Source organism: Ziziphus jujuba, chromosome 12 (genome assembly GCF_031755915.1).
Source record: "Ziziphus jujuba cultivar Dongzao chromosome 12, ASM3175591v1".
Lineage (NCBI taxonomy): Eukaryota > Viridiplantae > Streptophyta > Magnoliopsida > Rosales > Rhamnaceae > Ziziphus > Ziziphus jujuba.
In genome coordinates, this window is record NC_083390.1 from 4753940 (window position 1) to 4811437 (window position 57498).

At 36.2% G+C, this 57498-nt stretch overlaps 6 protein-coding genes and 2 pseudogenes across 6 annotated transcripts; 3 read left to right on the plus strand and 5 right to left on the minus strand.

Moving 5' to 3' along the window:
* Positions 1 to 1278: 1278 nt before the first annotated feature.
* LOC107428484 (stemmadenine O-acetyltransferase) lies at positions 1279 to 2848 on the minus strand. Its single transcript, XM_016039021.4, has one exon. It carries the CDS (start codon positions 2781 to 2783, stop codon positions 1500 to 1502), a length of 1284 nt encoding a protein of 427 aa, XP_015894507.3. The 5' UTR covers positions 2784 to 2848; the 3' UTR covers positions 1279 to 1499.
* Positions 2849 to 4133: 1285 nt separating this feature from the next.
* LOC107428426 (stemmadenine O-acetyltransferase-like) lies at positions 4134 to 5660 on the minus strand (annotated as a pseudogene).
* A 1334-nt stretch (positions 5661 to 6994) lies between these two features.
* Positions 6995 to 9452, plus strand: LOC107428450 (probable carboxylesterase 11). The gene is made up of 2 exons (XM_016038978.4): positions 6995 to 7879; positions 8643 to 9452. The coding sequence occupies exons 1-2, from the start codon at positions 7194 to 7196 to the stop codon at positions 9178 to 9180; spliced, it is 1224 nt and encodes a 407-aa protein (XP_015894464.1). The 5' UTR covers positions 6995 to 7193; the 3' UTR covers positions 9181 to 9452.
* Positions 9453 to 9588: 136 nt separating this feature from the next.
* Positions 9589 to 11768, plus strand: LOC107428490 (GRAS family protein RAD1). Its single transcript, XM_016039026.4, has one exon. The coding sequence runs from the start codon at positions 10073 to 10075 to the stop codon at positions 11630 to 11632; it is 1560 nt and encodes a 519-aa protein (XP_015894512.1). The 5' UTR covers positions 9589 to 10072; the 3' UTR covers positions 11633 to 11768.
* A 129-nt stretch (positions 11769 to 11897) lies between these two features.
* On the plus strand, positions 11898 to 14805 carry LOC107428526 (protein HHL1, chloroplastic). The gene is made up of 6 exons (XM_016039074.4): positions 11898 to 12270; positions 12652 to 12789; positions 13705 to 13791; positions 13961 to 14008; positions 14211 to 14353; positions 14516 to 14805. Exons 1-6 carry the CDS (start codon positions 11992 to 11994, stop codon positions 14526 to 14528), a joined length of 708 nt encoding a protein of 235 aa, XP_015894560.1. The 5' UTR covers positions 11898 to 11991; the 3' UTR covers positions 14529 to 14805.
* LOC107428427 (tryptamine 5-hydroxylase-like) lies at positions 14643 to 16641 on the minus strand (annotated as a pseudogene).
* A 1714-nt stretch (positions 16642 to 18355) lies between these two features.
* Positions 18356 to 20997, minus strand: LOC107428471 (tryptamine 5-hydroxylase). Its single transcript, XM_016039005.4, has 2 exons — positions 20043 to 20997; positions 18356 to 19357 (listed from the first exon to the last, which is right to left on the minus strand). Exons 1-2 carry the CDS (start codon positions 20958 to 20960, stop codon positions 18725 to 18727), a joined length of 1551 nt encoding a protein of 516 aa, XP_015894491.3. The 5' UTR covers positions 20961 to 20997; the 3' UTR covers positions 18356 to 18724.
* A 20572-nt stretch (positions 20998 to 41569) lies between these two features.
* LOC107428477 (tryptamine 5-hydroxylase) lies at positions 41570 to 45054 on the minus strand. Its single transcript, XM_016039014.4, has 2 exons — positions 43988 to 45054; positions 41570 to 42532 (listed from the first exon to the last, which is right to left on the minus strand). Exons 1-2 carry the CDS (start codon positions 45026 to 45028, stop codon positions 41885 to 41887), a joined length of 1689 nt encoding a protein of 562 aa, XP_015894500.4. The 5' UTR covers positions 45029 to 45054; the 3' UTR covers positions 41570 to 41884.
* Between the last annotated feature and the right edge of the window lie 12444 nt (positions 45055 to 57498).

A 57498-nucleotide genomic window follows, 5' to 3' on the forward strand; every position in this document is an offset into this window, starting at 1 on the left:
ACGTTAATAAAAAAAGAATCAAAGTTACATAAACTCTCTTAAACTTGAAATAACAGTAGTTTTAGTTATTGACATTCCTCTTTTTTTGTGGTTTTCTCTTCTTTTTTCTTTTTTTATTTTTTATTTTTTGGTTGACATTGAGCTTTTATTAAGTAGTTGACTTTATGAAATTACTGAGATAAATAAAGTACTTTAGGTGAAAGTTTGAAAAGTTAAATAATTAAGCAGCTGGCCAGGAATAATGGTTACGAGAATAACAGGAAATCGCTTCACGATCGAAATATAACATGATGAGGGTGGACAATTGGTGCAGATTTCCATTATATGAAACTGATTTCGGATCTGGAAAGCCTGTTGGGTAAGTAGCACAAGTGTGGCGTTCAAGAACACAATAGTTTTGGTGAATACCAAACAAGGTGATGGAATTGAAGCTCGGGTTACATTGGAGGAAGAAAATATGTCCATTTTTCAAGGTAATTATCAGGGGCTTCTGGATTTACTTTGATTTCCTTTCGACAAGCAGATAGGATTCGCATCTGGTTGATCATTTATTAGTGTAATAACTGATTATGTTTTTATGTATCCATTTTATTTCGATTTATTTGTTTGTGGAATTAATAAATTAATGCTAGCTGCCTGTGGTATATATACTCTGTTTGACAAAATGCATGTACTAGTGCTATAAATTACTGCTGGAGAATATTAGAAAAGCCTTAAAATTTCCAATTAAATTTGAAAGCAGCGTGATCATATATATATATATATAGTGAGTGATCCATCTTGGTCATCAAAAATATAAAATAAAATTATTTTCTTGTTGCAGCTACAAATATTTTGTATAACAAAATTACCTTTTATCAATAAACAATAACTTTTACCCTTGGCACATATTGGGAACAACCATATATTGATTGTTGACTGCATTGAATCAGTCCACCTTCTATATATTTTGCCCAAAAAAAAGAAAAAAGAAAAAAACTAGATTATAAACTTATACTATTATATACAATTGATGTTAGGTGGAAAAGAGTTTTCTTGCAAAAGCAAGGTTAATTGTTTCATTGTAACAAGAAATACACAAGTGCAAGAATTCTAATTATAAAACCAAACAACATTTCTTTTAGCTTTATATTTTTTTTACAAATGTGTTTTATTGGATAAGCAATCTAGTAGGATTAGACTATACAAATTTTTAGAATTAATATCCCTCCTGGTCGTGCTAATGTCTTCATAATTATTGTTCCTATATCTATGAAGAAAAAGGGAGACTGTACATGGTTCTTGAATTGAAGTTGCAAACAATTTTTTTTCTTTCAATATGAACATTAGTATCAAGTAACACAGAATTATTTTAACGAGAAGTTGCATGCAAACAAATTTAATTTACAGAAGTGCAAAGTAACAACAGATAGACCAGCAGGGTATTATAAGCATCATTTATTTTTTTTTTGGGTACACTAAAAGCATTTAGCAACAAACACCTCCAAACACTTTCCTGATCACCCAAGTAGTAGTGGTGGAGAAACAAATGTGAGGAACTCTTGGTCACCTTCAAGTTTAGCCATATGTTCCTCCTTCAAGCTAATATAAGCTTCAATTCCATCGCCAATTTTGGTATCCATAAAAACTACTAGGTTCTTGAAAGTCAAGGCTGGTGAACCAATCCACATCGGCTTCCCCCATCCGAAATCAGCTTCGTAAACAGGAAATCTGCACAAACTAGTGAAGCTAAACGTCATCAACTCATCTCTCATGAATTTTTCACCTCCTTTCTTCATGAAATCTAAGTGTTCATCACCATATTGTTGCAGTTTCTTCACATATTCCTTGTCAATCTTCCTTATTTCCTCTCTTACCTCCCTAGCAAGACCATAACACTCCTCCCCGGAACTCAAGTACGTCGGAGCTGTCACCGCGATCCGGAAAATATTCCCGAAAGAATTTTCCGGCAAAGGCGGTTCGAATCTCGGACGAAGGTTGACTGAATGTAGCATGTTGTACAACTTTGGTCCTGGTTCATCTTTGTTAGAGTCAACAAAACGTGTCCATATGAAAGTGGACAGCGCCTCGACCCTCGAAGCTCGACATCCTAATTTTTCCTCGTATTTTGCTCGGAGTGTCTCTATCGCAGAAGCATCGAACACAAACCTCTTTGACACTATATTCTTCTTCGTGATACCCATTCGCGAATCGAACCCGGTTGTATCTTTCGGAGGAAACAGAGTGGCCGAAACAAATTCAGGACGGACTATGTAATCTGGTTGATCTCCATGTGCAATGGCCGACCAGGTTTTTATGAACATGAAAAAAGAAAATGCATCACCAAGCTTGTGAGAAATGCAAACACCGATTCCAATGCCTCCGCATTGGAATATGTTGAGCTGGACGCCAAGTCCGAATTCGGCAACTTCATCGGGTTGAAATGGTAGGAACTTGTTGATTTCGCCGGGGACCGGATTCGTGGTAACGTCGGTGAGCCTGCTTTTGACTCGAGTTTCGAAGTACGGAATGCCGTCGTCGGAGCAATCTACGAAGAGGTTGTCTCTGACACGTCCGGCCAGTGGGTAGAAAAGGGTTAAGACGTTTGATAGAGAAGTTTTGAGGTGGTTGGATATTTCAGTTATGGTAGGGTTGGAGTCCTTATTGAATGAATAGAAGAGGACTAGAGGGTTATAGACTGCGGGAGCTAATTGATCGAGGAAGGAGAGCTGGTAATGGCGAAGATGATGTGGGGTTGGAGAAGAAGGTTTAACAATCTCTTTGGAGATTACCTCTACTTCCATAACTTTTTTTTTTTTCTTTTTTTTTTTATTTTTTTCCTGTTGGTGTGTATATTTTGCTGATATTAATTGAACTTTTATACACTCAACAAGGAGGACTAGGCACTAGCTGTTATTATTTTATACGTATATATATATATATAATAATTATAGAAAGTTTGTTGAATTTCATAAGTAAATTACTGGAGTAAACAAGTCAATCAAAAAAGTCAAAAAAGTAAGCGTATGACGTGTAAAATTAAGAAAATTAGATTTACCAAAACAACAAGAAAAGTGAAAAATCAAACCTGCTTCTTGTACTTTTGTTTTTGTTTTTTTTCTTTTATCATTTCTTCTTTTGCGTATTGTGGCGTTGTTTTGCGAATATAATTTCTTAATTTGTTAAGCTTACCAGGCATTAATATTATATATATATATATATATACAACCCTAATCAATTAGGTTCTTCTACTTATTTTTTCTCCATCCATATCTTTCTTGAGGCAATATATACTCTTTTTTTTGGACAATACGATTGAGACAATATTAATTAATGAGAAATATTGTGAATTTATTGATGATTTATTTAATTAATATAATATTTATTCTACCGAGCAAGGTGGCCCACTATATGGTGATTGGTGAGAGCAGGTGTTTGTGCAACAATATGATTCCTTTTTGAGACCTATATATGCAATCCACGTAATCTAACTATCTACTCTCCTAATATTTGTGTAGCATATTATAAAATGAGAATGTATCAAATATAATAAGGTTTCTTAAGGATGATTATTTTAGAATTTGAAAGAATTTCAAAATTAAATATATTCAGAAGAAAATAGTCCCCCTTGTACCTAATGTAATAGTTAAATTAAAAAACAATATCACTAAATAATCAAGTTCGCTAATAAAAATAGAATGTTATAATTGATACCAAAGCATATATTCGACCGGAAGTCTAACCGTACGTAACCCAAAAAAAACTACATTCCCGCTTATAATCAATAATATATTTTTTAATAAAAAAAATTTATTTTTTTTAATCTTTTGGAGTTCATATGGAAAATTGGAGACAAGTCAGTGGCTATATGGGAGCAATGATCCCATTTCCGATTCTTCATGTTCAATATATAAAATAAAATAAAAAAATACTGGAAACCCACACAGACTTACATAAAACAAGAACAATAATATAAAATAAAATAAATAAATAATAAAAAGAGACATGCAAACTATTAATGAAGATCCGTACGAAATAAAATTAAATAATACAAAGGTACTAATATATGTGTATATATATATATATATATATCCAAAAATTCCATGCTCAGCCTTGTGTATGGGATACAAAACCACAAGCACAACTAATTTAATACTAATAGAAGAAACAATTAAATAAAATATATCTTTTTTTTTCTTTTGCATGAAAATTAACTATTTTCAACCTATAATCCATGTAGTTTTCAATTTATTAATTAATTAAACATTTTTGGCATTCAGGGTCTGGGAAACAAACTCCAGACGTTCTTCATCCACCTCAGACTTAGCTATATCTTCCTCCTTCAAATTAATCCAAGCTTCAATTCCATCCCCTATCTTAGTATCAATAAAAGTAACCAGATTCTTAAATGTCAATCGGGCCGACCCGGAGAAAACCCGATTTCCCCACCCGAAATCAGCCTCATAAACAGGGAACCTGCAAAGACTCGTGAAGCTGAAAGAAATCACCTCCCCTTTACTGACCTGCGTAGAGCGTTGTTTCAGAAAATCCAAATGCCCACCATCTATCTGTTGCAATGTCTTCACAAACTCAGGATTGATGTTCTTTATAGAATCCTTCACCGGCTTCAAAATTCCTTCAAACCCATCTTCCTTTTCGATCGACGGAACCGAGATTGCAACCCTGCTTATGTTTCCGAAATAATTCTCAGCAAGAACCGTTTCCATCCTTGAACGAATATTCACGGCATGTAATATTGTGTAGATTTTGTTTGATCTGTTTTCTTTTGGTTGTGTGGAAACCATGAAACGGTTCCCTATGAAAGCAGATAATGCCTCGACACGAGTTGGAAGTTTCTGCTAATTATTGGTATCTTTGTCTTTTTCGTATCTGTTTCTGAGAGATGCTATTTTTTGCAGCATCGAAGACAAACCTTTTGGCTACAATGTTGTCCTTTATGATCCCCATTTTCAATGGGAAACCTGACATGTCTCTCGGTGGGAAGAGCTCGGAAGTTCCAAAAATTGGAGGTTTGAAATCAGTTTCCCCGCGAGCGAGAGCAGACCAGGTGTTGAGGACCGTGAAGAACGACAAAGCGTCTGCAACTTCATGGTTCATGCCAAAACCAAGGGTCATTCCTTCGCATAAGAAGAAAGTGACTTGGACGATCAAGGGCAAGCCATCAACGTCATCGAGCTCGAATGGAAGAAGACTGTTCATGTCATGAAGATTTGGATTCTGAAGAATTTCAGATAGTTTGCATTTGGCTTCGGCTTCAAAGTAGCAAGCTCCCTTGTCGTTGCATTCGACGCAGAGCTTGTTCTTAACTCGTCCAGCAAGAGGATAGAATAAGGTTAAGGACTCTGATAAAGATTTCTTAATCCTATCCACAAGTTGTTCTTTAGTGAGATTGATATGATCAGCTTGTTTAGGGTAGAAGAAGATCATAGGCATGAAAGTTGAAGGCGCAATTGGATCAAGGAAAGAGAGCTGGTAATGGCGGAGATGGTCTGGGGTTGGAGCAGAGGGTTTGATGCTCTGCTTGGAGATCACTTGGATATCAATATTCTTCATTTTCTAAAAGAAAAATGACCAAAAATGAAGGAAAGGTTTTGTGTGAACTGTGAGACACAAAAAGGACAATTGGAAACTGGATTTGATGGGCTGGCCGTACCCAACAGTTGTATATATATAGAAGAGGGATATACAGAAAGTTAAAGAGAAACTAGCTTACTTTCTTATATAAAAGTTTGGACAAAGAAGTGTGAACTTAAAATGTTTATATTGGGATGTGAGCAGACTGACGTTTCCAAATTGTTAGTTTTCTACCGTATGAAAGTTGACTAACCCAACAGGGTGGCTTTGGCGCTTAAATTAGCAATCACATATTATTGGAAAGCCAACCCCAGCAAACAGTGGACTTTTGGCACAACGAAGCCAAGAGGCAAGGGTTGACATTTTTTTAAGTCAAAAGGCCATATATCTGATTGCCACTCGAAGAAGTTGATATTGTGCAATTCAACCACCGAAGTCTGAACCAGCTTACGATTTCATTTTTTGTGTGGTGTTATCACTGCTTACGTGTCGTGTTGATATTAAATTCCCAGCTGGTGCTGTGTGGATAAAGGGCAATAATAAGTAGAACTTTACTAACACTTTGCCGGTTTTCCAAAAAATTAAAAATTAAAAATTAAAAAAAAATACACTTCACCTAATTATTGCAGCTTTTTGCCTCAAAAAAATAATAAAAAAATTTGTTGACAGTTTTTTACATTTTGCCCTCTAATTTCTTGTTTTTTAATATGGCTAGATTGCCCCTATAGACTATTCTTTTCTTGTAGTCCAATCACATGATTTTCTCTAATAATATTTTTGAAATTATAGACATTCACACCAATTAAAATGAAATAAAAGATAATAAATTAGTTCTTTATTAAATTACATCAATTGTGTATGGTTAATTTTATCTGTTGAAATTGTGTATACGAACTAAAGTAACAAAAATTAGCAACGTGACATTTCTATAGATTAGAGGGCGAAGTGAAAAGTGTGTAATGACTAGTAACCCATAACCACCCATAAAGCTTAGAGTGTTTTGTCGTTGGATTTAAGCCCATTGGATATAAGTGTCTTTTCAGGCCGACTAAATCCTTTCAGGAGAAACTGCCTACATAACCCATCAACCATATGCCAGATTGAAGCCCATAAACAAAAGTGGGCTAATAGGCTTCATTTTATTCCCTTCGATGGCAATGGCCTTGGGTGGGCCTTGAAACCGAAATCGATATGGTAGCCGAGTGTTTTTTTATTATTCTCTTTATTTTTTTGTTTTTTGTTTTGTTTTTTTTTTTTTTTTTGGCTTGTAAAGAAAGGCTGCTAGTGATACGCCAACAAGAGCCAAGTCAGCATCCACGGTTACTGACAAAGATTTCCCATCCTCTACTACATTGACTTGCGCGCTTTACCGATTGTACCTTTGATAGACAACGTACAACCACCCAAAGCTAGTGCATCCAGAATATTGAAGAAGATGATTCGGAAATTTCCTCTCTCTCCATCCAAGGGCCCTAATCCCACACGCCTTTGAGAAAAAAACACCCATTTGAATTACTCTTCAATGGCGTCGCAGCAGTAGACAACTTCAAAACTTTCTCTTTTTATAAGTCGTTCAATCTCTCTCTCTCTCTCTCTCTCTCTCTGATCAGTGTTTGGAGATGCCAAGCCTCTCTGTGAAGCTCTACAGCTTCTTCTTCAAGTACAACTTCAAAAACCAGTTGCAGAGCCTATCCAAATCCCACATCGACCACTCCAATTCCAATACGTTCGGCATCACTTCCCGTCCCGAAGAACCCCTTGTCCAAGCAAACCCAACTTTCCAGAACGGTGGCGTCGCAACCAAAGACGTCCACATCGATCCCTCTTCCGCTTTGTCCCTCCGGATATTCCTCCCTGACTCTGTCCTCGGCTCGGTGGGGTGCGATACCCAATTTGGTTTTGCTCCGAATGACTCAAACGACGATTCTGGGGTCGTCGTTTACAGAGGATACTCGCCGCGCCCGATCGGGAAGCGATGCCGGAAGCTGCCGGTGATGTTGCAGTTCCACGGCGGGATGTTTGTAGGTGGGAGCAATGTTTCGGCAGCGAACGACGCGTTTTGTAGGCGGATGGCGAAGCTGTTGGATGTGATTGTGGTGGCGGTCGGGTATAGGTTAGCTCCCGAGAGTCGGTACCCGGCAGCGTTTGAGGATGGGTTTAAGGTGTTGGATTGGTTGGGTAAGCAAGCGAGCTTGGCTTCGCTTCGGAATGTAAGGAATGGTGGTGGTGTGAATCGCCGTATTTTTGATGGCTTCGGGGCTTCGATGGCAGAACCTTGGTTGGCTGCTCATGGAGATCCATCCAGGTACCATAATCATCAATTTTTTTATTTTATTTTTTTATTTCTGAGCTTTTTGGGTTTGTTCTTTGCTTTGATTTGAAGCCAAGTTATTTTTTTATTGTCATATTGGTGCTTCTTTGGCTCCCATTTGTTCATTAGGGGAGTTTATTTTAATGCAAATCGCTTTGTTGAAAACAATGTATGCTTAATTTTTGAGAATCGTTTATGGTCTAGATTTTTTTAGAACTTGGAAGGAAAATAAACATATTTTGATGGACTAGACCATATGGGAATGCAATAGGTTGTTTATATTGTACTTGTATATTGTACTTAGAAATTAGAATAATTTCAGCACTTGTATATTGTACTTGCACAGCCTAATAAAACTATCATCCGACTCAGTGAAGTCTGAATGTAACTGTCATAATTACACCAAACATAAAGAGGAAGCTTAATTAATAAGAGCAATCCAGAGGGTTCCTGGGCTAAGTTGTAAAATGTAGAAATGTTAAGAGTCTCAGCTTCAGATTATTAGATTTTTTATAGGTATAAGAAACATTTTATTCTCCAGAGAGAGGGGTCTCTAGCAGCTGTTTTTTTTTTTTTTTTCCTCCTTAACCTTTTGCCATTGAATTATGTCAGGTGAACAAGTTAATAAGCAATACGAACATAGTTTTCTTCATGTCCTAGCCTTGATCTACTCCTTTTTGTGATATGTTATGTGCCTTTCTTTTTTTCCTTTCTAATTTATGTAGTAACCACTATCTTGTTTCTGTGTCTACAACAGATGTGTACTGCTTGGTGTGAGCTGTGGAGCAAATATAGCAGATTTTGTGGCTCGAAAAGCTGTTGAGGCAGGAAATCTATTGGATCCAGTTAATGTGGTTGCACAAGTCTTGATGTGCCCTTCTTTCATCGGAAGCGTTCCTACAAAATCCGAGATTAAGCTGGCAAACTCCTATTTCTATGACAAGGCTTCATGCATACTGGCATGGAAGCTTTTTTTGCCTGAGAAGGAATTTGATCTAGATCACCCTGCTGGCAATCCTCTCCTCCCTGGGAGGAAGCCACCTCTAAAGTACATGACCCCTACACTAATGGTGGTTGCAGAGCATGATTGGATGCGTGACCGGGCCATTGCTTACTCGGAGCAATTGCGGAAAGCTAATGTAGATGCACCTCTTCTTGACTACAAGAATACTGTGCATGAGTTTGCTACTCTTGATATGCTCCTCCAGACACCACAAGCTCAGGCTTGTGCAGAGGATATTGCTATATGGATCAAAAAGTATATATCACTCAGGGGCAATGAGTTTTCATATTAGATTAGAGAAATTTTGGGAAGCCTGAAGAAGCAGAGTTCACAGCTTCAACAGCAGAGAGAAATTCTTTTGTCAATACAGCACATAGTATTCCAATATGATGGTTGTTTATGGAGGTTTATACCAATGCCTTTTGTATATGGTTTAGTTTTTGTCTCGAAACATTCGTTTATTCTTCCCTTTCCGGGGTATAACAACATTTATTACCAAGTATACTGACGTACAAAAATGTTATGTATAGGCTGGAAATGAAGGATTCGTTATTCTTTTGGCAAGTTTGAGTACAAATTCATTTATATTCTGTTAGTCTTGCAAAATCAAAAAATACCTGACTGGACGGCTAAAACATGTTAATATGGGTTTACCATGTCAAAAGTACAGAACCTGAATGAAGGTAAGCCAGCAGCTTCACAACTTGTTGCCTGCTAAAGAACCAATAGGTGCTCTATTTGTTACACTCATGAAGCTCCCCAAAAAATAGACAACTGTTTTGGTATAATTTTGTTTTTAATGAGCCAGTATACTCTAATTAAATTTTCTTAATAAATTAAGGGCAGCTGGGAGCTTAAAAATACTATTAAAAAGAAGATACCATGATGAAAAAAAGTTAAAGATGCAAGAAAGAATAAATATTAAACTCCGAGACCCTAGGGATTCCATGAAAACGATGACATAAAATGCACTTTGATTGCTCTATGCTCAGCTTTGCTCTATGCTTAGTAGACGTGCGGGACCACCTTCAAGTCATTATTAGCATACACTTCTTAGTTACTTTAAATATTTCACAGCATTGTAATCGTCACCCACCAACAAGGAAATTTCAAAACCCCTTTACATTAAATACCCCTCCTACATCAAAAACCTCTCTCGAACCTCATTGCTATTGCATTGAAACATGATGCCACCCTATAGCTGCCAAAAAACTGAAGTATATATTGATGAGCAAAAGTATTCCGATCCACAGATGGTTCTAGATCCAAATCTGTCATCCATGGCATATCTTCCTTCTCTTCCCACTTTAGATAACAATAATTCTTCTTTTTGCTTCTTCTCATCATCCTTAGAAGAAACCAGAAACCATGAGTCGCAGAAACTGGCACCACTAACTGATTATCATGAATCCTTTGAAAGTAGTACCCCTTTTTCTAGTGGTAGAGGAAGCACAAGTGGAAATTCTAATAGCTTTCAAAAACTCCATTTTCGTGACCATGTATGGGCTTATACTCAGAGATTCTTAGCAGTGGAAGCCATGGACATGGGATTCAATGAATACGAAGAATCAGTTGAGGAAGAAAGGAGCAGAGATGGAATGAAACTGGTCCAGCAGCTCATCGCTTGCGCTGAAGCCGTGGCTTGTAGAGACAAGAGTTTTGCTTTAGCATTACTCTCTGAGCTAAGGCCTAATGCTCTGGTCTTTGGCACATCGTTTCAGAGAGTCGCTTCCTGCTTTGTTCAGGGTCTTTCAGACCGCCTTGAACATGAACTTGTTCATCCACTTGTGTCAGTTGGAGTCACAGCGAAGATGATGAACACTACTGCTAATTCACCGGACAAGGACGAAGCTTTACGCCTTGTTTATGAGATTTGCCCACAAATCCAATTCGGCCATTTCATAGCAAACGCGTCGATATTGGAAGCCTTTGAGGGAGAGAGATGCGTCCATGTTGTGGATTTGGGTATGAGCTTAGGTCTCTCCCATGGCTACCAATGGCGGAATTTAATGCAGAGCCTAGCCAACCGTACCAGAGGAAGAGTACCACTTCAACGCTTACGAATAACCGGCGTTGGAAACAGAGGTGAACGCCTTGAAGAAATTGGAAAAGAGCTTGAGGTTTATGCAGGGAGCTTAAAACTGGGTTTTTTTCAGTTTTCAATGGTGGAAATTGGCAACTTGGAGAACCTGAAACCTGAAGATTTGGGTCTAAGTGATGGAGAGGTTTTAGTCATCAACAGCATACTTCATTTGCATTGCGTGGCGAAAGAAAGCAAAGGAGCATTGAACTCTATTCTGAAAATGTTGCATAGATTATCACCAAAGCTTATGGTTCTGGTAGAGCAGGATTCAAGCCATAATGGGCCTTTCTTTCTTGGAAGATTCATGGAAGCATTGCATTATTACTCTGCCATTTTTGACTCCTTAGATGCAATGCTTCCAAAGTATGACACAAGGAGAGCTAAGATTGAGCAGTTCCATTTCGCAGAGGAGATTAAGAACATAGTAAGCTGTGAAGGACAAGCGAGAGTGGAACGCCATGAAACGATGGACCAATGGCGCAGAAGGATGAGCCGTGCTGGGTTCCAACAGTCTCCTTTGAAGATGATGACCAAGACAAAACAGTGGCTTGAAAAAGTCAGTGCCTTTGAAGGTTATAGAGTTATGGAAGAGAAAGGGTGTTTGTTTCTTGGATGGAAATCAAAGCCTATCATCTCAGCTTCTTGCTGGAAAAGCTCATGAATTTCATGATAATGAAGATGAAATGCGAATTGGGTTTGTAGGGGGGAAAAAAAAAATATATATATATATATATATATATATTAAAAAATTAGAAATAAATTAAAACAAATTAATGTGATTGTTTATGTAATGTATTTACTTATTTACAGATGAATTAATGTGATTTGTTTATGTGTGGAGAGTGGGCCCATGTGCTTGAATCTATAGGCTTTGTAATTGCCACGTTTGTGGCAGACCATTTGCTTTTATGTACCATTCAAAAACCACTGTGGATTCGGGGACTATGGAGTAGTGGATAAGAGTCTTCCGCATAAACCGTGTGACCAAGAAATTGAGGACAAGGAAAGTGGAAGTGAAAAATGGAGGTAGCTATGTCTCTGAACGCCGTTGTTCGGCTTCCCTTATCGAGTTCAAGGACAAACGGAGATGGGTTGGTGAGGCACTCTCTGTTCTCAACCCAAACGACCCAAAAGCTAAATCACCAGCTGAGACTCAACGGCCGGCATGTACTGGTGGTTCAGGCAAAGGGTAAAAAAGGAATGCAATCTCGCCAGTTTCAAAAGGCTCCACCTCCTTCGTTGCCCAAGATTGAAGATGATGGAAACCCACGCTTTGTTATTTTCATCCGAGCGGCAAATGTTTGTTCTCGTCCTTTTTTTTCTTTTTCTTTTTTTTTTTTCCGTTGTTGCTATTTTTGGTTAATCCAATTTTAATTGTTTTCTTTTTACTCCAAAATTTGAGCAAAAATATGACTGAAAGTTTCATCTTTTACCCATAATTGTATTTGTTCCCGAGTGGCTTTTATAAAATTTGAAGGCTTTGCTGGTACCAAGACTTAAGTGGCATTTCCAATGAATTAGCTTTGCTGGATTATGAGTTCTAAGTTGATAAAGAAGTTGATTTGCTATTTCCCAAAAGGCTTTATATGTGGTTTGTCTGTTTCTTCCTTTTATTAATTGAAAGTCTCTCCAATAAATTCCTACTGAATTCTTCTACACCATTTCGATATTCTTCCGCAGGTTTATCTTTGGTACCCGCTTAGTATAATTTCAGGTGGCACCACCGCCAAAATCATGCTTGCAGCCAAAGATAATTTTCTGGGAAAATATATATACAAAGACACACTGGCTAGAAATCTTGCGGCAGTTATTTACCGTGTAAGTTTCGTTATCATTGCTATATTGTACACACAATATTTGTGGCCAATGGTTTCTAGTTCCTGTATTTTCTTATTTTGTATACAACGAATTTTTGTTGCTTGTTGCTAAGGTTGGTTTTTTATTTATTCATTTGCTTAACATGCGCTTTTTACATGAATTAGGTATGTTGGTAAGACAAGAAACTATATTGCAATAAGAAAGAAGCAAATGATTCACCCAAAAAAAAAAAAAAACAAAGATAGGAAAGAAACAAATGTAACAAGTATAGCTACCATCTGATAAAAAATCCAATTTGTAATTTGATTTCTGTGATTTATTTCCATCTGGTATGGTAGATATGATCACACCGAGCGAATGTAACAACCAGATATTTATTCCCAAATGTTTTACGGATACAACAAGATGTAAAGTTGATTACAATGAACAGGTTTTTTTCTTTTCTTTTTCTATTTTTTCATTTTCCAGTGTTTATGGATTAACTGTCCTAATAGCACAGTCCAGACTTGAAGTAGATCTCTTTTGACAATCTCTATAGTGGTTAAGAGACGCTAACTTTTAAGGTGCCTGTGCTTTTAAATAGATGATGTAATGATCTGTGTTGTCATATTTTAAAATGAATGATGCCTTAGCTCGAACTTTATGCCCGTACATGCACTTCCTACCCAAAACCCTGTTCCCTATCTTGGTAATCTTTCATGCAATTGGAATGGTGTTTTCATCGTTGTAACCTTCCCAACCGGTGCTAATTATTTTTCCAACAACCTATGCTGTCTTCTGAAATTAAATGTAAATCGAGATTGATGTGTATGGGTGATTAGTATGATGCATGAAAAGTTTTCAGTTACCAGTTGCAATATTTTCATATATATGCTACTGATTGCTATTTTTTTTTTCTTTTTTTAAACTAAATAGGATGAAAAGGAGATACAGAAGACAGCATTTAAGCAGTTTCGAGTATTGCGGGAAGTTACTGATTTCAGATATGGCTACAAAATTGTTGTAATGTTCCTATAATCACTGCCCCAAATGAGCAATTATACATAGATTTCCAAATGTTTGAAAAAGAAAAAATCTCTGTTGTGTAAATTTTTATTTTTTATTTTTTATTTTTTGGGGTCAAAAGTTCTGCCAGTTTGGTGTCTTAAGTTTTCCACGCATTGATATGCAGGAAAATGGCAATTTAAGGGCGGCACTTACTACCTCAGATGTTATTGAGGTACCTATAGCTTATTCGGTTATGTTTATCGTGCAGCTGAGGTTTAGTGGTTTCAGATTGCATCCTGTTCCAATTGAGCCTAAATAATTTACTGTTTATGCTATTGTTTTTCAATTCATATTTCAATAATTCTTTAATTCTGTTTCAGATGGTTAGTTTATTTTCCCTCTAATATGTTTATGCTTCTCAACCTTATTTTCAGCTTCCAACACAAGACAAGCTTAAAACAGTGCTTGATAAAGTGAAAGATTTTTTTGGGGATGCAAAGGAATCATTTGGGAAGATAACGGAGCTAAATGTATCTGCACCTGATGAGTCTGAAGAAAATATAAAACGAAAGGAAAAGTGAGTTTCGTGTAAACCTCGAACTTCATTAGATTCATTCATCTTTGCCAATAGTTAAAGCTAAAAACAATCCAAATCCATAGCTCTTTTTAACCTTGTTAAATCTCGTTTTAAATGTCTACTTCCTTAAAGGCTAATATTATTGTCTGGTTCTCTTGTCAGGGTTAAAAGCTGAAGCTGGATATGTAGTATTTGCTTGACAAATTGTCCCGGTCATTGCTTCTCTGAGATAGAAAAAGATTCATATGCCTTAGTGGTACATATAATACCGCAGAGAGTTTTTGCACAATTTTTATTCCACGGTTTTGTTAATAGATCTGTTTCCAATTAAACAGGGTTCTACAGTCTTTCTTTTGTAAAATCTAACATATGAATTTAGCCTTTTACATGCTTGTACTTGTCCTGATGTTTTTGCACTTTTGTAATTGAGTAGAATACCACATAGTTTACTATGTTTCCTCTTTCCTTTCCTGTTTGGCGTAGTATTGTTATTGTGCTTTAGTATCAATGTCCTTGAGTTGGTAATCCTTATTGGGTGTTGGGACAAGAACAAGAGCAGACTTCTTTCTTGTAGCAAGGCCAAAACTTTCTTCCATGTCTACATCTTCAGGACCAACTCCTTGAGGCAATGCCCAGTCAAAATGATATAAGAGCCGAGCTAGTGCAATCTCAACAATTGCTAATCCAAAAGCAAAACCGGGGCAGCCTCTTCTTCCTCCTCCAAATGGCGGAAACTTGAAATTTGATCCTTGACATCTATAATACTATCATCCTCAAACCTTTCCGGATTATACATGAGAGGGTTCTCCCATGCCTCTGGATCCCTTCCAATGGCGTAGGCGTTTATCAGAACCTGAGTTTTCGAAGCTATTTCATAGCCATCCAGCGTGCATTTTTGCATGGATTCGGGAGGAACCAGTAGAGGGCCAGGTGGATGCAATCTCATTGCCTCTTTCACAACAGCTTTCATGTAATGAAGGTGTTGAAGATGGGTTTCATCAACTTTTCCGTTGTTGGATGCTACTTTTCGAACTTCTTCTTGTGCTTTCTTCAACACTCTTGGGTGTTTGGCCAACTCTGTCATCGTCCATTCTAGAGCAGTTGATGTTTGTATGTATTCCTGCTACAAACATGTCCTGTAAAAAAGATTGTAAATTATCATACTAGCTAACAAAGACGAGAACAACATAGAAAACAGAAGAGATTATTGGGACAATCCAGTAGTAAGTAATGACCATTGTCGTTTGTAAAAACATCTCATTTGCGACATGGAATAACACTCGACATCATGCATGCATGCATATGTTTAGGATGTCATCCTAAACAAACGACACTCAAATCATACCAGCAAGGGAGCCTTAAGATTGTCGTCTGTGATAGGAACCACCAAGTCGTTTTGTTGTTGAACCCGTAGAAGCACATCCACCAAGTCTTCCATCCGTTTTGCTGGCCATTCGTTCCTTGAATGTTCGTCTATTATTTTTCATCGCAAGCTTCTCTCAAGGCCTCCATTCCCTTCCCCAGCCACCGATTCAATCCACTCACCCAGTTAACCCACTTCCACTCGGGGTAATAATCCCCTACGCAGAACCCAGCAAACAACGCCCGCGTTTGCTTAAACGACCTCATCAAATTACATTTCTGCCCTTCACCGGCCCCACCTTCCCCTGTCCTCCCAAATGCCACGCGCCACATTATATCAGTGGTTAAGTTGCTGAACATCTCGCTCATGTCGACCTCCGACCTGGACTGAGTCAACGTTAGATTCTTTATCATTCCTCGTCCCGGACGAACCGGAACGAGCTGACCCGGTCCGAGCTCAGCAACTCGACGACGCAGATTTTGCGAGCTTGGCGCCAGTATGGTCTGTATGGTGAGAAGGTCACTTCGGAGCAACCGAAGGAGAGGTACTGAGCTACCATGAACTGCGGGCCCCTGGCGAAGACGTGGTCTTGGGTTTTGAGGACGAGACGAGCGTGGTGAGGGGAGGAGACAATGAGCGTGGGGACTCGGCCGAGTCGGAGGTGGATGATGGGACCAAGTTTGTGAGCGAGTCGGGTGAAGGATAGGTGAGGCTTTTCTGTGAGGAGACGAAGGTGACCGACAATGGAGAACGCCGTCGGTGATGGTGGTGACCGACCGGACTTTGAGGATGACCGGCTGAAACCACCCCATTTGCGTATGCCGAAGAAGGAGAAGATGAAGAAGAGTACGAGAGAGAGACACAGAAATTGGGGGGTAATTTCAAGCAAAAAAGAAACTGGGGGGTAATATAGTCCATTTGCATTTTATTTTTCTGTTCGTAATGGCGTTGAATTCTTTCTAAGGTACGGCCGGCTTTGTATGAAACACCTGAAAGATAGATGTTATTATTATATTTGCTAAATAATTAATTCAATAAAAACTATATTTTTGTGTGGTTTAATCATAAAATTAAAATACTAATAAAGCTTGATGCTAAATATTCTCGTAGGCCATAATTGGTTCTAAAACATAGCCTTGGCATATTCTTGCAATAAATTAAATTGCTCTCACTGAATTACTCAGAAGCATCTGCAAAACCAGTTTTTTTTTTTAATTTATTTTTTTCTGGGAATACAAAACCAGTTAATCATAAAAGAAAGAGTATAAATTATTGAAGAATAAAAGACTAAAATATGTTATGTAAGGATGGGCCATATTTCAAATTTTAATTAAACTAAACAAAAGGGCATCCTCCACTTGAGAAAATTTAGCTGTTCTATGGTATTTCATCCTCTCAATTTGTTAATTACCAATTAATCGTGACCACCCTTTTATTGGAAATTAATAATGATCCTTGCAATAATGAATTTTGTAAATGGGCATTTCCTTTTAGAGATTAATATAATTCTTTGGTTCACATGACAGTGTCAAAAAGCTGAAGCTGAACCTTTTTTTTTTTGTTTTTTTTTTTAATCTCAAGTAATTAGGCCTTCCCGAAATCCCTATATATATCTACTATTTTAAACTTAGTCAGCTGGATCTTTATCTTCAATATCTACTCCTAGGGGCTTATAATATTTTCTTTGGTTCACATGCCAGTATCAAAAAGCTGAAGCTCGACTAAAGTAGCCTATATTCCCGACACAATGCCTTGGCCATTGATTCTGAAGGGACTGAAGGACTTTACGTGTTTTTAGAAAAAAATATAAATAAAATAAAAATCTATTTTCTATCGGTTTTTAGAATAGATGATATTTCAACAGGTATTAGAGTTAGCTCTATTCATTAAGTTTTAGTTTCAAAATTCAACAAATCAATCCAAAATATATATAAAAATAAAAAATAAAATAAAATAACTAAATATAAAAAGAAGCGAACATACATTTGAAGAAAAGTATTAGAGAAAAATATAAATCAAATAAAAATATATTTTTCATCAATTTAAACTTTTAAAATAAATAATATTTCAACATTCTTAGATGTACACATATAACAATACTTGGAAAATTAATATACATGTATTTGACATATTAATTGTTGTGTCCGTTTTCTCTCATCGGCTAAAGTTTTTAGCGGAGAGATGATATGTCTAATTAATATGGTATTAGAGCCTTGAGGTCAAGCTTTTGGCAATAGATTGATGTCTTAACAAACAAGCACTCCATTCCAAACTTTTGTTAATAGATCTATGTGATCCACTAATCAAACATACTCTTGTTAATAGATCTATGTGATCCACTACACATACTCATATATATATATATATATTATACTATTTCATGATTCAGCATCTTCTCCTCTGCGTTTTATTATTTATTCTATATTGAGGAGTATTGATGTAGCAACTAACAAATCTAAAAACGAAATCCTTATAATCTGAGTTCAAATTAAAGAACAATCTGAAACTCAGTTGAAGCTTAATCTTCATTAAAACTGATCAGCTAGAGATCAGCTCTGAAATTCAACAAAAATGGCAGCAAAATCGTCTACCTTAAAACGAATAAGACTAAGTATGATAAAACTCAGTTAATCCACATATGAGAAAACAGAATATTTATATAGAATACATAAATTACTTTCCTTATAAGAAGTACAACCCCAGCTCTAACGTATTGTACAAGCAGTACATATACAAATTAATATAGACTAAATGCATTGGCAGATGAGAACTATGATCCATTATGCCTTCCTCTTAAAACAAAGCTGATATGTAAACAGTACAAAACAACAAATAAAGCTTAGAGTATCCAACTCTGACTCAGTTGGCCTAGTCAACAACACATCATCCCAACTGTAAATAAATTTCAAATTGGACGACTTGGTGTTGGCTATCCCAGGTCCTCTTCTTCAAGTATTGTAATTGGGCTTTATTAATTAGTACAAACATGAAAATATGTATATACTTACTTACATGCCCTTGAATTCGTAACTCTTATTGGTTATTGGGACAAGAACAAGAGCAGACTTCTTGAATGTGACAAGCCCAAAGCTCTCATCTGTATCCACATCTTGAGGACCAACTCCTTGAGGCAATTCCCAATCGAAATGAAACAAGAGCCTAGCCAGTGCAATCTCCAAAGTTGCTAATCCAAAAGCAGAACCAGGACAGCCTCTTCTTCCTCCTCCAAATGGAAGAAAATTGTATTCTTGATCTTTCACATCTATATTACTATCATCCTCAAACCTTTCAGGGCTATAAACTAGAGGGTCTTCCCATGACTGCGGATCTCTTCCGATGGCGTAGGCGTTGATCAGAACCCGAGTTTTAGCCGGTATTTCGTAGCCATCAAGATTGCATTCCTCCATAGATTCTCGAGGAATGAGCAGAGGAACCGGTGGGTGCAATCTCATTGCCTCTTTCACGAGAGCTTTGATGTAGCGAAGGTGTTGAAGATGGGTTTCATCGACTTTTTCTGTGTGGGATGCAACTTTTCGAACCTCTTCTTGTGCTTTCTTCAGCACCCTTGGGTTTCTGGCCAACTCTGTCATTGTCCATTCTAGAGCGTTTGATGTTGTGTCTGTTCCTGCTACAAACATGTCCTACAAAATATACCATAGAATTGATCTCTTTTATTTATTTATTATTTTTTTTTTTAACCCCTCATTTTTCAAGGAACCAAAAAAAAAAAAAATATATATATATATATATCAAAATAATGCAAAAGCTGACTAGCCGAGTAAAATTAATCATAGTAGCTAACATCATCATACGTAAAGAGACAACACATTAATTTTTTGAATTGGGTAAGTTTATAACTTAATATGTGGGGTATATGGTATGCCCTACATCATTAATTATAATTTATATGCAATTGATGTAAAACTATTTCCCATAATATCAAAGTTTTATATTATTTAATTGATTTACACTGAATTATATTTATACATTTAATAGTTTTACCAATCCAATATTTAGTTTATATTAAACTTTCAATCAGTAACATAATAATAATACATTATTTATCGCATCACTAATCAACAATTCGGAATTCAAATCCCCATATACCAATATATATATATATAGAAAGAAAAAAAAATTTTCAAATTGAAATTAAATTAGGATGTCAAGGTCTTTATCGATGACAGCAAATTATGTTATGGAACTACTATTTTGACATCACGCATGCATGCATGCTACTTTAAACTACTCATTCATGGCAAAGAGGGAGTGAGATTGAAAAACAAACAAAAAACACAAAAAAAAATCAAAAAGGGGTGTAAATACCAGCATGAGAGCCTTAAGATTGTCGTCTGTGATGGGAACCTCCAAGTCTTGTCGTCGATGCACTCGAAGCAGCACATCCACAAAATCTTCTCTCCTCGTTGAATCTGATCCATTATTATTATTATTATTATTATTATTCATATGTTCATCTATTATTTCATTGCATGCTTCTCTCAATTCCTTCATTCCCTTCTCCAACTTCCGATTCAACCCACTCACCGAGTTGACCCACTTCCACTCGGGGAAATAATCCCCCACACAAAACCCAGCAAACAAAGCCTCCGAACCCTCGAAAGCCCTCACCAATTTACCAATAGGTCCCTCCTCCGTTGTGAACCGCCTCCCGAACGCCACGCGGCATAGTATATCGTTCGTCAAGGTGGAGAAGAGCTTCCTCAAGTCGACCTCCGATCCCGACTGAGTCAACACTGAACTCAGCATCCTGTCAACCTCTTCGTCCCGGACGAGTTGGAACGAGTTGACCCGTTTCGAAGTCAGCAACTCGCTGACGCAGATCTTGCGGACTTGGCGCCAGTAGGGACCGTAGGTGGAGTAGGTGACGTCAGAACAGCCGAAGGAGAGGTATCGAGGTCCCACCAGCTGCGGTCGGCTCGCGAAGATGTGATCATGGGTTTTGAGGACGAGGCGAGCTAGGTGAGCGGAGGAGACGACAACTGTGGGAACTCGGCCGAGTCGGAGATAGATGAGGGGGCCGAGTTGGTGAGCGAGTCGAGTGAAGGTGTGATGTGGCTTGTCTGTGAGGAGATGAAGGTGACCTAAAATGGGGAAGGCTGTTGGTGAGGGTGGTAACCGACCCGACCTTGAGGGTGAGCGGCTGGTATCCCATTTGCACAGACCAAGGATGAAGAAAAGAAAGATGGTGAAGAGTAAGAGAGACAGAGGAGTCAAATAGTCCATTTGTATTTTGTGTGATTTTGATTATTCTTATTTTTGTAGTGTGCTTTTTTTATAGAAGAAAAAGTGGCGGGGAAGTAGATACGGGCTCTTTAACCAGAAGATCTGTGGAGCCCAGCATTTTTGCAATGACTCCTTCGACCCATTAACGGCCCAAATGCTTCATAATTAATGACCCCCGGCAAAGCTCATCAGGTGGTTAACTATGATGATTGATTGATTTGTTTTTTCTTTTTCTTCTTTTCACATTATTTTATATGATTTATTTTCATGGGTCCTAATACAGTATGATATGATATATTTGATTAGATGTATTACTTTTTCTTTTTTGAGTAAATAATTAGATATATGTTTTTACTCGAGAAAAAACAAAAACGCAGAACTCTTATTTTCAAAAACCAATAATAAAAAAGTACAAATCCCTTAAATCTCTTGTTTTTTCTGACCAAAAACATAAAAAAAATTTCTTTTCTTTTTTTTGGTTTGGGTCAATACGGGTTAGAATTTCTTTTTCTCATCAAAGAATCCAGATAAATTTTATATCCAAGACAACATATGCTGTATGATGTATAAAATTTATATAATATTACACAACATGTTGGCTTATGTTTTTTCTGAAACAAAATTTGCCCAGAATTTGCTGAGAATAGAAAAATTATTATATATATATAGCCTTTTCAAGTAACATCTAAAATTATGAATCTAACCTCTTACATGCTTAAGCTGGACATGTTCATTTTTTCAATGTACGAGTACTATAAATATTAGGCTTTACTACACATCTATGAAAATACTATATAGACATGCTTAACCATCAATACCCTTTGAATTCATAATCGTTATTGGCTGTTGGGACAAGTACAAGAGGATATTTTTTACATGTTACAAGTCCAAATCTCTAATCGAGGTTCACATGAATCACATCCTCAGGCCTAACTCCTTGTGGCAATGCCCAATCAAATGATATAAAAGCCGAGCCGATGCAATGTCCCCCGTTGCCAATCCAAAGTAAGTACCAGGACAGCCTCTTCTTCCTCCTCCAAATGGAACTAACCTGAAATCCTGATCCTTAACATCTATAATATTAATATCATCCTCAATCCTCTCCTGATTATAATCAAAAGGAGATTTCCCCATGTCTCCGGATCTCTTCCAATGGGATAACTGTTTATGAGAACCCGAGTTTTCGATGGTATTTCTCAGCCATCCAGTGTGCATTTGCCCCTGCATGGATTCAGGAATGAATGGAGCTGGTGGGTGCAATCGCATTGTCTCTTTTACAACAGCTTTCATGTAATGAAGGTGTCGAAGATGGGTTTCATCAACTTTACCTAGTGTTGTATGCTACTTTTCGATATTCTTCTTGGGCTTTCTTTAGCTCCCTTGGGTGTCTGATCAACTCTGTCATCTACCACTCTAGAGTGGTCGATGTTGTATCTGTTCCAGCTGCAAACATGTCCTGTAAAGACGTTACGGATTGAACTTTTTGTTTTACAAAGTAAGTAATTACCAAAAAAAACAAAACAAAGAAAATAAAATGTGGATAATATCAAGAAGGGATGGAAATCCAACAAATATTGATAAATTGTACTTGACCAACATAAAATATTGGTTGTCTAGAGCTAGTACTAATTGTGCGGTGACAATGAGATGCATGGCTAGGAAAACAATCAAATTTATCATGTATACTTCCAAACAAGTTCCAACAAAGATATGTAAGAAAAATTTCTATATGTATTAATGATTATATATACATATCACCTAACAAGAAACTATGCTTGCTTGTACAATAATAATATATTGATAAATTAGAAAATTGAGAAATCTGAATATTGATTTCGCAAATTAATATGGATATATTCAAAAAAAAAAAAAAAAAAAAAAGCTAAATGCATGTATTTGAAGAAGAAAATAAATCTTCAACGCCTTTATGAAATTGAGATATGTATGTGTATATATATATATAGAGAGAGAGAGAGAAGAAAATGACCTTCAATATCTTTATGAAATTGAGATATACATATATATATATATATAAACATTTCCAAACAAAATGGGACCTATATGTAAATACTAGAAGTAGATATAGATATAGATATATATATATATATATATATATATATAAACATTTTCAAACAAAATGGGACCTATATGTACTAGAAGTTGCTGTATCTCATCTAGATATTATTTATCACAAAACTTATAGCTTATAAGATTAGGTGAAAACAATTGTAGTCTCACACCAAGATGCTCTAGTATCATAACTATCATTACAAAAAAATAAAAAATAAAAAATAAATAAAAATAAATCTCGAATACTATATCAAATTGGTTCCAAAAGCTATTACTTATAGAAAATAGGTCTAACATTATAGATGACATGTTATTTTCCAACATCTAAATTAACTCTCTTATTTTTTTCTTTTTTCCAAAAGAAAAAATGTCTTCTTCTTCTTTTTTTTTTTTTTTTTTCCCTAAAATTAGTCTTCTTTTTTTCTTTTTTTCTATTGTGGAATGGTACCAGCTCAGCATAGCTTTAGCACAGCCTTGGTGCCAGATTATCACACCAGTTAGTTAAATGTCATGTGACCCACCACGTGCTTGTATTTTTAGTTATAAGTTTGTTGTTTCTGTTTTAGAGTACTAATATAAATACTTGATGTATTAGTTTCTTGTTAGTTAGTAAGTTTTACAAAAAAGAACTCGAAAAGAACTCTCTGGAAGTTTTCTCAGGAAGTTTTCTGCTTTTCTAATTTCTTTCTTTCTTGAATTTTTTCTTGCACTTTCTTTCTTTTTCTTGCTGTTTTTCTTCCTTTTCATGGTATCAGAGCCAAGCTTCATGGCTACTCAGAAATATGCGTTGGTTGTTGTTTCACCTTTCTCAAGCAATGTTATGAAACTTGAGGAAGATAATTTTGTTCTGTGGAGGTCACAAATTCTTCCTACTCTCAAAGGACATGATCTGGAAAAATTCATTCTAATCCGAAGAACAGCGTCAGGAAAAGTTTCAGTTCTTGCAGACGATAGATCTGGCAGTGTTGCTGATGTTGACGAAGAACTTGACTATTGGGTGAAACAGGATCAATTGCTATTAGGATGGATTCGAGCTACAATTTCACGGGAAGTTCTACGGCATCTGGTTGGGCTACAAACAACATTTGATGTTTGGCAGACTCTTGAATCTAGGTATGCATCTCACTCCAGATCTCAGATTTTACGTCTTCGAACACAGTTGCAATCCACCAAAAAAGGAGGTTTAAGCATTAATGAATATTGGCTCAAAATGAAGATAATTGCTGATGATCTTGAGGCTACTGGTGAATTTGTGCATGAGACAGATTTTGCGTATTATATTCTTGGTGGTTTAGGACCTGAGTTTGATCCTGTCTCTGAAAATCTTAATTCTCGACTAGACTCAATCGGCTTGACAGAGGTTCGATCTCGGTTACTTGCGTATGAAAGCAAGTTGGAAGACTATAATTCTGTTCTTTCTATGAATCTTGGTCATTCTCATTCAGCAAATATGATAAGTTCAGTTTCTCATACTGATTTGAATTCTGTAAACTTGGTTCAACCTCCAACTCATGGGCATGTTGAGACCTCTGGACGTAATTTTCAGTTTTCTGGTTCCAATAGCAATGTTGGTCGTGGTTTCTCTCCACGAGCTCGGTTTGACAGAGGATTTGTTGGCAACTACAATTATCAAAATGAGAATTACAATACTCGAGGTCGAGGTTTCTTTGGTCGTGGTAGGGGTACTAATCGACCAATTTGTCAAGTCTGTAAAATGGTTGGACATACTGGTGATGTTTGTTATTATAGGTATGCTCAACCATTTCAGCAGAGTGTTCCACAGCCAAGCTTTACTGTTGGCAGTGCTAATCCTAGGACTTTCTTTGCTGGAGTTCCACACATTCTACCACACACTCTCCAATCTGGTTTTTCTAATAACTTTTTGTATAATTACAATCTGAGATCGCCAGTTATGCCTGAATCAACTATTGGGATGGTTGCTCCAAATTTGCAGTCATATGGTTCCATGTCTAGTTTGTCTAATCCTTTTTCTTATGGTGTCTAAACACCACTTGGTAGTTCTAACAACATCTCTGGTCAAGTGCCACAACAGTCTACTGGTTTTTGTGTTCATAATGGTGTACCTCATTTCGGTGCACCTCTTTCTGCTTCAATTGGCATGAATTCTGCTGGTTATCCTTTCATGCCTCCAATTTCAGCTTCCATTGGATCAAATGTTGTTGGTCATGCTTCAGTGCCTCAAATGTCAGCTAATATGAGTAATTTGTCTCTTTCTCCACATTCTAGTGCTAATGTTGTGTCTGCAATAGTTGACCCAAGCCCTTCCTGGTTCTTAGACAGTGGAGCTACTAATCATGTAGCTGCAGATGGTGATAGCTTGCTTGAACATATTGAGTTTCAAGGAAACAACAAACTTACTGTTGGCAATGGGCAGATGTGGATATTACTCATATTGGTAACTCATTCATACCTTCCATCTCTATGGTAGTAAGACTTAACAATGTTTTGGTTGTTCCTTGCATAGCAAAAAACCTGTTAAGTATTTCTCAATTAACTAGAGACAATGGATTAGTTGCTGAGTTTACTGATAGCCATTGTTTTATCAAGGACAAGTTAGGCAGAACTCAACTTAGAGGAGTATTGGAAGATGGATTGTACAAATTGCAAGCTCCTGTTCTTAGAAGACAAAGACTACATCCAAATAAGGTGTTCACCAGTTCTTATGCTGCTGATTTTGGTTCAGATCGTGACAAGGGTCCCTATTTCTCAAATTGTGCTACTAAATCTGCTGCTGGTGTTTCTGGTGTTGTTGGTGAATCGTTTTGCTTTCCTTTAGGATGTACTACTTCTTCTCAATGTACTACTTCCTCTCAGAGTTTACCAGATGTAAAAAGTGACAGTTGTCGTAGAATCAATGTTTCAGAGTTTGCATTGTTTCATAATAGACTTGGACATCCAAATACTAAAGTTACATTGGAAGTCCTCAAACGTTGTAATAAGAAATTTCTTAATAAAGATGAGTTCTTTTGTGATGCCTGCCAACTTGGTAAAAATCATTTGATCAATTTTCCTGTCTCTACTTCTAGAGCATCAGCACCCTTGGAAATCATTTATACAGATTTATGGGGACCTGCTTCAGTTAGTTCCAAGGAAGGATACAAGTATTACATACAGTTCTTAGATGATTACTCAAGATATGTTTGGATATATCCTTTAAGAACCAAGTCAGAAGCTCTGGCAATTTTTTCAAGTTTTCATGTTATGGTTGAAAGGCAGTTTGATAAAAAAATCAAAGTTCTTCAAGCTGATTGGGGAGGTGAATTCAGATCCTTTCTTCCTTATCTCTCAAAGTTTGGTATTGTCTTTAGGCATCCCTGTCCTTATATTCACACACAAAATGGAAAAGTGGAAAGGAAGCATAGACATCTTGTTGAATTGGGATTGTGTCTCTTGGCTCAAGCTCACATGTCGCTGGTTTATTGGTGGGAAGCCTTTCATTGTGCTTCTTTCTTGATCAATCGGCTACCAACTCAGGTTCTTAATCAACTTTCTCCCTAAGAGATGTTGTTTCATAAAAAACCTGATTACACTTTTCTTAAAGTTTTTGGGTGTGCTTGTTTTCCGTATTTGAGACCTTATAACAAGGTTAAGCTGAATTTTCATACAACCAAGTGTGTCTTTTTGGGATATAGCCCTGATCATAAGGGTTATCGTTGCTTACATCCATCGGGAAGGGTTTATATTACAAATAGTGCTATTTTTCATGAAACTGAGTTTCCTTTTATGACTGGTTTTTCTTCAGGTTCTGCTAAGAAGGATGAACTTTCCTCTTCTTGTTCATCTTCTGATGCACCTTTGTTTGTCCTGCATAAAAATGTCTCCTCTACTCCTTTGACTGACTCCACCCCAGATATCTCTTCTCTTCCTAATAACAATTTACCAAGTTCTTTTCCTCAAAATACTTCATTTACTGAATCAATTTCTTCTCTGGCAAATAATTCTCCTTTACGTAATGTTTCTGCTCTTGTTCCTCCAGTTAATTTGTCTCCACATAATTGTTCTCCCCAGTCTGATACTTCCACTTCTGCTCCTAATACTTCAAATTCATCTTCTAGTCTTCAATCTCCTATTAGGCTAAATACTTCTTCTATTGTTCCTCAACCAGTTTTGTCCAGTTCAAGAACAGTGTTGAAACCCAATACTCAATCAGTTCATCCTATGATAACTAGATCAAAGAATGGTATTTTCAAACCCAATACTTCAAAAATTCTTTTAACTACTAAACATCCTTTACCTCCTACTTCTCTTAGTCAAATGGTTGTCCCAAAAACAGTCAAAGCAGCTCTTCTTGATCCTCAATGGAAATTTGCTATGGAACTTGAATATTCTGCTTTGATGAAAAATAACACTTGGCAACTAGTTCCTTGCACTTCTGATATGAATATTGTTGGCAATAAATGGGTTTATAGAGTAAAGTATAATGCAGATGGTACTATTCAAAGGTGTAAAGCTAGATTAGTTGCTAAGGGTTTTCTACAAACACCAGGGTTGGACTATTTTGAAACCTTTAGTCCAGTTATTAAACCTGCTACAATTCGGTTGATCTTAACAGTAGCTATTTCTAAAAATTGGGTGGTACGGCAGTTGGAATTTAATAATGCATTTTTGAATGGGGATCTCAATGAAACAGTGTATATGTCACAACCTGAGGGTTTTGTTTCTTCAACACATCCAGCGTATGTTTGCAAGCTGCAAAAGGCTTTATATGGTTTGAGACAAGCTCCACGAGCTTGGTTTGATAAATTCAAACAAGCTTTGCTTCACAAAGGATTCAAGAACTCACAAGCTGATACATCCTTGTTCATGTATAATTCTGGTACAACCTGTGCTATGATATTGGTGTATGTTGATGATATCATAATCACAGGCAACAATGCTATTTTTGTTAATCAGCTTATTGGCGATTTGAACCAACAATTTTCTCTTAAGGATCTTGGTGATTTACACTTCTTTCTTGGAATTGAAGTTCATAGATCTGAAGGTGTTATGCATCTAACTCAGAGTAAATATATTAGAGATCTATTGCAGAAAACCAAAATGGATGGTGCCAAAGAAGTTTCTTCTCCTATGTTAACTGGCAGACAGCTATCCCTATATGATGGTGACATGTTTGATAATCCTGAGCTATATAGAAGCACCGTTGGAGCACTTCAGTATCTCACAATAACTAGACCAGAAATCTCCTTTTCAGTCAACAAATTAAGTCAGTTTCTTCATGCTCCTACCACAGATCATTGGGAGGCTTGCAAGAGATTACTGAGATATCTAAAAGGTACAATTCAATATGGTCTTCAACTACAAGCTTCAAACCAGTTAGTTCTCCATGCTTTTGCAGATTCAGACTGGGCTAGTAATCCCGATGATAGAAAATTTACAAGTGGTTATTGTATTTTTCTGGGGGCAAGCTTAATTTCATGGAGCTCTAAAAAGCAACATGTGGTTGCAAGGTCCAGTACAGAAGCTGAGTACAGGGCTTTGGCACATGTCACAACTGAGTTGTGTTGGTTGAGAAACCTTAGTCAAGAACTGCAGTTTTTGTTTGACAAACCAATAATATGGAGTGATAATATTGGTGCAGCACTATTAGCTTCTAATCTTGTACATCATGCCCGAGTCAAGCACATTGAGATTGATTTGCACTTTGTTAGAGATAAGGTTTTAGATAAAGAGCTTGAGATTTGTTATGTGCCTTCAAAGGAGCAGATTGCTGATATTTTTACTAAATCATTGGGTACTTCACGTTTTTTATTTCTGAGAAACAAGTTAAGAGTGAGTGAAGTTCCTGTAGTTATGAAATCTGCATTATTATAGCATTTGATGTTGATTAAAAGGTGTCTTCAACTTGAAAAGAAAGCATTATGGAGTGCTGCCAGTTTTTTTTTTAGTGGATGAAAGGAAGTATTGTCGTGAAGTACTGTCAAGTTCAGTTCTGGAAGCATTGTGGAATACTGTCAAGTTCAGTTCTGGAAGCATTGTGGAATACTGTTCAGTTCTGGAAGCATTGTGGAATACTGTCAAGTTCAGTTCTGGAAGCATTGTGGAATACTGTCAAGTTCAGTTTTTTCTTTTCTTTTCTCATTAAGATGAAAGGTGTCTTTAACTTGAAAGGGGGCGTATTGTGGAATGGTACCAGCTCAGCATAGCTTTAGCACAGCCTTGGTGCCAGATTATCACACCAGTTAGTTAAATGTCATGTGACCCACCACGTGCTTGTATTTTTAGTTATAAGTTTGTTGTTTCTGTTTTAGAGTACTAATATAAATACTTGATGTATTAGTTTCTTGTTAGTTAGTAAGTTTTACAAAATGGAACTCGAAAAGAACTCTCAGGAAGTTTTCTCAGGAAGTTTTCTGCTTTTCTGATTTCTTTCTTTCTTGAATTTTCTCTTGCACTTTCTTTCTTTTTCTTGCTGTTTTTCTTCCTTTTCATTTTCCTTAATCATAGCCAAAATTAGTCTTAAAAACAAAGTAGTGCAACCGACCCAAATCTAAGGAACTAAAGAACACGTTTAGTCGTGTAGAAAGAGGAAAGTGCAAGATGGATACGTGGTAGGATTTCATAGTGCTGATGCAGCATTTATGGATGCAGATGTGTCACTTGTGAAGCCTTTTCTAAATTATAAAATGTACAACATACACGTTATTATTATTATTATTATTATTATTATTTTTAATGATTAACGAATATTGTACATTTATTTATTTTTTTAAAAGAAAAAAAAATACTGTACATTTCCGATTATTAATGAACTTTTTTTATTTATTTTTGAGAATAAAAATTATTATACATATTATTTGGTTTGGAAATAGAGGTAATTAAGTGAAGTTTACCAGCAAGATTATCATCGATAAACCGCTTCCTAATATCAATATTCATGGATCATACTTTTCATTTCCTTGAAAACCGCTCCCAGTTACTATCCGGCCCATTTATATCGTTGACCAAAGTTTCGAACAGCTCGCTGAGCTGGAGCTTCGACCCGGTATGGAACGACACCGTTTTCAGCAATCTGTTGGTCTCCTTGCCCCTGAAGTATGGTGTGTTGGGTTGTCTTGTATCGTTATAGATTATTAAGTAGATCACAAGCTAAGGACGATTTATTTGTTCAACTAAAAGTTATATTATCACCCATGATATCATTGAACTTGTTTACCAAAATATATAATAATAATTAGTTTTTATTTTCATATACAGGCAGAGAGATACAAAATAGAGAGGGAAAAAAAAATCATTACAAATAATCCATATCCGTACAAATTACGGAACTCAATGTTGATGTCTGCAAAGTTATCCATATCTATACAAAGTACGAATCTCAATGTCTGATATTTGCATTATCATATGAACGTTATACGGTTGAATTGTTGGAGGATTTAGAGCAATTGTATTATAAGAGGCTCACGTCGATTCTTAGCCCAAAAAAAAAAAAAAAAAGCAAGAAAAATATTTACACCGACTTGCTTGCATGCAATAAAAAGTGAAAATGGAAGTGCAAAACAAAATTATAGAGTTGCGGTGGAAGATCAGCAGGGAAATGAACGTGACAATAATTTAAAGTGAAATTAACTTGTATAAAAAAGTATTTATATATATTATTTATACCTTCAAAATTTGGATAAATATAAAAATATTTGTCAGGATTCTAATAATTTTTATTACATTTTTTATAGTAATTTAAATTATTTTTGTATCTTTATTTAAGTTAAGTTATTTTTAATGCAATAATTAATTTGAAATTTTTAAAGTTTTGTTAATTTATATTTAATTTTGTTTAAATCAAGTGATAATTTTTCAATTTCCCCAAAAAAAAAAAACTAGGTGGTGATTTTTAAAAAGAGATAAGTTTTTTTTTTTAACCAACTTATAATTTGTCAAATATATTTTATTAAATTTATTATAATTTGCCAAATATATTCAACTAAATAAATTTATCAAATATATAACTTACTTAAAAAGTTTATATAATTAAAATTATGTTTTTTTTTAAATGGAAAAATTATCACATGGTTTAAATAAAAATTAATTAGAAATATATATAAAAAAAATTTTGAAGTTTTCAAATTAATTGTTGCAAAAAAAAAATGAATATTGAAATTAATTTAACTTAAGTAAAGTATAAAGATAATTTAGATTCCTTTAAAATGTATGAATGATATTATTAAAAATATAATGAATACTTTTATATATACCCCCTAACCTGAGGGTTTAGATGAAATATTCTCAAAAAAAAAAAAAATGATAGAATTTATCTTTACTAATTCATTTGCTTCACTTATGCTCATTTTAATATGAAGAAGAAAGTTACCGAGACAACAAACCACATAACAATAAGAATCAAACACCTAGAGAGTGCGAACAGCTAAAGCTACCATATATATATATATATATTTGGAATTTAAATTTTCAAGGAAGAAAAATAAAATGATGTTTTTGTTGAAATAATGTATGAATATATATATATATATATATATATATATATATGTAGATACATGTGGAAATATTAATATAAAATTAAATAAAATAATTAAAATAATTAGAACCTGTATTTCCTTAGTAGATTTGATTTCTAGAAGTCTAACCGAGATCTGTGTGGTATCACAGTCTCCTTAAGACGATTTTCACCTTGCCGGTGCAAATATTTTCTAACGGTCGTCTCCTAGGATACAATGGCTGCAAAAGCTTTCAGATTCAACACCTCTAAAGCTTTTCTCGTCAAACTATCAGTATACCTTTACTTTACCACTGTATCAAAATCATTGTGATTTTCTCTCTGTTTTTCATGTAAAGAACTGCCAAAAAAATTTTTATGTGTTTTCTAAAACTGAAAAATATGTTGAAAAGAACGTTGAAAGAACGTGTCCTCTTCTACCACTTATCCCAGAGTTTTTATTTCCTTAAAACTCTCAACCTCTACTTACAAAAAATATTTAAATTATTTACTAAAATAAAACACCATTTTTCCATCAACCGTAGGAGACAAAAACCAAAAATAAAGGCCCAAAAGTCCATTTACAAATCATTCAAATTTTTGGCCCAAAATACAACAATCCCCCACATGAATGATTTGATTTCTAAAACAAACATGACTCTTGTGGTAAAAATCTGCAGTTGGAACCTGCATAGGATAGGTAGATGTTACTCTTTAAACTTTCCTTTATGAGACTACATCTTCTTTACTAACTTATGGTAGATGCGATATCTTTGAACCATTTCGTTCTTTGTGTAAATGACAACATAGCCCACACATGATTCCTTCCTGGTACACTTCAGTTCTCACTATTGTGTTCATTTTGGCCCTGAACACCTCCCTGGTTCTGCGAGAGTTTCTAAAGAATTGCGCCCTCAACAATTCTCCTTAGAAGCGGCCACTCTTCTCTCTCACATAGGTGATTCCTATTTCGAACGTAATCAGCATGACTATGCATAGATTACCAAAACACACCTATAGGAATCATTAAAAGCATACTTTATGCTTAACCTATTTTTATCACTGTTTCATCATAGGAATGGGCAGAGGATTAACCCCCACAGTGATTCATACCAGTCTTTACAATTGCGTTGTCCCATTGAACCTAGATCTTAGGATCTCCAGTCAATTAGGTTGGGTTTCCATCATATGGACTTTATTCACGGGCTTTAATCCCATTCCCCTCGACGACTTCTCAACTAATTCTCTATTTAACCCTTTGGTTAGCGGATCCGCAATGTTATCTTTTGACTTTACATAGTCTATTGAGATAACTCCAGTTGAGATTAACTGTCTGATGGAATTGTGTCTCTGATGAATGTGTCTAGACTTTCCATTATACATAATATTCTATACCCTGCCAATCGCAGATTGACTATCACAATGTAAACTTATTGCTGGCACAGGTTTAGGTCACCTAGGAATATCCTCTAAAAATTAGCGTAGCCATTCTGCCTCTTCACCACATTTATCTAATGCGATAAACTCAGATTCCATCGTGGATCGAGCTATCACAATTTGTTTTGAGGACATCCATGTCACGGCTGCACGGGCTAATGTGAACACATAGCCACTAGTGGACTTTGAGTCCTTAACATCTGATGTCCAATTTGCATCACTGTATCCTTCTAATACAACAGGATATCTTGTATAGTGCAGACCATATTCACGAGTACATCGCAAATATCTTAGTACTCTGATGATCCCTTTTCAATGATCTTCATTTGGATTACTCGTGTATCTACTCAGTCTACTTATAGCATAAGCTAAGTCTGGTCTGGTGCAACTCATCAAGTACATCAGACTTCCAATCACCCTAGCGTATTCCACTTAAGATACACTTTTCCCTTTATTTTTTGATAAGTGTAAACTTAAATCTATGAGTGTTCTGGCTATACTAGTATTATTATTACTAAATTTAGCCAATATTTTATCTACATAATGAGTTTGACTAACAATGATTCCATTCAGAGTCCCCGTGATTTTCATACCTAAAATCACATCAGCAAGCCCCATATCTTTCATGTCAAATTTGAAATTTAACATGACTTTTGTAGTTCGGACCATATTGTCGTCACTATCTACTATGAGTATGTTATCTACATACAAACATAGAATGACATATCCATTCTCTGTATCTTTTACATAGATACATTTGTCACATTCATTTATTTTAAATCCATCTTTTAGCATGACATTATCAAATTTTTGATGTCATTGCTTTGGAGCTCGTTTAAGTCCATATAAGGACTTTACCAATCTACAGACTTTCTTTTCTTGTCCTAAAGCAGTGAAACCCTCAGATTGCTCCATATAGATCTCTTCATCTAGATCTCCATTAAGAAAGGCTGTTTTCACATCCATTTGATGTACTGTAAGATCCCGCAATGCAGCGATCGCCAGTACCATCCTTATGGGAATTTATCCTCGTTACTGGAGAATTCATCCTCAACCTCATATTCATTCTCTTGCTCTTGATCACTATCATTATCATCATCAGCGATAGCATCATAAGCTCGTTTAGATGAACTCGGTCCTTCTTCCACTTTATACGAAAAAATATGTTCGAAAAATGATGCATTTCTCGATTCCATTATTGTATTCTTGTGAATATCAAAAATTTCTGACCTATGCATAAGAAATCGATATGCACTACTATTCTGTGCATATCCTATGAAAATGCAATCAACAGTTTTGGGACCTATCTTCACCTTCTTAGGTGTATGTACCACTACTTTAGCTAGACACCCTCACACTTGTAAATATTTGTAGGAGGGTTGTGTTCCCTTCCACAACTCATAGGGTGTCTTTACCTGATCTTTCCGGGGCATCTTATTTAAAAGGTCATTCACTAACAAAATAGCTTCCCCCCACAAGTTTGAGGTACTCCAGAACTTATCAGCATGGCATTCATCATTTCTTTCAAAGTTCTATTTTTCTGTTCAGCCACACTATTTGATTGTAGCGAATATGGTGGAGTAACTTCATGTATTATACCTTGTTGAACATAATACTCTTCAAATGGAGTCACATACTCTCTACCACGATCACTTCTGATCACTTTAACATTTTTGTTAAATTGATTCTCAACTTCCATTTTATAGATAATAAATTTCTCTATAGCCTCATCCTTGCTCTTTAGCAGATATATATAGCAATATTTTGTGCTATCATCAATAAAGGTGATAAAATATTTATTACCACCTCTAGTCGGTGCAAATTTTAAATCACATACATCACTATGTATTAAATCCAAAGGTTTATTATTTCTATCAATTGTTTGATATGATGACCTCGTTGATTTTGCTTCCACACAAGTTTCACACTTATGACTGCAATCAATTTCAAACGTGGGAATATGATTTAAGTTAATTAACCTCTGTAGAGAATTAAAATTAACATGTCCTAGTCTACTATGCCACAAAATGGAAGACTCAAGCAAGTAAATAGAAGAAGTACTAGCTTTATTCATTTCTTTAGGCTTTATAGTCACTACATTGAGTTTAAATAAACCATTGACTACATAGCCCTTTCCCACAAACATCCCAAATTTGGACAAAATAACCTTATCTGACTTAAACACTAAGCGAAAACCATATTTGCTCAGTAGCGATCCAGATACCAGATTCTTGCTAATGTCTGGAACATACAGTACATTATTCAAAGTCAGCTATTTTCCCGAGGTCATCTTCAGGATTACTTTGCCCTCACCTTGGATTTCTGAGGTAGCAGAGTTCCCCATGAACAACTTCTCCCCATTCTTCTTGGGTTCGAAGGAAGTGAACATACTACTATCTGAACACACATGGCGGGTCGCACCAATATCTACCCACCATTCTCTGGGATTGGATCCCACCAAGTTCACCTCAGATATCACAGCACTAAGGTCAATCTCATCAACCTCCCGAGAGATGTCCTCCATCACCTGTACCTGGTTCCTCTTTCTTTTTGGCAGCCTGCATTCCGTAGCTCTGTGACCCATCTTGTCACAGTTAAAGCACCTGCCTTGAAACTTGGCCTTCTTAGAGATTCCTCCTTTAGGCCTCAACTTGGAAGCTTTTCCAGTCTTCTTCTTGTTATTAGAGCTTTGACCATGCTTCACAGCATTAGCCTTCAATCCGGCTTTCGAAGCTCTCTTATCAGACTTTCTATTGTCATCTTCAATGCAAAACTTGCCAATAAGAGCCTCCATATCCATCTCTTTTCTTTTGTGCTTCAGATAATTCCTGAAGTCACTCCAACTTGGAGGTAGCTCCTCAATCGTACAAGCTACTTGTAAGGCTTCATTCATGATCATCCCTTCAGCAAGCATTTCCTGAATCAGCACTTGCAACTCATGTACTTGGTTCATTAATGGCTTCGTATCCCCCATCATGTAGTCCAAGAATCGGCCTGTAATAAACTTTTCAAACCCAGCATTCTCAGTCTTGTACTTGCGGTCCAATATTTCTCACAGCTCCTTAGCTAACTTCGTGCCACAGTATACTTCGTACAGGGCATTAGAAAGGCCATTCAGGACATAATTTCGACATAGGTAATCGGAATTATTCCATGCATCCATCGCCATGAGTGTCTCCCTATCAGTCTCTTCATCATTGGGTGGCGCATTTTTAGTCAAGTACTTCGCAAGTCCTAGGGTGGTCAGGAAAAATAGCATCTTCTACTGCCACCTCTTGAAGTTTGCTCCAATAAACTTCTCAGGCTTTTCTGCATGACTTGCAGAAGGAGGCATCTGAATCCTAGAAGTCTGCGTAGGCATCGTCCTATTGTAACACCTCGTCCCGAAGTACACCATAAATTTCTCAAATTTGACCAAGATTGACCGGGTTTGACCGTCGTTGACCGAGAAAGGATTAAATGTTGAATTTTTTGCTCCTAATGGAATTTCACATTGACCAAGGTACCGTTACGAAGTACACATTGTCACGAGTCCATAGACTAGTAGCACGTCAAAAACGGAGCTACGGTTTGGAAGTTATGAGCAAAACAAGTCGAGGTCCAAACTGTCCAAGAGGTGCCAGAGTTGACTTTTTGTTCATGTAAAGTTGAGTTTTGACTCATGCATGGTTGTGAAGTACTCATCAATACGAGTTCATAGACTAGCAGCACACTTAAATTGGACATCTGGTTAAAAAGTTGTGGACATGCAAAGTTTTCCGAATACCATAATATTTTAATATATTTTCACTTGAGTGAACAATGTGTGCCACGTGTCACATTTTCAGCCAATCCTATGAGTGAACAGTGTCACCCATGGGTGGCTTTTATTCCGGCTAAACACGTGAGAGGGGGGAGGAGAGAGAGAAACCGACCAACCACCACCGCTTAGCCATTTTCTGGCCACCGTTTCCTTACACGTGCCACCCCACCTTGAAGCCCACCTGAAAACCGGCCGGCCAGCCAAAAACCACGGCCAACCGACTGCCAACGAGCCTGGATCGAGGCTTTTTTCCAGCGGCGGCGTCGATTCCTTCAAACCCAGATTTCTCCCTATTCTGGCCATCGTTTGCCTCACCGCCAGTCCCATTGAGTTACCCATCACTAAATCTACCTTCCCACCAAAAATTACGGCCAATGGCCACCGGACGCGTCGTCGCCGGTGGCGGATTCATGTGACCACGGAGGCTCGCCGGGAAATCGACTTTCCGACGAGTTTTTGGCTGCACCGCCCCTCCTTTCCCACTAATTTCAACCCTCTGAATCCAAATCCGGTGTCCCCTTTCCTCAATTCTCAACGGATTGTGAGAATCGAGAGTCTAAAATCCATGAGCTTTCCGGCGAGATTCCGGCCACCTCGGGTCCGATCTCCAGGAAGTAAGATCAGATTCGTAATCCTCTTACTTAAGCTTCGATTCGGTATATTACTCGCAAATTTTGGTTAACGTTTGTGTTAAACCCCTGGGTACCGGGATTATTTATCCGAATAAAATATTAATTTATTTGAGTTGTGTAATATTGTTGTTTCAGGGGCACGTGTGCGTCGTGGAATTGAACCTATGGAGGATTTTGGGTTAATTGCGTGCTCGAGGTGAGTGACCCACCTTCGAAATTAATTTTGGGAGTCAAATTAATTATATTGTGATATTTTAATTTTTGAATGTTTTTATTTTATGTTAATTGCTAGATAAATTATGAATTAAATTTTGATGCCCATATTTGAATAAATTGAAATGTATGATTTTTGATAAATTATGGAAATCTAGATTTTATGACAATTTGATATTTAAAGGAATTGTAAAAGTAATATTATTTGATTTATTATGGAATTCATTTGTGAATTTATTTTGATTAATAAAAAATGCATTTATATAAATTTATGCATTGTGAAAATTATTTTATGGTATTGAGGATTTGTGGAATTAAATTATATATGAAATTCATATGGTTTTAATATTATTTTTGGTATAAATTGAATTGAAGGATTGAGAAGAAAAAGATAATTATATTAAATTATTGTGATCAAGAATATTCGTATATTTGATTATTTATTATTTATTATTATTGTTTATGTATTTGATAAAAGCATATGAATTGGATTATATTTTATCTAAATTTGATATTTTATAATGTTATGAAATTTATAGTTTTTTTTTTAAGATGCACCCATACACGTACCGGTGTTCTGTACTGTAGATGTGATTATGATAAGCACGCAAGTTATAATGTATCCCGTGAGTTGCCATCGGACCGAGGGCAGGCAAGTTTGATATTGGCCATAAACCACCCCCCTTCATGGCCGGGATAACGGTTTAAGCAGCGGCGCTGTTGGGACGCCGAAGGGACCGTATGCAAGTTTCTCTCTTTAACCTCCTGTCAGTCAGTGCTCAGGACGCTGGGTACCTTTGGTATATAGTATGGTGCATCAAGTATTTTTTTATATGTTCGTACATATATTTGTATGTTATATTATTTGATATTATACTCTATATACCGCACCATACGGAGGCGGCGAACCAATGTGGTCCATGTAGAGCTAGCCTCATAACCATGTTGCCTGCGAGTCCAGGAGATCAGATGGCCAATATAGGCAACCACCCTGATTTGTATTGGTAGCAAAGTGCCGGCGACAGCTGGAATCATGGATCACGTAGCATGTCAGAAGGTATTGTACGTATCTCCATTACGAGCGTGCATATTTCATTTTATGCTATGGATTTTAAGACATGATTTTATATATTTACGTTATGTTATTTATTTGTGATTTAATTTCTTACTAATATTCTTAATCGATGTTATTATATTCTTATTACTATTAATTGTATCTAGCTATTTATTTAAATCATTATTGCCACTGTTACTGGGATTGTTATTATTATTTATAATGATTATTTTTATTGTAATTCCAATTTCTATTATTATCATTATTATAATTATAGTTGTTATTATTGATTATTTTTATTTTTATTTTTATTTTTATTTTTATTAACACTATTATGATATCTTTAATTTTAATTTTGATATTATTTTTATTACTATTACTACCATATGGTACCTTCGGATAAGTATCACAGCCTACGGGCAAGAAAGATAGTCATCGGGCAAGTATAATAATCCTCGAACAAGTGATAGCTTCTGGGTAGGTAAAATAGCCCTCAGGCAAGTTACATTAATATATGTATGGGAATATGATAGCCCTCAGGTAAGTTACATTAATATATGTATGGGGATATAATAACCCTCATGCAAGTTACATCACATCAATACCATTATCATTAAAATGTTGTTATTGTTTTTATTTTATTGTTAATATGTGATGTTATTTTACCTTTTTTTCTATGTTACGCATTGGCATATTTGCAAAACGATATTTGGAGTGTAATTGACATGTGCAGCATTAAGTGGGTGGTATGGACGGACGAGAATCTATGATGGTATATTTTAACTGGTTATTTACTAAATTAATTCTATTATATGCCTTTTATATAATTTGTTATCGAAGTGCTGCCAGTTGTGGAACTTAAATTGTAGTAATGTGGGAGGAATAAGGTGGTGTATATAGAAGTGTATTTTTAATGCAAGAAAATTGTGGTAAGTCCAACCCATAGGGGAGGTTCTGCCGGATTTTCCATTGGAGGGTCCGGTAGAGTTTCTCTGGGATCAGGGCTTGTCTAGGATTCCAGTAGGGAATTTTGGATGGGTTCTGACACCTACTGTCTCCACTTGCCATTTCTGTAAAATCACAAAACAAAAATCAATTAGTTGTTATTTTCTATCTCAACAAACTAATTATTAGCAATTTCCAATAGGAAAACACACAAAATGTGATTTTTAGGGTTTCTGAATACACTATAAAAAATTACTGTATACACCCAAAAATACTGTTCATGTGGTACTATTCACCAATATTGTTCACTGACACGTGGTACTGTGCTGATGTGGCATGCCGCCATATGGCACCTTGCTGACATGGCATGCCACCACTTCCTTTCTCCTGACGTGGCAAATCGCCACATCATCATATTGCTTACGTGGCACGACACCACATCATCAGAGTTGACGTGGCATAGGCCACGTGCCACCAGGGCTGACGTGGCATACAGCCATATCATCAACAGGCTGATGTGGCACAATTCCACATCATCGAACCGCTGACGTGTTAACGCCACATGGACACAGGCTTCCATTTGCCGACACATGTCACAGCTAGAGACTGACACGTGTCATCTGTATCAGGTCGACAAGTGGCATATCCAGGAGACGACATGTGGCGCTCTGTGAGATGGACACGTGTCACCTGTAACAGGTCGACATGTGTCTGCACTCATTGCGTACACGTGGCTTAACATCTTGTCGACACGTGACCTCGCGACTGTGCGACACGTGGCGTAGCCAAGGGACGCCACGTTGCCTTACCACTGTGGGCCATTTGTCAACACTTCGGCTCGACACATGGCGATTTCTCATCGTGACACGTGGCGAGCCCAATTGCAATCGGGCCGTTTCGACTTGGGCTTGGGTCTGGATCGGGCCTGGATATTAGGCTGAACAGTAGCCTATTCTAACTGCGGGCTAGGCTGTGAAACTGGGCTAGACCCAACAAAATTGATAATCCTGGCCAACTGGCCCAAATTCTTACCCAAACCCATTTTTCCAACCCATTAACCTGAATTTTGACCCGTCTTCAACCTCAAACCGGATTTTCTTGACCCATTTTACTGGTAAACGAGTTTTTTTAATCCGGTTCAATTTTTCGTTCAAATTACTGTTCCAGCAGTTAAAAAATTTCCAAAAAATCATCGAAAGGTTTAGAAATTCATGGGCAAATCAATTTTGGAAACAATTTTAATTTAAAACAAAATTTAATTATTGCCCAAATTTTATTTTATTTTATTTTTTTTAAACCCCACAGGTTTAATGCAAATTTTTTTTTTTTCAACCAACGGGAAACTCACATAGGAAACACATATTCAAAATATATATATAACCATGGATATGCAACAAATACACAATAATCAATTAACATAATAAATAGATCAAATCTCCACATATATATACATATATAAAATTTTGAAATCGTCTTAAGATTGTTGAAATAATGTATGAATGTATATATACGTAGATACATGTGGAAATATTAATATAAAATAAATAAAATTACATAAAATAATTGAAATAATTAGAACCTGTATTTCCTTAGTAGATCTAATTTCTAGAAGTCTAACCGAGATCTATGTGGTACCACAGTCTCCTTAAGACGATTTCCGCCCCGCCGGTGCAAATGTTTTCTAACGGTCGTCTCCTAGGATACAACTGCTGCAAAGCTTTCAGATTCAGCACCTCTGAAGCTTTTCTCATCGAACTATCAGCGTACCTTTACTTTACCACTGTATCAAAATCACTGTGATTTTCTCTTTGTTTTTCACGTAAAGAACTGCCAAAATTTTTTTTCTGTGTTTTCTAAAACTGAAAAATACGTTGAAAAGCGTTGAAAGAATGTGTCCTCTTCCACCACTTATTCCAGAGTTTTTATTTCCTTAAAACTCTCAACCTCTACTTACCAAAAATATTTAAATTATTTAGTAAAATAAAACACCATTTTTCCATCAACCGGAGACAAACCAAAAATAAAGGCCCAAAAGCCCATTTACAAATCATTCAAATTTTTGGCCCAAAATACAACAGTTTTTTCCCTTGATCAATAGATTAAATTGATAAAGTTCTACAACCAATAAATACTAAAAACTAGCCCAGTGATCTGATCGATATATAGACCAACATTAATTTTCAATTGACTATGTTCTCAAACAGCTGGTTTTGATTACAGGATGAGAAGGAGATACACAACATCGTATGATAAGCGTGCAGTTTCTTTCACGAGTACTACAAAAGTGCATTGTATATGGCAAGATATAGCTCGGGATGGATTTTAATCTAAAGCTAAAACGTAATCCTTATTTGCCGTTGGGACAAGAACAAGCGCAGACTTCTTTCTGGTGGCAAGCCCAAAAATCTCATCAAGGTCAACATCTTGAGGCCCAACTTCCGGAGGCAAATCCCAATCAAAATGATACAAGAGCCGAGCCAGTGCAATCTCAACCGTTGCTAATCCAAAGCCATAACCAGGGCAACCTCTTCTTCCTCCTCCAAATGGCAAAAACTTGAAATCTTGATCCTTGACATGACCATCCACAACACTACCCTCATCCTGATCAATAAACCTCTCGGGATTATAAACAAGAGGATCTTCCCATGACTTCGGATCCCTTCCGATGGCGTAGGCGTTGATCAGAACCCGAGTTTTCGCAGGTATTTCGTAGCCATCGAGAATGCATTTGTCCATGGATTCTCGAGGAACCAGTAGAGGTACCGGTGGGTGCAATCTCATTGTCTCCTTCACTACAGCTTTCATGTAATGAAGGTGTTGAAGATGAGTCTCGTTTACTTTCCCGGTTTCAAATGCTAAATTTCTAACTTCTTCTTGTGCTTTTTCCAACACTTTTGGATGTCTCACTAACTCTGTCAATGTCCACTCTAGAGTGGCCGATGTTGTATCTGTTCCTGCTACAAACATGTCCTGTAAAAAAATTAAAAAAATGTAATGAAATGGGTATTTTCTAGAGACAAGTTTTAAGTCGGAAATTTATACAGAATCACAATTATGTAAATTAAATAATATGCAAAGTAAAATTATTTAAAAAGGAATTAAGAAATGAGATACATATATATATATATATATATATATAAGTGCACTATGTCCGACAAATAATTGATAGACCACTTATAAAGATCGGCATGTGTAAGTTAGGTAATAAAGATCCAATTAGTTTCTTATACTGACCACGTAATTAAGATAGGCATGCGTAGGTCAGGCCGGCCATAGCAATCCAATTACGTTTGCGTTGATTTCCAAAACGAGTTCCGCAACAAAATAACATATGAGAAAGTACATAAAAGTTTGCGTGTCCAATTATTAAGGATTAAATGTAGTCAGGATTTTTATTTTTATTTTTATTTTTATAAGTATGAGATGAGAGAGATAGACAATCATTATATGCATAAATTATTATTATTATTATTATTATCATTATTTATAATAATATACGAAAAAATTATTTATTGAACTCTACTGGTACCGACAAATAATGAAGTAGCAAAATGAATCACGTACGTAATAAAGATAGACTACGTAGGTTAGGCCTGCGATTGTACTACATTGGGTGACAAAGATAGAACAAGGATCCTCTTGCTGTTTTTTCAGTTCTTATTTATACTTACTTTTAATCACAAGCATTCATTTCAAACATTGAATCTAGAACTAAATATGAATGATAATACTTTAATATAGTAGACGTCCACATGATTAGCTCATTTTCTTCTTCACCTCCTTCTCTTAATCTCATCCAATCTCTTCCAATTTCCACAACTTTCCTCCTTCAACACTAGAAGCACTTTTTTTTTTTTTTTTTTCCTCCTTTTGCTTTCAAATTCTTATACCCACCCCTTATAATAAAAATATTAGTATAAAAAAAATAAAATAGTTTTGTGATGTTATTTTTGTACTTTACTTGCCAAACCTAACACATGAATTTTAATGTTTTATGGATGATTCTGAAAATTCATATTATATAAGAATTCCAAAGCAAAAAGAGAAAAGTAAATAAATATATATATATATATATATATACAGATCACTGGTGGAGGTTGAATGTCTTTAAATAATATGATATATATATCACTGGTGGCGGTTGGACAAAAAAGAAGATATCAGATCTGAGTAATATGGTAGGACTTAGGAAGTGATGTGCAAGTAAAAAGGTCAAGGGCCATTTATGACACGAAACCACCATTGACATCACAATGCAGGTCCAATAATGGAAATATATACGTAGAAAGTAAGTCCTTGTTGTCCTTTAACTTTTACCTTACGGCTACTGGATATGCATGCATGTTAATCTAATTACCAACTCGACTCCTACTCACTGAGTTAAAAAAGCACATAGAACGAGTTTAAAAGGAAAGTAGTACGAACCAGCACCAGAGCTTTGAGATTGTCGCCTGTAATGGGTACCTCCAAATCATCTCGCTGTTGCACCCGAAGCAGAACATCCACCAAATCTTCCCTACCACCCGTCATTAATGTTTCTGATCCATTTTTAGGGGCAACATGCTCATTTATTATTCCATTGCATACTTTTCTCAAATCCTCCAAGTTGTTTTCCAACCTTTTCTTAAACCCACTCACCCAGTTGACCCACTTCCACTCGGGGAAAAAATCACCTATGCAAAACCCTGCAAGCAAAGCCTGAGTTTCAGCTAACACCTCCACCAGATCAGAGTTATTCCCGAACCTCTTCCCGAACGCCACGCGGCACAGTGTATCGTTTGCCAAGGTGAAGAACGCCTTGCTCATGTCCAGCTTCGACCCGGCCCCATCTCGGACAGAATTCAGCATCCTGTTCACCTCCTCGTCCCTTACGAGTTGGAATGCGTTGACCCGTTTCGAACTCAGCAACTCGGTGACGCAGATTTTGCGTGCTTGGCGCCAGTAAGGACCGTAAGGCGAGAAGGTGATGTCGGAACAGCCGAAGGAGAGGTACTGAGCTGCGATCAGCTGGGGTCGGCTTGCGAAGACTTGGTCGTGGGTTTTGAGGACGAGACGAGCGAGGCGAGCGGAGGAGATGATGACGGTTGGGACTCGGCCGAGTCGGAGGTAGATTATGGGGCCGAGTTGGTGGGCGAGTCGGGTGAAGGAGATGTGGGGCATGTCTTTGAGGTGGTGAATGTGACCGACAATGGGAAAGGATGTTGGTGAGGGTGGTAACCGACTGGACTTTGAGGGGAACGGGATGATACTCCATTTTAGCAGGCGAAAAATGCAGAGGACGAAGGTAGCGAAGAGTAGCAGACAGAGACAGAGAGAGAGAGGGGTAAAATGTTCCATTTTGTTAATTAATTCTCTGGTTCGATCGGTGGCGTAGAGTAGCCAAGTTGGCGTACATAAGGACGCCGAAGTTATAATTGGGCTCCAACTGCCCACGCCTAATTTTTTGTACTGGCCTGCTGGATCCATGTGGCCCAAACTATCCCATATTTACCTATTAAAAGGCCACTAACAGCATCATTCATGCAGGCTTTACTCAAAAAAACAATAATAATATAATGAGTAATTCACATACAAATTTATTTTTTTTATCAAAATTTTGGTAAAAATATAAATGGTTGATAAATTATTTATACTTTATAGTTATGAAAGAAAACCAATTGTATATTACCATGTTATTGTTGCTTATGCTCTAAAATTATGTTTAAAAAAAAGAAAAAAAGCAATTGTACATTGTTACATCATGTTTACCAAAATTTTAGTAAACAAATTTAATAAGTGTATAATTCGTGATAATATAATAATTAACAATAATAATAAAAAGAAATCCACCGTAAAAGAATTAAAACTAAATCTGTTTCTTTTCTTTTTTTTAATAATTCATCTAATTTACAAACTACCTAAAATCTCCCATTCCCATGTTTCAACCGATCTCCACCGAAACCACACTCTACCATGTTACACCCAAGTACACAGACAATTATAGTTCATCATCATCACCGGGTTGGTTGCTTAAGCTCCAAGAAATCGGACCTGGTCTATTCCTCCCATTTTACCCTTTCGATACATATGCATAAAAAGTACAGGTACAAAATTGTCTGCGAAATTATAAAAAGTAAATACTTTTCCAAAAGTTGTTAATTTGGGGTCTCTGAATTGTCTAAATCATATATACTTATAGTAATAGATATAGTTCTGATCATAGATTGTTTTTTTAACTTCAAACCGCAGGCGCCTCGATTGTCCTTCAATGGTAGAGGTAGAAGTAGAAGTAGAATCGCAGGCAAAGGTATAGCTGTTTTCTACAAGAAACAGGAAGATTCCCCACTGGGTTCAAAGGAAATATATTGGATGTGCAGATTTTGTTTCTTAATATGGAGGTAAATTGTGTCTATAAAGGATGGGAAAGCTCCAAGCTTCGATTATTGTTTGGAGGATGAGGAAGGGCACAGAAATTGCATCTCCATTATCAATTCAGCGGTGTGATATTCTTGAACTAGGACTGACCATTAAACATGATGATAATGATCATCATGTTAAGTGTGTGGTACATCTGGACTATGTTCATGATGATCTTTATAGTCATAGTCATGTTAAGCGTGTGGTACATCTGAACTATGTTCATGATGACCTTTATAGTCATAGAAAGCATTTAGTCGTAGTAGATTCAGATCATGCAGGAGAAGAGCAAGAGCTTCTTTTAGGGGATGTTTGCCCCAATTTAAGTAATGTTTTGTTTTTTTTTTTTTTTTTTTGGTAAGTGAAAAATACACGGATTTCATGTATAGGAAATACGCCATGTTAGGTATTGAAGCTGACTGCCGAAGAGAAAAAGTGGGTTGAGGTGGAATACTAATAAATATTAGAGGGATTTTAATGTTTGGATTTTAGGAACTATTTGAATATCTTAATTTACTAATTTAATTGTCCGGTTGTTCCGTGGTGCATGCTCTCTCTCTGTAGCTTAGCGCAGTTAGCTTAGTTGGCGTTCATCTTATAGAGGAATCGCGAAGTGAGAGATGGGCTCCAACTAGCTTACCCATACGGACCAACATTTTGTAGTAGCCTATTGGACCCATTATAGGCCAAACTATTTGATAATTCCAAATGGAAAGGCCACATTGTGTCCGTATAAAAAAATTAAAAAAAATAAAAATAAAAATAAAAAAAAAAAAGAATTTGGCCCAATATCTTTTTCGGGATGAACTTAATGATATTTTCCCCTTCATTTGCTATTATTTTTTTTTCTACTTTTCAATATCTATTTTGACCTTAAAATAATAAAAAATGATTTGGATATCTTTTTATGTTTTAAACAAACAAAGAACAAAAATCTACTTTTTAGAAAAAAAAAAATAAAGTACATCAAGTAATTGTTTTTCCAAAAATACATAAAAATACAAAAAAACAAAATTTGCCATGGAAAAAACAAAGGAAGCTTCATCTCAGCACCCTTAAAAAATACAAAGAAAAAACAAAAAAACAAAACTCCATCTCATCTCAGCACCTTTGAACGGCTATCTCTGAGATAATTGTTTTAATATTTTTGTTTATTTGTTGCCGTGGACCGGTATGGGTTTGTTTTTGTGTTAATTTTTTGCCTTACCATGACCCGTGTGGATTTGTTTTTGTGTTTATTTGTTGCCTTGCGGTGGACCCATGTGGGGTTTTTTTTTTTGTGTTTATTTGTTGCCTTACTGTTAAATACTTGTAAATTTAGTACAATGTGATACATTGAAACTTTTGATTTGTGTTTAGAACCAGTTAAAAATATGGAATTTTTGAAGTTGATTTGAAATTTAGGTTTTGGTATGGAAGTGATTATAACATAGGTTTTAGGATAGATTGATATTGGGTATCAGTAGGAAATGAAGAGAGGAAAAAAATGGGACCGGTTTGGCCTTAAACGGTGGTCGGAGGTGGGAGAAATAACCAGGTCAAAAATTGGATCAGGATCGGTTCAGACGGGTTCGGGTCAACCCGGCTAAAGGTTGAAGATGGAGCGAATGGCATGTCGTCTGGGATGGACGACACGTCGTTTTTAATTTTTTTAATTTTTTTTTTTTTGGTTCCATCAACATCCCTGAGCATGGAAAATAAATAAAGGATGAAGGCAAGGAAATCAATGAATTTGATGAAGAATAATGTTAGTTTGTAATAAATAAACATAATATATGTATATATATATATTTGTTACAACTTAGGGATATAAGGATTTTTATCCTGATCGAAGTTTAAATCCTAAAGCTAAAGGTGTTATCTCACTAGTGCATGATACTCAAACTCTGTCTAGAAAACTGCTTTTGTAGATTGAAAAGAAGAATTTTTATAAAAATGTACTTCACCCTTAAGAAACTAATTATATATATATATTTTTATTTGTATACAGATAAATCCTTGACCCTAAACTAATTATACAGATAAAATAAATATATAGTGAATGATTAGTATAGCATATATAGGTGTCGGTAGGTCTGAGCTTTTATAACCAAATCAGGTTAAACACAAGTAGTATGGGGAAGAGATGTAGCTACATTAGTTGACATACTCATATAGAAGTGGTGGACATGTTGCAGTCCAGCTTAACCTATATGTTCAGATTATAGTTTGCAACTTTCTATGCACATTTTTTAGACATATATTGTATGTTAAGAAATAATTAAATATAACATGAATATGATATGTATATACACAGTCTAAGGGTTGCTTTTAATTGGCTTATAACAATCTGTCTGTTGCATAGCTTCTATGTAATCTTCCACCTCTCTACTTCACTTTCTTGTTTGTCTATTTTGGGTGAATTGACTACTTCCTCTCCAGTCATTTCAATATTTCACTTTATCTGCTTCTGCATGTAGCATCATAATTGGCCACAATTGTGGGTTGCTCTATTAAAACCCTACTTTAGACTGTAGTTGCATTAGAAATCTTAGTTGCTTTTCAGACATTTTTTTTTTCTTTTAAGTTTTTTCTTCTTCCTTTTTGCTAGGGTAATTTATTACTAAAAATCAGTACTTGGAGATAAGAGAAAAATACTTTATGATTAATTAGAATTGAAGTTGAGAATTCCAGAGTTAGTACTTGTTAATTGTTAGTATTTTCTAAAGGTATAGATATATATATATATATAGAGAGAGAGAGAGAGAGAAGATCGATGCATAAAATTTTAGGTACATGGTTAGCTAGAAGCAAACACACAAACACTTTATCCCCAAAAAAGAAAAAAAAATTAAAAAAGAAGAAGAAGATAGAAAAATTTAGAAGTAAACACTCTGCTATACAGTAAATGTTCAGTAAATGTTTTGTAGATTGTATACACAATATCCTTAGGAAGAGAGCGTATGAAATTGAGGATTGCGGATATTTATATATGTATACATAGTTGACAATGTGGTTAAAGGTAGATAAAAATTTATTAATGTTGTCAATGTACATTTGCAGGTTATACTTTATAATGGCACCAAAGAGGATCTTGTGAGCTCAACCGAAGAACGGAGGTAAGAAGGTGGAAAGAAAGAGACGCAGTGGTAGCACATCAGCACCCGACTCTAAGCGTCAACGAACTACTAGGCAGAAATCAAAAGCTGAGATGGAAAGCACCAAACTTCCAGGGCACGCTCCACTTTCCTCTCCCCCATCTGAGATGGTAAGTTTTATATTCATTTATGTTGTTTTGTGAAGTAAATGATAAGACATCTGTTAGTATTTATTCATGAATGTGAAAACTCGAGAAAAACTTCACCCGATGGCCATCGGTAATTGCCAATAGGCCATCAGGATTTTTTTTAGTTCATTATAGTTTGATTACCAATGGTTTCATCGGTAATTACCACTAGTGCAAAAATGTGAACCCATATGTTTTAAGATTTAATTGGAAATTATTATTATCAAGTTAGGGTGGAAAAATAGGGTATGACTAAATCGTTGACGTCAGTTCCATTTATATAATTCATTTTGCAGCCCATCGACGCTCCAAAGGAACGAATCTTTCAGGATGCCGATATATTTAAAGTTAGGGCACATTCATTCGAGAATCCAATAAAAGCGAACAAAGTAATTACAAGTGTCCTCATAAGTGAGCAGCTGGAAAAGTATAGACAAACATGTTTTGGACACTTACTTGACATGAAGAACCTTAGGTTCTCTGGTCATCTAATGCATCACTTGCTTTGTAGACGAGTTGTGTCCAACAATCCAGAAGTACTAGAGTTTAACTTCGACGGATCTGGAGTGCGGTTTACGAAGTGAGAATTCGCACTCATTAGTGGCTTAAAGTTTTGTAGGTACCCTTTCATGTATGATATGCAAATTTCCAAAGGAAATGAGCTGCTCACGAGGTTGCTAGATGACAAGACTGACTTGAAACTGCCTGAACTGGAATGAATATTCAAGGGTACACATTTTATGGATGATTGGGATGCTGTAAGAATTGCATTACTATATTTCTTAGTTCATGGTGTACTCGGAATGGATCCTAAGGTTCAAATAGATAGAAAATTCATTGATTTGGTTGCTGATATCGAGGTATTTAATTCCTACCCTTGGGGCATTCTGAGCTACAAGGAGACGATCAACTCATTCCATAATGCATTCCAACATAGAGGACGTGTAGTAAAGAATAAATCACAGTCGTATGACCTAAAAGGTTTTCTATTGGCGTTTCAGGTATGGTAATATATTTAATACATGTAGCGTTTACTTAAAAATTATATTTAATAACCTATAATTTATAGTTTGTAGTTGTGGGGGTTTGAAGCAATCCCTGATTTTGGTAACCATTTTGGCGAGCGGCGGAAAACTCGTTGTCTGAGGATCCTTGGATGGCATGCTACAAGTTAACCGAACCATTTGTCCATAATTGGTTCACCTCAAATAGCAATGTAAGGAAAAAAATTTTAGACTACATGGTATGACTACATTCAAGTTACATTACCAAAGTCAGTTTCCAAATTTACATTTTTTTCCTTTCTTCATTTCCTGTAGTATGTTGTGCATTGGAGGTTAGATGCTACCGAGGAGAAGACTATCGATTACTGGCAAACAATAGCAGTGAACATACATGAAGTTCGCTATATGGCACCACCACTTGTAGCACCGATAGCCACCGTTGGCACTAAAGATGCGTCCAAAGTTGAGGAGCATTCTAGTGGCCCTCCAGATGCTAATTTCAGGGCATGCAATTGTTACTTGCAAGCAAATTTGTATTTCATATGTTGTACTAATATAAATTGACTTATGTTTTAGATATTGATATTGATTAGCTTGCTTGCTTGGAGGCAAAATTTGATGAATTAAAGAAAGAGATGGAATCGTTATGGAAGATGCTTAGTTCTGTTATTGACCAACAAAAGCATCAGGTATCATTTAGACAACTTAGTATACTTTAAGGTTTCAGCATTATTAAATTATATATTGTAATTCAGCAATTATTTGTTGTTAGGGTTTGGGAACTGCAAAATAACCATTGTGTTTTGCAGGCCGAACATCATATGCATAGCCATTCACCGTCATCTTCGATGCGACCATCATCCCCTGTGGCACCGTCATTTGGAGAGCAAGCCGAAGAATTTGATGCACCCATAGATGGTTCCAATGGTAGGAAGGAGGATGATGATTGTACTACATCGTTTGAGCCTATCGTACCTGAATGAACCCTATATGGAGGATTCCTGGGCTTTGGTGCCATATCGGCCTTTGCATTTGGGGTGGGATATCAGTGCTTCAGCTAACAGTCCACACCATGACCAATCAGCTGAGATTGAGGTGGAGGATTGGACGCATAATGTTGGTGATATAAGCCGATTCGGTAGAGTTTACCACTAGTCACATCACGTCATCTCTCCTTACACCGACCCATGTAAGAAGAAGGTCAAATTTAATCTTAATCTACATATTGATGCATCGAAGGAGAGGGCGTTTGATGAGTGGTATAAGGTGGCACCGAACGAAGCAACTGTGTGTACATCTTATATGACAATGGGGAAGAAATGTTTTGCTGAGCTACTTACCTCTGAAGGATGGTTGACTTCTGATGTAAGTGATATACTTTATTTTCATGTAAAGTCATTGTGTTCCTACGTTTGAAATGATGTTTTATTTATCACCTCGCACTTGTTATTTATTTCCTTTAATGTGGTTTTGCAGCATATTGACACTATTTTGTATTTCATACGAAAAAGGCGGTTTGAGAATGAGAAGATGTTCACCCACAACTGTGCCATATTAGACGTGTTATTTTGGGTAAGATGATGGGATGTTACTGCTTTACTTAATATTATATTGATGACATTTTATATTGTATCTATTTCATTATTTGGCAGTCATCCATCAAAGGGTGTTATCCCATATGGAGGGCATCTCAAAGCACATATTTATGTGGTTTGGCACTTCGAGCTATGTCCGTGGGAAGTCACCCAAACCTAGCGTGCTATGGCAAAGATGTGGTTATGTAAGTCCCTACATATATTTAAAAAAATTCTCACTAAGTTTCCCAATTTGTGGATAATGAGGTCATGTTCTAATTTGCAGGTGTACATCCCTATCAACAATGGAGGTGCCCATTGGTTGGTAGCATGTGTGGACTTGAAGGCGCGACATATTGATTTATACGATCCAAATATGGGAAATAAATATGTCCAGAATAAAGAGTTGAACAATGCGGAATGCCTTACGTGTATGTTGCCTTACCTATTGAGGGATGGGGGATATTACGAGAAGAATCCGGACGTGCCTCCCACTTTAGAGCCATTCACGATGGCCATGATTAAAGATGCACCCCGCCAAGATAATGGGTATGAATGTGTTGTCATTTCAAACCACTTCTATTGCTGCTGTTTTATTGTGCTTACGTGTGCAAATGCACGTGGTTGGTTTTCATTAATGCTATTCTGCAGGGGTGATTGTGGTGTCTACGCTTTGAAATTTATTGAATACAATAGCAGTGAGGAGAATCTTTTATTTGGCCTGGAAGACATTAGGTATTTTAGAAAAAAATATGCTGTTGATTTGTACTTTAATAAACTTTTAATGTAGATCGTATGTTTAATGTTATGACACCCTATACTAATGTTATCTTAATATGCTGAACCTAGCTTTAGTAATGATAACCGTTGACCCAAAAAAAAAAGAAAAAAAAGAAAAGAAGACCCTTGGTTGTGATAAAAATTAAAGCAAAGATGATTACCGATGGTGTATCGATAATTCCCGATACACCATCGATAATTACCGATACACTTTCGGTAATATCGATTCACATATTTTTTTACTCCAAAGACTCAGCTAATGGGTGTTTCCGGCAACAACATGCAATATACATTCATCAATGCCCCCAAACAGAAAAACCCCAAATGTTCAGAAAACGTTCTCAAATTGGCGAAAAAATTTGATTACCATAGGTTTCATCAGTAATTACCGAAAACCCAGTGGTAATCACATTTTACCAATGTTATGCCCCCACAAGTCCCCCAATGTGTGTTAAATGCAAGAACATGTAAAATATAGATTATTAAATGATCCAAAGGAGAAAAAACCCCAAAAGTTCTAAAAAAGTTCTCAAATTGGCAAAAAAAATATGATTACTGTAGACCTTCGGTAATTACCAATGAAACCTACAGTAATCAATTTATACTTTCTGGAAAAATTACCGTAGGTTTCATCGGTAATTACCAAAACCCCTATGGTAATGTGGTTTTATTAATTTTTTGGCCCCCAAAAATCCCCTAATGTGTGTTAAATGTAACACCATGCAAAATATGGATTCTTCAATGATCTTAAGGAGAGAAAACCCTAAAAGTTCGAAAAAAGCTCTCAAATTGACAAAAAAAATACGATTACTATAGGCCGTCGGTAATGACCGATGAAACCTACGGCAATGAACTTATACTTTCTGGAAAAATTACCGTAGGTTTCATCGGTAATTACCATAACCCTTATGGTAATCATATTTTACCAATTTTTTGGCCCCACAAGTCTTCTAATGTGTGTTAAATGCAAAATATAGTTTCTTAAATGATACTAAGGAAAAAAAAACCCCAAAATGTTTGAAAAAATTCTCAAATTGACAAAAAAAATATGTTTATTATAGACCTTTTATGATTACCGATGAAACCTACAGTAATCAATTTTTACTTTCGGGAAAAATTACCATATGTTTCATCGGTAATTACCAACACCCCTATGGTAATCACATTTTACAAATTTTTTGGCCCCCACAAGTCCCCTAGTGTGTGTTAAATGCAAAAACATCCAAAATATAGATTATTCAATGATCCTAAAGAGAAAAAACCCCAACAGTTTGGAAAATTTTGACACCTTGATAACTTTTTCCAAACTTTTGGGGTTTTTTCTCCTTAGGATCATTGAAGAATCCATATTTTACATGTTGTTCCATTTAACACACATTAGGGGATTTTTGGGGGCCAAAAAATTAGTAAAACCACATTACCATAGGGGTTTCAATAATTACCGATGAAACCTACGGTAATTTTTCCAGAAAGAAGAAATTGATTACCGTAGGTTTCATCGGTAATTACCGAAGGTCTACAGTAATCATATTTTTTTTTGCCAATTTGAGAACTTTTTCAGAAATTTTGGGATTTTCTCTCCTTAGGATCATTTAAGAATATATATTTTGCATGTTTTTGCATTTAACACACATTAGGTGACTTGTGGGGGCCAAAAAATTGATAAAATGTGATTACTATAGGGGTTTCGGTAGTTACTAATTAAATCTACGGTAATTTTTCCAGAAAGTATAAATTGATTACTGTAGATTTCATCGGTAATTACTGAAGGTCTACAGTATTCATATTTTTTTTTTCCAATTTGAGAACTTTTTTTGAACTTTTGGGGTTTTCTCTCTTTAGGATCATTGACGAATCCATATTTTGCATGTTGTTCCATTTAACGCACAATAGGGGATTTTTGGGGGCCAAAAACTTAATAAAACCACATTACCATGGGGGTTTCGATAATTACTGATGAAACCTATGGTAATTTTTCTAGAAAGTATAAATTGATTACCGTAGGTTTCATTGGTAATTACCGAAGGTCTATAATAATCATATTTTTTTTGCCAATTTGAGAACTTTTTCAGAAAGTTTGGGGTTTTCTCTCCATAGGATCATTTAAGAATATATATTTTGTATGTTTTTGCATTTAACACACATTAGGAGACTTGTGGGAGCCAAAAAATTGGTAAAATGTGATTACCATAGGGGTTTCGGTAATTGTCGATTAAATCTATGGTAATTTTTCAAAAAATATAAATTGATTACTGTAGGTTTCATCGGTAATTACCGAAGGTTTACAGTAATCATATTTTTTTTGCCAATTTAAGAACTTTTTCTGAACTTTTAGGGTTTTCTCTCCTTAGGATCATTGAAGAATCCATATTTTGCATGTTTTTGCATTTAACACACATTAGGGGACTTGCGGAGCCCAAAAAATTGGTAAAATATGATTACCATAGGGGTTTCGGTAATTACCGATTAAATCTACAGTAATTTTTCCCGAAAGTATAAATTGATTATCGTAGGTTTCATTGGTAGTTACCGAAAGCCTACAGTAATCGTAATTTTTTGCCAATTTGAGAACTTTTTCAGACATTTTGGGGTTTTTTCTCCTTAGGATCATTTAAGAATCTATATTTTGCATTTTTTTGCATTTAACACACATTAGGGGACTTATGGGGGCCAAAAAATTGGTAAAATGTGATTACCATTGGGGTTTCGGTAATTACCAATTAAACCTACAGTAATTGTTCCAGAAAGTATAAGTTGATTACCATAGATCGCATCGGTAATTACCGAAGGCCTACAGTATTCATATTTTTTTGCCAATTTGAGAACCTTTTCAGCGATTTTGGGATTTTCTCTCCTTAGAATCATTTAAGAATATATATTTTGCATGTTTTATCATTTAACACACATTAGGAGACTTGTGGGGGCCAAAATATTGGTAAAATGTGATTACCATAGGTGTTTTGGTAATTACCGATGAAACCTATGGTAATATTTCCAGAAAGTATAAATTGATTACCGTAGATTTCATCGATAATTATCGAATGCCTACAGTATCATATTCTTTTGCCAATTTGAGAACTTTTTCAGAAATTTTGGGGTTTTTTCTCCTTAGGATCATTTAAGAATCTATATTTTGCATGTTTTATCATTTAACACACATTAGGAGACTTGTGGGGGCCAAAATATTGGTAAAATGTGATTACCATAAGGGTTTCGATAATTACAGATAAAACCTACGATAATGTTTGAAGCAAAAACAAATTGAACGTTTTCATTTATTAATGTCATTTTTTCTCTTACTTTGTCAGAAGTTATCATTAATAGTGCTACATTTAGCATGTTATTGGTTGGAACACACATGATTGAAGTTGTAGGATGGAATTGTGGTGATTCTTTTACGACGGTGTACAAATGTCAATTACCGACGATGCATCGGTCATTACCATTGGGCAGTAATATCATCCGTGCAACAGTAAGAAACCTACAAACAACTGAACCAAAAACTGAACACAGAATGATATGTTATCAACACAATACGACAGATGAATTTGACAACAAAAGAACACATAAAACCAACGTCTATTATGCCAAAACACATGTTACGCGGTTGAGCTACTAATTGCATTCCTGACTACATTGCATAACACACGCATACCGCATAACATGCCCCCATTGTCTTAATATAGCATCGAGCAATTTATGGTCCTTCGGTTCAATGGTACTGTTGGTTGGTAGTGCAATCAAGAGGTACGACGGCCGAGCATGATCGGCTGCTATGACCAATCTGTTTGCACCTCCCGCATCTATATTGATGACGCTCCTCTCCTTGAGATTGAATCCTCTTCTTTCTTGGTCTTCCTGACTGTTTGCCAATTAAAGGTGGAAGTACAACCTGGTTTATGACATTATCTGGAGCATGCCACTGACATTTATCTCCAAGTGGATATATGGTTTCGGAATATGCGTCACGGAGTGAGTCAACTGAGTAATGCGCCAAGCAAAGGATATATGGAGAAATATGTCGATGCTTACATGCTGCAATTGCATGGACACAAAGAAATCCATCAATGTCAAATTCCTTGCATGAGCACGTCTTATTTTCTAAGTTAACAACTCCAACAAACACACCATGGCCAACAACTTGAAACTCATATAAGTTTAATGGAATAACACGTAAGCCTCTGCCATTGTTTGAGCGCTCTTGCATGATATTTTCCAACCAATTAGGTACAGGAGTTTGCATTGCAGCTGCGTTAGTTCGAGGTTCATACCACCACTTTTGCAAGACATCACGAATGTGATCTAGTAATGGCAAAACATGTTTATCCCTAGCATCAAGAAGCATAGAGTTCATGCTCTCTGTGATGTTAGTTGTCATTATGTTGTATCTATTACCCAGAAAATGTGATCTAGCCCATTTTGCAGGATTTGCATCCTTGAGACATTGTACAACTTCAATACTAACCCCTTCTAAAAGCTGCATGGCCTTATCAAAATCCTCAACAATATATGCTCTAGCTGCATCATTAAAAGTTGATATAATCGCATTGACATTACCTTTAAACTTCTTAGCACGTAAATTTGTATCAAGATGATATGTGCAGTGGCCATGATGATTATTAGAGAAAACTGTACGTATCGCTTTTGCAATGCTCTTGTGTATGTCCGATATAAAAGCTATATTCAGATCATCCCCAAACGCTTCTTTAAATCTCTCAAAAAACCACGTGTAAGCCGCCTCCGTCTCCTCAGGGCCTATTCCATAAGCAAGTGGATAAATTTGATTGTTCCAATCCAAACATGATGCAATATGTCAGGACCCGTCCAGAATTCCTCCCCAGAACCCTAGACAAGCCCTGATCCCAGGGAAATACCACCGAACCTTCCAACGGAAAATCCGACAGCACCTCCCCTAAG

What these genes read in the sequence shown, in the direction of transcription:
- LOC107428484 (XM_016039021.4), bottom strand. Translation starts at nt 2,783, where the DNA reads ATGGAAGTAGAGGTAATCTCCAAAGAGATTGTTAAACCTTCTTCTCCA.
- LOC107428526 (XM_016039074.4), top strand. Translation starts at nt 11,992, where the DNA reads ATGGAGGTAGCTATGTCTCTGAACGCCGTTGTTCGGCTTCCCTTATCG. An exon ending in TTTTCATCCGAGCGGCAAAT is followed by an intron (nt 12,271 to 12,651) that starts GTTTGTTCTCGT and finishes ATTCTTCCGCAG; the next exon opens with GTTTATCTTTGGTACCCGCT. An exon ending in CTACCTCAGATGTTATTGAG is followed by an intron (nt 14,009 to 14,210) that starts GTACCTATAGCT and finishes CCTTATTTTCAG; the next exon opens with CTTCCAACACAAGACAAGCT.
- LOC107428477 (XM_016039014.4), bottom strand. Translation starts at nt 45,028, where the DNA reads ATGGATCCAGCAGGCCAGTACAAAAAATTAGGCGTGGGCAGTTGGAGC. An exon ending in ATCTCAAAGCTCTGGTGCTG is followed by an intron (nt 42,533 to 43,987) that starts GTTCGTACTACT and finishes ATTTTTTTACAG; the next exon opens with GACATGTTTGTAGCAGGAAC.
- LOC107428490 (XM_016039026.4), top strand. Translation starts at nt 10,073, where the DNA reads ATGATGCCACCCTATAGCTGCCAAAAAACTGAAGTATATATTGATGAG.
- LOC107428471 (XM_016039005.4), bottom strand. Translation starts at nt 20,960, where the DNA reads ATGGACTATTTGACTCCTCTGTCTCTCTTACTCTTCACCATCTTTCTT. An exon ending in ATCTTAAGGCTCTCATGCTG is followed by an intron (nt 19,358 to 20,042) that starts GTATTTACACCC and finishes TATATTTTGTAG; the next exon opens with GACATGTTTGTAGCAGGAAC.
- LOC107428450 (XM_016038978.4), top strand. Translation starts at nt 7,194, where the DNA reads ATGCCAAGCCTCTCTGTGAAGCTCTACAGCTTCTTCTTCAAGTACAAC. An exon ending in GCTCATGGAGATCCATCCAG is followed by an intron (nt 7,880 to 8,642) that starts GTACCATAATCA and finishes TGTCTACAACAG; the next exon opens with ATGTGTACTGCTTGGTGTGA.